The 72,089-nt window shown below is 37.2% G+C and overlaps 3 protein-coding genes, 1 non-coding gene and 1 pseudogene across 5 annotated transcripts in view; all 5 read right to left on the bottom strand.

The window, feature by feature from the left end:
• Window positions 1–5,412, bottom strand: part of LOC105048580 (probable serine/threonine-protein kinase PBL3) — a 9,730-nt gene extending 4,318 nt beyond the window's left edge. For both annotated transcript variants that reach the window (XM_029265655.2, XM_073261291.1), the window contains exon 1: window positions 5,189–5,412. In XM_029265655.2, coding sequence (XP_029121488.2) covers window positions 5,189–5,252 — 64 coding nt within the window. In that variant the 5' untranslated portion in view covers window positions 5,253–5,412. The remainder of the gene's footprint in view (window positions 1–5,188) is intronic.
• Window positions 5,413–33,198: 27,786 nt separating this feature from the next.
• On the bottom strand, window positions 33,199–33,305 carry LOC140859563 (small nucleolar RNA R71). The gene has a single exon (XR_012143100.1). It is a non-coding gene; the product is annotated as a small nucleolar RNA R71 (small nucleolar RNA).
• An 11,502-nt stretch (window positions 33,306–44,807) lies between these two features.
• Window positions 44,808–49,154, bottom strand: LOC105048579 (transcription factor MYB124). The gene is given in 13 exon segments (XM_010927921.4): window positions 44,808–45,603; window positions 46,020–46,168; window positions 46,277–46,458; window positions 46,542–46,684; window positions 46,801–46,940; window positions 47,045–47,217; window positions 47,335–47,514; window positions 47,620–47,662; window positions 47,665–47,674; window positions 48,110–48,182; window positions 48,303–48,359; window positions 48,475–48,521; window positions 48,612–49,154. Coding segments are annotated over 13 exon segments (1,419 nt in total). The 5' UTR covers window positions 48,729–49,154; the 3' UTR covers window positions 44,808–45,498.
• A 9,445-nt stretch (window positions 49,155–58,599) lies between these two features.
• LOC140859339 (uncharacterized) lies at window positions 58,600–62,312 on the bottom strand (annotated as a pseudogene).
• A 7,466-nt stretch (window positions 62,313–69,778) lies between these two features.
• On the bottom strand, window positions 69,779–71,719 carry LOC105048577 (homeobox-leucine zipper protein HOX21). The gene is made up of 3 exons (XM_010927920.4): window positions 71,467–71,719; window positions 70,998–71,374; window positions 69,779–70,385 (listed from the first exon to the last, which is right to left on the bottom strand). The coding sequence occupies exons 1-3, from the start codon at window positions 71,612–71,614 to the stop codon at window positions 70,044–70,046; spliced, it is 867 nt and encodes a 288-aa protein (XP_010926222.2). The 5' UTR covers window positions 71,615–71,719; the 3' UTR covers window positions 69,779–70,043.
• Window positions 71,720–72,089: the final 370 nt, after the last annotated feature.

Raw genomic sequence — 72,089 nt, 5'->3', positions numbered from 1 at the left:
TTAGTCTCATATTAGTTGTGCACTCGAGAGATCTTGGATACTTATAAGGGGCCAAGAAAATCAAAATAATATCTTTTAGCTGGCCCTTTTTGGGTGAAGTTCTAAGTTGTTGCAAATCGCATCAGAACAGATCCGACCTATGATCATGTAAAGGACAATGTAGCATAGGCATTGTTGGATTTGATCATGAGCTAATCAAATTTTTATGTCCTGATGAGACAGGCGGCGTCCAAGCCGTTCCGTCCCACTCCTATGAGAAAAAGGCCGTCCTATCTCATTCCTATGAGAAAACGAGACTAGGACTCGAGACTCCGAAACTCATCCATATAGGAAAAAAAAAGGAAAAAAAGAAAGAAAGGAGGAAAGGATGAAGAAAAGGAAAGAAGAAGAAAAAGGAGGGAATGAAGGAGGAGAGAAGAAAGAATGAAAGGAAGGAAAGAAGGACGAAAAGAAAGAAAAAAAAGAAAGAAGCATGGGAAGGGATAAGAAAAAGAAAGAAGAAGAAAAAGGAAAGCAAGGAAGGCAAGGAAAAAGGGAGGAAAGGAGGAAGAAAGTAAACAAAGAAGAAAAGAAAGAAAGAAAGAAAAAGAGAAGGAAAGAAGGTGAGAGAGAGACGAGGCTACCTACAAGACTCTTGATCGGGATTGCCATCAGAACAAGGCGGGATAGTGGGGCGTCCAATTCGATAGAGAAACCGGGTACCCCCATTCTATGGGATTGAAAATGTTGGAGCCAATTGAAGTCTTTGTTATTGGATTTGTTTGGATTTGGACCCTTAATATGACAAGAATGCCAGGGCATAAATGGGAGTGTGTGTGGTGGCCCATACGGGCATGTATTTCGTCCCACATCGATGGTTGTGCAATGAGGATGCAAGGCCAATGAACCCCAATAATACTTTCTGGTAGCCTTTTTTGGATGAGTTGCTGGATCATTATAGTTGATGTATACCAATGGGGAACAAATTCTCCCTAAGGCAAAATAGAGTCGCCAAACTACCTTCGTGGACACCCACTGAACATGTTAACACTATCCAATTCATTTGAAGCTTTGTCCACCAAACATATTAACGCTATCCAATTCATTTGAAGCTTTAGCTTATCATGAAAGTAATAATGTGCTAAATTTTAAATTATTAGTGAGCAACTAAGGGTGGAGTGCACAAATTTGTGTCTAAAGTATTTTGCTTCAGAGAGATGTGCAAAGACCTTATATGTTTAACTTCTGAAGGGAACTTTGTGCTGTCAGCACTTCGCTTTCCACATATAAACCTGAGTGCCTGACTTCCAACAGGATATGGAACTAGCCTTTAGTTACCCCTTTCTAGAAGATCCTAAGTTAAAAGATTTCAAGAACTTGTAGAAAATAACAGAACTTGATGCAGATAAAAGACAGAACATGTAAGCTCACTTGAGTATGATAATAAAATACTAGCTACATAACTGATTCAATCTTTGATTAAACAGCATTTTACTGCAGAAAGATATGCTAAAATAACGAAGACTACTTTTGTCTGGTCCAGAGTTTCATCATAGAAATTAAATGGTCAGATCTCCAGGATATTCTTTGAGATTGGCATGACTGATGTCCATGCAACAATTTCAGGAGAGGTGTTCGCAGATATTAAAACATATCGGTAGAGGTTTCTTTTCATGGTGACTCATATATTAAGACCTTAGAAACCAAGTGTCCATAGTAATTGATCAAGTGGCCACCAGATTGCTATCAGCATCATGATGAAGTGGTTGGAAAGATCTCATCAAGAACCAGTAGGAAACTATTTTTAAAAATAAATCTAACAGATAGTAACCAATTTTATCAGGAATTTAGATCCACAGCATGAAAAAATTTATATACCACTAATAACACTTCTTCCAAAATAAACTTCATAGGATAAACATGCCAAACTCTATGTCATATCCTGACAAAGTTCTGTGCTACATGTCCAGATTCGAAACGAAATACATCCAGAATTCACGAAAATTTCATATCCTAATCCCAATCAAAATCAAATTAAATTCAAAAACAGACAATTCATGAGAATTTTAATCTAATTCACATCATGAAGAAAGCACATGATCAACTTGTTTTCTTCACATGAGCATTACAAGAAGAGGCTGATTCACATGCTATAGAAGGGCTCAGGCATTATGACTTTAAATTTAATCTCAAGCTCATAAATGAAAGCGATACCAGAGACTATATTGAACATCATATGGACAAAGATATATGTGATGTTTGACTTTGAAGAGCACTTGCTTATATTCGTCGAGTCTTGGTTCCCTAAAAGCTAGATTATATGTTGAATGTTCACATCTGAAGATCTCTTGGTAGGCTGACAAAATTAACTGAAGCTAGATTACATAAAAACCTTGCATATAGAGACCTGATCAGCATATATGACTAGACTCACTTCACCCTTGAAAACTTAAGTTATTTTCTGGTAACTTAAGCAGCACTTGTCTTGGTTTATTTAGCCCCAAGAAATGTGATGGTCACCAGAAGTCTCTTGGAATCCTACATGATGACTAGACTAACAGGTAGGTATGGCAATCAGGTTAGGTTCATATGGTTTGGGCAGGATGTGGGTTAGGTCAAATATCCATCAACCTAAACCTGACCTATTTATTAAATGGGTCAAAAATATAAATCTGAACTTGATGTTTTTATTAACCCGACCCATCCCATGTAACCAGTCTAATAAACAGGTCAAATCAAGTTACATGAGTTTCCTAAACATATTAAACAAGTTTTAAACAGGTTAGAATTAAACAAGTGGGACCTTGACTCGACCCAACTGTTAAATGGGTCAGGATTCTAAAACTGAACAGGACCAATTTAATAAATGAGTTAGGGCAGGCCAACCCATTGATGATCCCAACCCATTTATTCCAAATCTGAACCTGCTTAAAGCAGGCCAGTTGTTGGTTGGGACATAAATTGCCACCCCTACTAACTGCGCAGTCCCTCCATTTAGTGCACAACAAAAGAGAAGGATCAATACCCAGCTTTTGGTACCTTCCGGAGCATTCTCTAGCCCATCATGGATGCACATTTTCTGCTGGTTTTGCCAGTTCTTAAACTGAATGCCCGCACAAGCTATTGCTTCTCAGCTTTGATGTTCCTGATTTTAGGATCTCAGTCAAGTGCACAAGGGAATAGTTCTGTTTGAAACCACGCACCTGAAGAGGGCAACATAGTGACTTTTTTTTCAAAACAATAAGGTCCTTTTAACATTTGACAGACTTTGTCAATCAGATGACCCCTTTCTTTTTTTCCTATAGCACTATTCATATCTTCTGATTATATTGCTTGATCGTGGGCCAGGACTCACTTGTCAGAAACAAATACATTTTCTCACTCTTATGCTCACAGTTAGGGCATATAAACCTAGTCATTTTATCGAGAACCAAACTACAGTTCAGAATCCCGGTCTCACATTCCAGCAACAAAACAAACCCTAAAAAATGTCCTCTTCGATCTTCTTCTTACATATAACAATTATGTCTTTAATTGGAAACCTGTGCAGCACTAAAATATGCCAAAACACATCAACAAATAAACTGCTAGTTTACCAACATACTAATTAAATTTTAACCATCATGCTGTGCAACCTAAAGCCCCTAAATAAGCACAATTCTAAACAACATGATAACCATCAGAGACTCATCTGAGCAATGTGGAATTGACATAATAAATTAAATATGCCAAAATATGTAATAAATAAGTTTTTTGCGCTGCTACCTGCCTATAGAAAGACAACAAGAGACCTTGTACATTAATAGTCAAAAGCTATCAAACCCCACAAGGAGTCCGACTTAATGATGAAATATAACACTTCAAAAGTAAACAGTAATCATTTGAGCGCATAAACTTTATACTTGCAGATAGCAATCACAAAAGTAAAGCAAAAGCAAACCATCCAAACAAATAGGATGTAAAACCTAAAATTCCAAATCACATGACCTCAGGATGAAAAAAAGACATTTTCGACCCAAGCACAAATCATTAGATACAGCATCCTCCACAAAGCAAGATAAGGCAGAGCCCATTCCTTTTGAAATGACTAATCATAAATAACAAGAAACAATCAGCATGTATATCGCAAGCTTAAGCAACAAAAGGTTCTACACAAGAAAAGCTAAGGTTGAGAATTGAAGGTGGTTATCAGGACATAACGCCAACAAAGATCATAGATATGGTCTTAATGGAGGGCTCGACAGGAAATCAACAGAAGTTAAAAGGATAAGAAATCAAGAAAACCAGAGTTTCTAGCAGGCAAATATCCATGTTCAGCTCTCTCTCTCTCTCTCTCTGCTTTTTTTTGAGGGAAGAGGGAAGAATGGCCATCCTCCCTTAAATTTATTGATAACTAGAAGAGAATATAGAGGAGAATTGCCTACAAAGCAGGTTACGAAGTCTTGTGGCAACCTCTCGTTTTTTTGGAGCAAACAATTTTCCGGCTTCAGAACTGCTAAACCGCTTTTCCCATGATTGCTTTAATGGAGGATTTCTTCTGAACGAAGGTTCGCTCTTTTTTTTTTCCCAGATTTGCCAACACACCGCTAAAATTAACTGATCCCATACCTTCCTGAAACCTTTGTTGATCCTTCTTCTCCTCCATACTGTCTAGCAGGAGATCAAAGAAGCAGGTCTGCCATCAAAATTCAAGCATGACTGCAGAGAGCTCAAAATAGTATTAACGAAACGGCAATGTAACATCCCCGAATTCCCATCACAAATAACACATCCCCTGATACCGGCCAACCCTTTCAGCTCTTAAAAGGGAATCCAACTGCCTTTCTATTTGTACCCTCGACAAAAAAACTTCGTTTTATTACTCTAAAATTAAATCCAAGATCTAGGATAGACAGATTTCCGACCCTTTTAGAGGAAAAGGAGGCACCAGAACCAAAAGAATCCAAGACCAAATGGCACAAACTTAGAGCTGCACCTCAGTTTCTATAGTGGGCTAGCTGCAATCAGAACTATTGATCAATCATATAACAAAAAACCATAGCTTTTCACTTAAAAACCAAAACTTTTCACTTACTACCAACACCAAACACCCAGAACCAACCCCCCAGACGGAACAAAAAGAAAAGAAGCCAAACGAAATCCAAATCCCAGACAGAAACCGCAGCAAGATAAAGCCTATAAGCATCAAAAGTTCAGAAGAAACACTCACAAGAAGCGTGCTGAGCGATGTGAGCGTTCTCCACTCGCAACGGCGAGACCAAGCAATTGCCCATCGCCGCCAAAAACTCAAACACCCATCCGAGGATGCTCCAAAGAGGAACACAGAGAAAAAGGAAGCGGGTGGCGGAAAAAGGAAATTCCGATTTTTCCGCTTGCAGCTTCTCTTCGCTGATCAGAAAGCGGCTCCGAGGAGGAAATATGTAGAGAGAGAGAGAGAGAGACAGGGAGGTGGGAAAGCGTGGAATTGGAGAAGAGACGATGGTCTTCGGGCCCCTGGAAAAGGACAAGCATGTGGGGCTTCGCATCCTTGGGACGAGACACACGATGCCAGTCGGCGTAACGGGGATCCAAAAATGCCCTCCTCGCTCCCCGAAATCTCGACGTTGCCAGGGATTTTGCACCGCGTGGATGACGCTTTCGTCCGCCGTGACCATCAAAGAGTGGAAAGTGGAAACTGACATTTTTCCCCAGTGGACCTTCTGAGATTATTTAATTTATATTTATTTATTTACTCATTTACTTTATGATTTATTTGTTTACTTTATTTGTGCAGACAGTTTGGACAGTAAAATTATGATATTATCAATGACATGGTGCAATATTTTGGAGCTTTGAGTTCCATGAGATTATTTTATTTATTTATTTATTATTTTATTTATTTATTTGTATGGGTGACTCAGGACAGCGCTATCCTGAAGACTGTTGAATTCCTGACCAAATCCAAGACAGGTGTGACGGAGATGCCCGGATCCACATGCAAGAGAATTTGGCAAGAGGTTTATCGGAATTTATGTCAAGTATATAACAAACTTTATTTAAAAAGAGGGAGAGAATACACTCTTAGCAGAATTATTTCAAATTTACACATTTGGAAGTTCTTTTTTTAGCCAACTAATATTTGATTAGAGTTTCTACATTTAGAAGAGATCTGGAAAGAATAAAATATATGAATAGAATCTCTTTTATTTGGAAAGGTTATTCCTGAGGGAGGCTAAGTTATCGTTTGTATAATTATTTTTAGGACATTCTCAAGTTAGGGTAGCATTGAAAGAGAGAACGAAAGAACTGTGATGTGAAAAGAGGTAAGGATTCCCAATTTATCGTGGCAAAGGAAGATAATTGTTGGATCCATCTATATCTGAAGCAGAGTTGAGGTCTACATAGAAAGAGATTCGATATGCCATGCTCTCTAAGAGCAAATCATATTCTACTCAAAAGAGATCTAGCTACGTTGATTGGATAGATTTCAAACAATCTAGATCAACTACAGAATATCCTTATTAATGGATATTTAGAAACAAGTTAAGAATTGTAACTTATTTATTGCGAGCAAAGCAAACAATATAGTATATTAGATGGCCTCATTTGTTGCTGAGCATTCGGTTGAAGTTTTATGAATATCATATTCTAGTAGTTATGCATACTTTAAAATATTTTATTATTTTATTTTGTTGGATATACTCATACCATACGAGAGAAATTTTTTGGAGTAGATTATGATATAAAAAATATTTTTAATGACAATATAAAAATAGAAAGTTTACACTTTCTAGAGATCAAATTTTACATCCTCATGAGAGGGATCCAACAAGCGCTTTGGGGTCCATGGTAGGTCAATAACATCAATCAAGAAATCATCCGCATGTAGAAGTTGGTGTATTGGAGGAAGTGGGATAATAACAGTCAACAAGTGCAGTGAAAAAGGGAACGGAAAACCTTGGCAATGCTGACCAATCCTTTCACTATAAGTGCAGCCCGCATATGATAAATTTCTAGTTTTTGATGATTTAAATGTTGCAACGTTGCAGATTCAACGCACAAGTAGCATAAAATCGCCTTTTACTGCTTTAGAAGTCAAAAATATATCATATAATCTCGTTTGACTGTGCAAATTTGGACTTTTCTATTAAGTTTTTTTTTTTCCTTTTTTTTGGCAAAAAACTTTTTTTATTGATAAATTGCAGGTATTACATATGAGTGGCATATTTTGCGATTTTAAACAAATTCAACGGATGACTAAGATTATCCAATCAGTGATTGGTAATGATGCTACATTAATAATTCCAAAATAAAAGCCTTGTCTGGTGCTATTTAAGTTGTTCCTTTTATAAAGCTGCCTCTTTTTGTAGTTCCATGATTTCTCTACTTAGCAACTAAGTTTTAAATATAATTTTTTTTTTTAGTCATTCACTAGCCAAAAATAAATAAATTTAGATATTTATAATATACGTAGATCTCTCTTTCTCTTATTTTACACATGTGCCGTGCACACAAAATAAATAAACAAACAAATAAATATAATCTCATTATCTCATCATTTTTCTCAAAAGAGAAAAAAGTGTATATTCTTATTGTTCCATGATATAAGGAGGGTATGAGAAAATTAACAGGTAACATCAACAACTTCACAAAAGTGATATAGATAATAAATTAAGTTTTTATTGAAAAATTCAAGCAAATCATCTCATCAAAGGGCTATTTGTAGTACCATATATAGAGACCTGCACTTTTTATCAGGTCATATTATGAAAAAATATATATAGCATGCAATGAAGGCCTCAAGTGCAAGAAACTGATAATTTCAAGTTATCAAATGATACAAACTTTTCTAACAGTAACTATATGGATTATAATTATAGTGGCAATGTCGTCTCCATCATTATAATTAATACAAACTACCTTGAGCCTTTCATTTAAAATTTTCAAAATGTGATCCATCCTCCAACACTAGTATCCATGACTTTTATATAGATGCAGCACAGGATATAGCTAGTAAGTATTATGACCAGTTGAACTGTATCAAGCTTTGTTGGAGTCAGCAAATTCACGGAAGCAAATATTTTTCTTTAAATTTTCTACTGAAGATAGTATCAAATTTTAGTCATATTTCTATATCTATAGTATATTATAAAAAATGAATTTTTAGTGACGGTAAAATTATTAATAATAATTTTTACCAACCACTAATGACAACAAAAAAAAAAGCCATCGCAAAAAAAAAAATATAAACGATGAATTTTTTTTGTTTTTAGCGACTCTTATAGCATCGCTAATAACTAATAATTTTTTTTTATTTGACCGATAAGCTTATTAGCGACGGAAAGATGGTACTAGTGATAGCATAAAGCCATCGTTAATAACACTGAATTTTATTTTTTATTTTAAATAAAAAGTATTAGAGATGGCTTTAACTGTCGCTAATACTCCTAAACTTTCCCACCATCAATCCCCCTTCGGTTTTTGGCTTCCCCATGGTTTTTAACATCCTCGCCCTCATTTTCCCCCACCAATCGATCAACCCCACCAAACCCTCTCATTCTCCCGACTTAGCTCCCCCATCGGTGACCAACTCATTCTCTCCTTATTTCTTCCCCTCCTCCCTCGATTTTCATCTCCCCCACCGATGACCGACCGACCCCCCCTCTCCCCCTCTCTCAGTTCTTCAGCTCATGGTGCTACCGTCCCCACCGGCATCCCTGCACCGCTTCCCCATTGCCACCGTCTGCCTATCGGATTCTCTGCGTCGCATCTCCTCTCAGTTTTCCAGCTTACGCCTCCCCATCCACGTGCCGCCACCTTCCCCCTCCACCATCCCGTGCTACCGGAGTCCCCACACCACCATTCCCTTATCAGATTCGTCACCCCCTTGCCAGATCCGCTCTCCCTGTGCCTGTGACACTGTTTCCTTGTCAGATCCATTATTCCCTTGTCGGATCTGTCACCTCCTTTGCTGGATCTGCTCTTCTCCCGTCGGATCCACCATCTCCGCATCGGACGTCGTCCCCATGCTCGTACTACCATTCTTGCATCATTGGTGTCCCTACACCTGCGAACCAGTTTTTTTGGTGAGTATTAGCGACGATGGCAGCGACGTCGTTAAAATTTTTTTATTTTAATATATTAATTAATTTTAATTAGATATTTAATTAATTAAATTAATATCTAATTATATATTAATTTAATTAATTAATTAGATATTTTATGTAATTATGATGAAGATTTTGGATGGCTAATTTTTAATTAATAATTTTTATTAGAAAGATATTGCTATGATTTTCAGAACTTTTCCGAACCAATCAATTTGAGGCGTATCGAATCGTACCAATGGAGAACTGAAACGGGTCCAGCAGTGAAAACGACATACGTCAGTGATCGAGAAGAAAGAGAGAAAAACAAAAAAAAAAGAGAGAGGAGGAGAGGGAGAGGCTATCGGAGGGTGGCGATAGCCCTCCGTGGCCATCAGAGGGGCGTGGAAGCCTTCGGGCCCGGTTCGCCAAACACGACTGTCGCAATGAGTGAGAAAGAGAGAGGGGGGGATGCCATTGGAGATGGGAGGACTGGATGGCGGAGGGGCCACCGAAGGTCTTTGAGTGACCGCCATGGCCTCAGCAAAGCACTCCTGTGCCTCTCCTCGCAAAGCTTCTGCTCTAGCTCAGAGACTCTTCCTCGAAGCCCCACCTCTCTTTTCTTAGACTTCTCTTCCAAGTCCAAGCATCTCTCAGCGGCGGCCTCCACTTAGGCATCCAAGCTCTTATATCTCGCAATCAGAATGCCACCTCTAGCCATTCTCATTCTCCTGATCTCGACCTTGAGGGATTTTCTTGCGAACTCAGAATCGCTGCGACTTTCAGATATTATTTTATTTCTTGCATTATCTTAAATCATTTTAAATACTTATCTTATATTATTTTAAATCTTGCATTGCCATCCATAATTATATAATTAATCATAAATCTATTTATTTTTATTTTTAGAGATTATAGATCATATCTTTTAGACGCGGAGCCGTCATAGTCAAGGAGAAAACTCTCAAGAAGAGAGCTCTCATGCAGCCAACTTGCATGATTCTACACCATACATACTATGCGGTAAACTTTAATACTTTAATTTTTTTATTATTTTATCTTTTATTATTTAATATAATATTCTTTGTGATGTCTTAATACTCTCAAATTCAGATGATGTGGGGTCACCAATGATCCCACAGTCACATGAAGCAGCACTTAGCTCTCAAAGTCAATGGTGTGGTAGAGAAACCGTCCGATTCGTGGCACCTCCGATTCGATCGGAGGATAGAGTGCTCGTCCACATTCAGAGCCACTTGTAAGTACTATATTTTTACTGAATATGTTTAAAATTTAGTCATTTTAGAGTCTAACATTTATTGTTCAAAATTAATTTTACAGCATATTTAGAGAACCTGGGGTTCCTAGTGTGGTTACCGAGATCATCCGACATTGATGTCGGCATTGGTGAACAAGTTCTTCAATTGGCCGTCAGAGGTTCGTGATGTAGCCTAGGAGATGTTCTTGATAAATCAAAAGTATTTAATTTTTAAATTTACGATAGATTTATATTATATTTATTAATACACACTTATTTCTACTTGCAGGAGTACTGTCGATTTGAGACTTCTTAGGATGAGAAGGCTAGCTATCGGACTGTAAAGAAGATGGCACACGTAGGCTCCGGATATATTGTACAGCCTTAGGCAATCCATCATAGAGCACTCCAGTTTCGAGTCACTATTGGACTGGAAGTCTTACACATATTATTGAATACGGACAGACATATAAAAAGCCCTCTGTGACCGATGGAGTACCAAAGAGTACTCTGATAGACGATAGAGGGTATGATAGAATCAAACTGCCAGCAGAATCAAATCAAGTATACCGACGGCTCCGTTGGCACACATGTTGTGGCCGATAGATTAGTAAAAATTCTACACTTAAATTAATTTCATATTGAATTGATCATATATATATTTTAATTAATTTAATTTTATTATTTATTTATTGTAGATACGGTAGCTAGGTCGTACACTAGGATAGCTGCAGATATGGGAGGCCATACATCAGTGTGGGAGGACTGGTGATTACTTAGATCCTAGATCTCTATAGATCACATTAACAACTTAAAATATTATTTATTAAATTTTTATATATACTGATATGTATGAACTAATGAATTTCTAAACCATATAGACGAATTACGTGAAGTATCTCGTATCACGGTATGGTGAAGATTCATCCTCTCAGCCTCTCTTTGACCTTAAGGGATCGCTTAGGGTCATCGGAGGGATGAGTAGGAGCTGGATCTTAGAATTCGACCATAGCTTCGACCCTCCAACAGCTCGATATTCTTCGATGTCCTCCTCTTAGGTCTCGATGATCCAGACATGGGGTGATGCACATGTGGAGGAGGTCATGCAGAAGCTTTGGAGCCAGCAACCTTGAAGTTTTCAAGATGCCATCCGTGATACGATTGTTGAGATTTTCTGAGATCTACATTTATACGATCAGCTAGGCCCGTTGTCTCAGTCATCCCAGTAAGTAAGTCTATTAATAATTTTTTTGCTTGTTTTAAATTTTTATATTTAAAAGCTTCAAATATTTAGGTTTGAGTTCGAGAAGGAGATCTAAAAGGTAAAAATTCAATTAACTATCCAATCGATGGATCGGGGGTATCTATAACTCTGTATCATTGAATGAAATGTGTAGGAGTAATTTGTTCGAGAATCAAAATAGTATATCGAAATATACATCTTCTATCGACATATACGCTTTTGTATTAAAATTTATTAATAGTATTTTATTTTTTTTCGTTACAGAATTTGGGACATCGGCTCTCATCCACTAGCTACTGAAGAGGATGTACAAGAGTAGGAGAAGAATGAGGAGGATGACGAAGAAGATCTCACATGATTTTTTTAATATGTATGTAATTTTGATATTTATAAAGTAGTATAAATTTATAAAATTATAAATTTATATTTTTAATATAATATAATTAATTTTATATTTATAATTATGTAAATAATTATTATTTTATTTATAATAAATTTTAAAAAATATAATTATTTGTTAATGTGATTAAAATAAAATTTAAAAAATTTATTATAAATTTTTTAAAAAATAAAAAATATTAGTGACGGTATTAACGATGCTAATTGTGTCGGTGAAGATTATTACTGACAGCATTAGCGTTGGTAATAACTCACTAATAATTTTTTAAAATTTTAATTAAAAAAATTAAAATAAAAAAATATTAATGATGGTTTAAAATATTAGCGATGGTTTTATTGTTGCTAATACCATCGTTAATTACACGTATTAGCGACAGACTTATTACTATCGCTAATAATAATAATTAGTGATGACCTTATTTCTGACGAATTTTTAGCGACGGAAGTCCATCGTAATATATTAGCGATGAAGATTGAATTATTAGTAATGGCAATTAGCCGTTACTAATATCTTATTTTCTTGTAGTAGTAGAATAATTGTAGCATATGTTTTTATTAATGAGACCTATTTCGAATATGATTTTGTATTGAGTTTAATATCTAAATCAGAGTTAGGGTGATGTTCTGTATATTTATATGTATCTAATATATTATACGCAAATTTCATATATTAATAAAATATTTTAAATAGAACTTTTTTTACTAGATGAAGGATTTTTTCATCCAGTATCCTTCTATGTATATATTAATCTTTGAAGTATAATCCTAGCAATCAAATTGCGCTTCAATCTTTTTATTCATTTAGAAAAATTTTTGTAGTTTTTATTTTCTAATCTTTTGCGGGGAAAGGAGGAAAGGGAGGGAAGTGCTCTCATAGTATAGATTTTTTATTTTAATACCGAAGCAACATCATGCACTAGCTTATAAGTGGAAGTACATTTATCATGCACTAATCATAACCAACAATACTACCCTTTATGTGATGATAGCCATTCATTCTTTTATCACACGTGTCCCACATATGTCATACACCATTAATTTAGCATTTTCTAAATTTATATGTAAATCTTTGATGATATGATGCACATGGTTAGAAAAATTGAAAAGTTTGGATAAATCCCCTAGGTTAACCCATACGTAGTTTTGTAAACATCTACAGTCTCCATCATATTTCATTCATATATTACTTGAGATACATTCTTTTAGGATAATTATGAGAGAGCACATAGATTAATATAAACATTAAATATTTTTTATCTACTTTTTGAGAAATGGCTGTTATTTTAACTATCAGACTTCATGACCTACCGCCATGGCCATGAATCTTTTCTGAGCAAAATTCTTGACCTACGAGTTTGACTGCTCTTTGCAAAAGTCATGCACTCATAATCTCTTGCAATGACTACGTCAAGTAATTGTCACAGTGAATGAAATCGATTCATCTGGTGCTGTTGATGGCGACCTGCAACCTGTAGGGTACCGACAGAAATGGAAAAATGAGTCCACGAATTAGTACCGTGACTTTCGGCCCTCGGAAGGAGGCTATAGTCAAGATCCCCTGGTTCCCTTCACGATCAATCCAACTACAAATAAATAATATTGGTTCGATGCCACTGTAGAGATACATAAGATATCATTGGTATGTTATTATGGACCATATTATTATTACGATCGAAAACTCATGAGTCAATATTTTTATTTTTTAAAAATATTTTATATAAAAAAATAATTTTTTATATAAATTAAAATTTTTATTGATTCATCATCAAATGAAATTAATGATGCCCTCAATAGATATATAAAATATATACAATCATACATTACTCTCTCTTCTGTCTATATCTATTTGTGGTTAGATTGATCCATCTCTGAGCTGGTAGATGTAGTCCAACCAATAACATCTTCCTTCACAGCAAATTTCATCGTTGGATCAGACGTGATCAACAATATGTACGGCTAAATACATCTTAGATTATGTCGTGTCAACCTCTCATATGTAACCAAGTTAGAGAATGTGAACGGAAAAGTCGCCGCATTTGAGAAGCAGTGCCAACACATTCTTGTGGCGAAAACCGGACAAAGTAACACCAGTGACAAAGCTATGTTTCATGTCATATTCTAATTGACGATTTGAAGGTCAAACAATCGGAGAATACAGGAGCCCTGTAATTAATAGTGTCAACAAGATCATGGGCAACTTAGTCATCACCATGCTACATTCATAATTCATTCTATGACATCATTTAGATGCTGTTTAGACACACACAGAGAGAGAGAGAGAGAGAGAGAGAGAAGCCTGGATGTTTGGTCAGACCAGCCAATCTGGCACCTCTTTACAAAGGCATCCAAAATAATTGTATTCCATAAACATATTTGGTGTGTTAGTTGACGTAATGTATGTTCATTATATTCTAAAATGAAGATATATGGCTGATTATGATTTTGTTTAGAGAGGCATGTCAAGCATTTGGTATGTATATAATAGAAATTGTCTATTATATGCACAAGAAAATTTTCTCAATTCTGCTAATGCTAGCCTGGACAATTTAGGATCTGTATCTCTATGTATCATATGATTCCTCCAATTTACACCAATCCTCGCATCAAACAAGAAAAGAAAATTTTCACATGCACAAATTGGAGCTCCAAAGATTTGCTCTTATAATACATATGCTGTGCTTACAGTAAGATGTTGCATTAATAAGAGAAAGGCAGCAGGAGTATTTCCCAAATGGAGATTTGAATGTTATCAAGGATGATTTCTGTTTGGATCATTCAACCGACTTCCAACTCCGACTCTACATCGATCTTATAAACACAATACTCCGATTAACAATCAGCTAACCAACTGACAGTCGACTATTATCAACCAACAACGAACAACCACGATGACTCAGTTAATATCCGACTGATGATCATCAGTATATCAGAGTTACCGTTCGATTCTCATTCGGATCTCCACCGACCTACTACTATTACTGATATATAGTCGGCTTATCTCCTCAACACATCTAACCGTTATAAACGATTATCGACTACGTGTCACAGTTATTAGTGGGCATAAACAACATATTAACTCCATGATTATGGCCCGATAATTTAACGCCATAAAAAGCAGGACCACGTGCTCGACGGTTACATCAGAATCATTTATAAAAAGGAGGTAAATGAACAGCACATGTAAGACAATTCTGGATTAATATCTTGCCATTTTGATTACTCATTATCTGTTGTTTACTAACTTTCCGCTGACTTAAGCATCGGAGGATTCCCGTCAGACACGATTTCGATTTGTAAGGACCTTATTTTGCAAGTGCTCTTTACCGACGACAGACGACAGGGGATTGGCCGCAACAGATTAGCGCACCAGGAAGGAGACAATACAATCAGCCATGCCAAAAATCAAAGCCCAATACTCGACGGGATCGGCGAGACAGTCTTTCCATCGGGAAGATGTTTCTTCCCCACCTCTAGTGACAGAGCTTAGTTCTTCGTGTCCTGTGGTCACCACGGACATGTAAATTGCTGCGCTCATGCAGCAAATAAAGATTTTAATGGAGGCGGTTCAAAGCCTCCAACAGCAGCAAATCAGCAGTAGCGCAGCCACCGATGGAGGAGTCGGTGGCTCATTCCTTGCCATTTAGGCACAGCCGCCGTCCTCTATGGTGCTCATCTTTCTCTTCTCCAAAGCGACGATCGTCTTGACACTCTCACCTAGACGGATAACCACATTCTCGGCACTCCCACTGTGCCACCCATCATTCACGGCATTCTCCCTCTCTTTCTCGTGCACATAGTATCAGGAAGGGTAAACGACCGCAGACACCTTCTGCTTCTCTCTCTTCAAGCTCTTCTGGGAGTTCTACCCCTGGAGTTTTTCGGTAACGGTGGCTTGATGGTTATGAACACAAGTTCAGAGAGATTGACTGTCAGCTTGCTCGACTTCAGGTGGAAGGTCGAAAGTCTTCTAACGACTACGACTTTTACACTGCCCAGCCTCTCTCTCAGCACATCTTGGATGAACCGATTTTCTCTCGGTTCAAGATGCCACAGATGGAGCTATACGATGGCTCCACCGAACTGATCGATCATCTGAAGAGCTATAAGGCTCTTATGATGATTCAAGAGACAACTGATGCCTTCTTGTGCATTGGCTTCCCGACAACTCTTCGAAAGATTGCTCGAGCTTGGTATTTTTAAGACTTCAGTCGGAAAGCATCAACTCTTTCGAGCACCTAGAGCAATCTCTCGTGGCCCATTTCAGCACTAGCTGAAGACCGCCATGGACATCAGACAGTCTCTTCTCTATCCAGCAAAGTGAGACAGAGACTTTGAGGGATTTTGTGGCCCGATTTAACAAGACCACACTCGAGGTTAGGAACCTCAATGAAGATATGGCCATATCGGCCATAAAGAGGGATCTGAGGAAATTCAGATTCATCTACTCTTGATGCAGGACAATCCTAAAAAAGAAAATCAATCCTAATAATCAAGCTCTCTTCTGTTCATCAACAACAAATCACGTCCGACCAGGGGCTCATTATTCCCAGGACAGACAGTATAGTTACCTATACTCTGCTCAGGAGGCGTGATTGATTGATACGAGACTAAAGCGAGATCAATCTAAATGATACAGACGAATACCATTCGAGAGATCAGTAAACAATTAGCAATAAAAATTTCATAAACAGATAGCAGAAATTAAACATGCTCACGAGTAAATGCAAAAAAGAAATAAGAATGGAACGAGAGAAAATAAAATATTAAATCCGTGAGAAAATCTAAGAAGATGATAAGAATCCGGATCGTAGTAGTTAAGAAACTACTCTGATTATGGCTCTTAATCTTTTAACCAAACAGATCCATCGATAAAGAACTAAGTCTTTACCAACATCGGATTAAAAAAAATCAAAGATCAACTGTTAAGGAACGAAGGTCCTTGACAGCATATGATCTGTAGAATAAGAAATCACTCATTCTCTCAGCATGACAGATGAAAATTTTGGAGGAGACAGATCTTCTCTTGACGGAATAGGCTTGCGTGGATAGATGGTGGAGTCGATCAGAGTCGCAGGAACACTGAATCTTAAGTAGAAGGAATAGGATAGAAAGTGGGCCTCACACCCTCCCCTTGTGGGGCGATTTTGGGTCTGACACCATCTCCCTCTCAGAGCGATTGACACAAGTATTTGTGGAGTTTGTAAAATCATTCATTATTTTTTTCATGAAAGATACAAGGATTTATATAGGACTCTAAGGGTCCTATTTGTTTAGGAATCTCTTATCTTTACAAGGAAGAAATCAACCCTCCACAAAAAAGTAAAGCATTATAATCTATCATAGGAAAGAAATCAGCCTTCAACAAAATAAGTAAGTAGCCAAGAACTCTTAAGAATTCTAAGGAAGAAATGGAACTCCATGTGGGTGCTTGATGCTTGACACAACTTGGCATGAGTATGGCACATGCTGGCATGCATATTTCTTCTCTTGGCATGTGGAGAGTGGTGGCTCCAAAGGTGACGTGGACAAATCCAAGTATGACCCTATGGACCAAAGCCAAATGCATTAAAATTTATTGACTGAAAGTAAATAACTGAAGTAGAATCAATTTAATGAGGCTTCTTCGATCCAAATCGAACTTAAATTATGTTGCTGATTTTTGATGGCTCTGGTGTCCGCACCAATTCTCCCGGGGTGGGAAAAACTCGACCCTGTCGAGTGTGGATCGATTCTGCTCCGGTGACGCTCAAGTAGATCGGGATCAATGCGTTGCAGCTATTCTCGAGTGATCCAGGTATCTTCAGACTCTGGTCGACCTCGCCATCTGACCAGATACCACTGATAGCCTCGACTCCGGGTGGAAAGGATCTGCTCATCCAAAATTCTCTCAATCTGATCGTGTTTTGCTGACATTTTGGCTGGTGGACACTCAGGGATAGGTTCACTCTCAAAGGTTGGTTCAGGCTCAAATGGCTCACTAGGTATCCGAGTTGGTTTTTTATAGACGACAAGATCTGTAATGTTAAAAGTAGAGCTAATTCCAAAATCAGAAGGTAGGTCCACAACATATGCATTTGATTCGATTTTCTTTATGATCTTAAACGGACCTGCTCCTCGGGCATGTAACTTCTTCACGGTTCCGGAGGAAAACCATTCAGGCCTCAATCGAACCATCACATAATCTCCCTCTGCAAACTCTTGAACACGTCGATGAGAATCTGCATTCTGTTTATAAACTTTATTACTCATACTAATTTTTTTACTGATCTCTTTATGCAGACTCTTGACATGCTGTGCAAATGACTCTGCAGATTCGGAAATCCTAGCATGCATGGGTAGTGGGATGAGGTCTATTGGTTTTCTAGGTTGATATCCATGAACTACTTCAAAAGGACTCATGCCAATGGACCTATTAACAGAGCTATTATATGCAAATTCGACTCGGGGCAGCAAAAGATCCCAGTTACCCATATGTTCCCCAATCAAACAACGCAAAAGATTTCCAAGACTTCTATTAACCACTTCGGTCTGACCGTCTGTTTGCGGATGATAGGCAGAAGAAAACTTTAGTTTTGTGCCTAAAAGATGCCATAGGGTTTTTCAAAAGTAGCTCATAAATTTAACATCCCTATCAGAAACAATAGTTTTAGGCAATCCATGTAGTCTAACAATCTCATCAAAGTATATCCTTGCAACTTTCGACGCATCAGACGTTTGGCAATAGGGCAAGAAATGGATCATTTTTGAAAATCTATCTACAACCACTAGAATAGAATCATGCTTCCTAGCTGTCCTAGGTAATCCCAAAATAAAATCCATACTAACATCTTGCCAAGGACAGTCTGGTATAGGTAAGGGTGTATATAAGCCGGTGTTTTATTTTCTCTGCTTGGCCACAGCACATGTTCTACATTGGGCAACAATTCGGGCGACATCTCTTTTCAAGCTTGGTCAAAAGAACTGGGCTTCTACCAACTCTATAGTTTTATTCCTACCAAAGTGTCCAGCTAATCCTCCAGCATGTAATTTCCAAACTAAAAAATCTCTCAAAGATGTACGGGGGATACACAGCCTAGTTTCTCTAAATAGGTAACCATCCTGAAGGGTATATTCACTACGTTCTCTAAATGGCCCCTTACGTAAAGCGGTAAGTATGTCACCAAAATCTGGACACTCCTCGTAATTTTCTTTAACCTTATCAAAACCAACAACTTCTATACTAACGGTGGACAGCAAAGTATGACGACGACTCAGGGTATCAGCAGCACGATTCTCTACACCTGCACGGTGTTTCAAAACAAAAGTATAGGCTTGCAAAAACTCGACCCACCTACCGTGTCTATGATTCAATTTCTTTTGAGAATTCAGGAATCTAAGGGCCTCATGGTCAGAGTATAAAACAAATTCTTGCGGTAGTAGGTAATGCCTCCAATATCTTAAAGCTTGAATTACCGCATAAAACTCCTTATCATAGGTAGAATACTTGAGTTTAGAATCGTTAAGTTTCTCGCTAAAGTATGCTACCGGATGACCTTCTTGATTAAGGACACCACCAATCCCAACTCCTGACGCATCGCACGCTACTTCAAAAACCTTAAAAAAATCAGGGAGACGTAAGATTGGGGCATGAGTCATCTTGTCCTTAATGTCTAGAAAGGCTCTATTGGCTGTCCTAGTCCATTCAAAATTTTCCTTTCTAATGCAGTCAGTGATGGGAGCAACTATGGTGCTAAACCCTTTTATGAACCTACGATAAAAGGTTGCTAATCCATGAAAACTCCACACGTCATGCACACTCTTGGGCACCGGCCACTCAACTATTGCTCTAATCTTTTCAAGATCAGCAGATACACCATTGGGGGTAACAACAAAACCTAAAAAGATGATATAGTCTGTCATAAAAGCGCACTTCTTAGGATTAGCATACAAGCTTTCTGTTTTAAGAACTTGACACACTCTTTGGAGGTGATCTAAATGGTCTTCCCTAGTTTGACTATAGATCAAAATGTCATCAAAATATACGACTACAAATACTCCTATAAATGGTCGTAGTACTTGGGTCATCAACCTCATGAAGGTACTAGGGGCATTAGATAATCCAAATGGCATCACCATCCACTCATATAAATCATTTTTTATCTTAAAAGCAGTTTTCCACTCATCTCCCGGTCTAATCCTTACTTGATGGTAACCACTCTTAAGATCGATCTTAGAAAAGATAGTGGATCCGGCCATCATATCTAACATGTCATCTAACCTAGGGATGGAAAAGTGGTACTTAATGGTGATCTTATTAATGGCACGGCTATCTATGCACATCCTCCATGTACCATCCTTCTTTGGAGTCAGTAGTGCAGGAACCGCGCAAGGACTCAAATTCTCCCTCACAAATCTTTTTTTATCAGCTCTCCAACTTGTCTTTGTAGCTCGGCATGCTCATTAGGGTTCAACCTATAGTGGGGCAAGTTGGGTAGGGTAGATCCAGGAACTAAATCAATGGCATGTTGAATGTTTCTCATAGACGGTAAGTAATCTGGAAGATCCTCAGAAAAGACATCATGAAACTCAGTAAGAAGGCTAGCTACTTCCTTAGGATAATCCACCTTAGAATCCTCACGAACTTCTCTAGCAACAAGCATCCAAACTGATGATTCTTCACTCATGATCATCTCTAATTCTTTAGCACCTATTAGATTGAGGCTTTTTTTCTTAAGATTTTCTTTTGGTCCATCGCTATCTTTCTATTAGTAACTTAGGTGGAGAAGGATTAATCGTGATCTTCTTATCCTGATGAGTAAAGCTACAGAGTTGGTACGGCCATAAATCGTAACATCATTGTTGAATAGCCAAGGCCGACCTAATATGATACTTCCGACTTCCATGGGTAAGACATCGCACCACACATGATCCTGATAGGAATGAAGCTGGATGGGCACACGGCATCTAAATTTGATGGGAATAGAGGAGGAATCAATCCAAGACACATGGTATGGACTGGGATGATCTACAGGAGTTAATCCTAATCGCTTAACCATGTCGGTGGAGATGGCATTGATACAGCTACCGCTATCAATGATCACCTTACAAATTTTATCGTCAAATTTTATGAAGGTATGAAAAATAGTGGTCCTACGTCAGTCTTCACTTTTCTTAGTTTGGGCTAGGACATACCTAACGACTCCAAGCCTAAGGTCTGACTCAGGTGTGGCATAACCTAGGATGTCCTCAGTACTCTCAAATTGCTCGACTAAATCTGGATCAGCTTCATAAACTTCCTCCTCAATATTTTCTAGAGTTTCTCTTTCTAATTCTTCTACGAATAATGATCGGTTGGGGCATTGTGCAGCAAAGTGACCGTAACCATGGCACTTGAAGCAATGAGATCGAGAACTACTTCCTTTTGATAACTCTCCTATAGCTCCTTTTCCTTTATCTTCTTTTCTCCCAATAGGATTTGTAAGTGGAGGTCCATTACTAGGAGTTTGATTAATATTAGGTCTCAATCCAGAAGGGGTTACTCGGTTGGGTTCAGGACGACGGGAGTCGAATATCTAGAAAATCTTTCAAAATCTAAGGCAAGTTGATAAGCTTGTTCCAACGTGGTTACCTTTCGCAGAAAGAGCTCACGCTGAATATCCTCTCGTAATCCAACTCTAAATCTAGATAAGGTAACAACTCTATCTTCGGCTACTCCACATCTCATGAGGTATTCATCAAATCTCGTGATATACTCGGTGACTGATCTATTCCCTTGAGTAAGCCTCTGCCATTGATTTAAAAGTCTTTGTTGGTAAGAGGTGGGGAGGTACTTCTTTCTGAGTTTTTCTTTCATCTCATCCCAGGTTTCTATCGGATCTTGTCTTCTCTGATTGAGAAGACGCTCAACACTTTTTCAATAAAGTCGGGCTTGCCTTACTAATTTCATCCTAGCAAACCTAACTCTCCTTGCTTCAGACATTTCGTACCATCCAAAATAGTGGTCCATACCTAATTCTCAATCTAGGTACTCTCTCAGATCTAGACAACCATCAAAATTTGAAGCTTCGACTTTCACATTCTTAAGAATATGCTCATCTTGATCGAACTGGTTATGGTGCGGGCGTGCCCCTATAGGTCGATCAAGTTCTAGATTCCTACCTCTTTGTCCTATAGGTAGTCGGGGAGACTTAGGTTCAGGTTGTTTCTGCCTAGCTTCTTCTAATATCACTATTCTCTCATCCATGGCTTTCATAAAATTTTTCATGTCATCAAACTTTTCAGTCAGAGTATTAATGATGGCTGCTATATTGGGATCCATATTGGTATTGGGTGGAGAAGTAGGATGTTGGTACCAGGTACCTGATCTAGTGATCATGCAACTCTAAGATGCAGAAATAAGGTGCAATAAAAATTAAAATGCTTGAAAGTAAAGTATGAAATTTAGAGTGCAAAAATTTAACTTACGAAAATTTAAATTGCTGAATTTAAACTAAAACCCTAATCAACCTGCTCTGATACCAAATTGATGCGGGACAATCCTAAAAAAGAAAATCAATCCTAATAATCAAGCTCTCTTCTGTTCATCAACAACAAATCACGTCCGGCCAGGGGCTCATTATTCCCAGGACAGACAGTATAGTTACCTATACTCTAATCAGGAGGCGTGATTGATTGATACAAGACTAAAGCGAGATCAATCTAAATGATACAGACGAATGCCATTCGAGAGATCAGTAAACAATTAGCAATAGAAAATTTCATAAACAGATAGCAGAAATTAAACATGCTCACGAGTAAATACAAAAAAAAAATAAGAATGAAATGAGAGAAAATAAAATATTAAACCTGTGAGAAAATCCAAGAAGATGATAAGAATCCGGATCGTAGTAGTTAAGAAACTACTCTGATTAGGGCTCTTAATCTTTTAACCAAACAAATCCATCGATAAAGAACTAGGTCTTTACCAACATTGGATTAAAAAAAATCAAAGATCAACTGTTAAGGAACGAAGGTCCTTGACAGCATATGATCTGTAGAATAAGAAATCACTCCTTCTCTCTGCACGACAGATAAAAATTTTGGAGGAGACAGATCTTCTCTTGACGGAATAGGCTTGCGTGGATAGATGGTGGAGTCGATCAGAGTCGCAGGAACACTGAATCTTAAGTAGAAGGAATAGGATAGAAAGTGGGCCTCACACCCTCCCCTTATGGGGCGATTTTGGATCTCACACCCTCTCCCTCTCGGAGCGATTGACACAAGTATTTGTGGAGTTTGTAAAATTATTCATTATTTTTTTTCATGAAAGATACAAGGATTTATATAGGACTCTAAGGGTCCTATTTGTTTAGGAATCTCTTATCTTTACAAAGAAAAAATCAACCCTCCACAAAAAAGTAAAGCAATAAATCTACCATAAAAAAAAAATCAGTCTTCAACAAAATAAGTAAGTAGCCAAGAACTCTTAAGAAATTCTAAGGAAAAAATGAAACTCCATGTGGGTGCTTGATGCTTGACACAACTTGGCATGAGCACGGCACATGCTGGTATGCATATTTCTTCTCTTGGCATGTGGAGAGTGGTGGCTCCAAAGGTGACGTGGACAAATCCAAGTATGACCCTGTGGACCCAAAGCCAAATGCATTAAAATTTATTGACTGAAAATAAATAACGGAAGTAGAATCAATTTAATGAGGCTTCTTCGATCCAAATCGAACTTAAATTATGTTGCTGATTTTTGATGGCTCTGGTGTCCGCACCAACTCTCTAGACAAGACTCTCCTTCAGATCTATGCTGAACTTCTGGAGTGCACGTACAAGTACATTCACGTAGATGAAGTTGCTTCTGACCGATACCAGATAGACGAAAAATGTCAGAAGAAAAAATAAAAAAAAGAGAAGCTCTGACTGAATCAAATAGCCCGACTATTATTAAGCGAGCTTCACCTCGACGATGGAGTCTGAAGCCAAACAGCTATGGCAGGTATGACTCCTATACTCCTCTTTCTGCTCTCCGTGTGCAGATCCTGATGAAGATCGAAGGAGAGGAGTACTTACGATACCCCCCATTAATGAAAGCACCGTCGAGGTATCGAGACAGGAAGAGGTACTGTCGGTTCCATTATGATCACGGTCACGATACGAACAGTATATCTAGCTCAGGGATGAGATAGAGATCCTGATTCGACGAGACTATTTCAAAAAATTCTGACATAATCGTCCGACTCAACCTCTCACCGACCAACAACCTCAGCCATAAGCTGAGAAGACACTCAATAATCGATCAACGATGAAAGTAATCAACATGATCTTCGGATGATAGAAGAACTAGGGGGCAACTTTTCAAGAAGAGTTGGTGAAGAAACAACGACTCAATAATGTAGTTACTTTTTCGAAAAAAAATATTCGGAGAATATAAATTTTTCATGATGATTCTGTCATTGTTTCGGCAATGATAGCAAATTATGATGTAAAAAAAAAATTAGTGGATAATGGAAGCTCGACGGATGTTTTATTTTACTCGACTTTCTCTCAAATGCGACTATCAACTAATCGACTCAGGAGAGTCTCGACGCCATTAGTTGGTTTCACTGGAGATGCAGTTACCGTGGAAGAAAAAATATTCTCCCACTAACTGTCAGAATAAATCCATGATAGAGTACTGTTCTCTTAACATTCATGGTTGTCCGAGTTCCTTCGGCTTATAATGCTATATTCGGATGATCTGGACTTAATACACTGAGAGCAGTAGTCTTGACATATCATCTACTAGTTCAATTTTCAATAAAAAATGAAGTCGGAGAGATGCGTGGAGATCAACAACTTGTCCGACGCTGCTTCCTGATTTTCATACAGAATAATCAACCTGAAGACTCTTTGTCCATTGATAAATTGGACCAAAGAGAAAATGAAGAAAGGGGTGAACCAGCTAAGTAATTGGTTTCATCCCACTAAAAAAAGAAGATCCTGAGAAGATGGTCCAAATTGGATCGCAGTTGCCTGATCCGGAGTGGCAACAACTAATAAATCTACTAAAAGCAAATGTCGATATTTTTGCTTGATCGACTACTGACATACCAACAATTCCTCTTGAGGTAATAACCCATCGACTAAACATTAATCCAAAGGTTATGCCAGTGAGATAAAAAAAAATTTTTGCATCTGAAAGACAGAAGATCATCGATGAAGGAGTCAACAGGCTCCTCACAGCTGGCTTCATCAGGGAAGCTAATTATCCCGATTGGCTCGCTAATGTAGTAATGGTGAGAAAGGCCAATAGGAAGTGAAGAATCTGTATCGACTATACGAATCTGAATGAAGCTTGTCCGAAGGATAGTTTTTCTTTATCAAAAATTGATCAACTGGTTGATGCAACTTCTAGACATCGATTTCTGAGCTTCATGGATGTCTTTGCTGGCTATAATCAGATTCGGATGGCACTTGAAGACAAGGAGCACATAGCCTTCGTAACTGACAAAGGTATCTACTATTATAAAGTGATACCGTTTGATTTAAAAAATACCGAAGTGACTTACCAATGGTTAGTTAACAAGAGATTCAAGGTGCAAATTGGTCGAAATATAGAAGTCTATGTAGATGATATGCTGGTGAAAAGTTCTCAAACTACTGATCATGTTCGAGATCTGGAAGAAATCTTCAGTGCACTCCAACGACATCAGATAAAGCTGAATCCGACTAAGTGTGTGTTCAGGATAACTTCTAAATTTTTTTTTAGATTTCTTGTGTCGCAATGAGGAATCGAAGTCAATCTCGAGAAAATAAAGACTATCATCAATATGAAGCATCCAAGCTCGAAGAAAGAGATACAACAGCTCAATGGAAGGATCGTCGCACTCAGCCAATTCATCTCAAGGTCGGTAGAAAGATGCTTGCCTTTCTTTAAAATCTTGAGACAAACAAAAAACTTCACATGGTCAGATGAGTGCCGACAATCTTTCGAAGATCTGAAACAATATTTGACGTCTCCATCGCTACTTACAAAATCAAAGGTCGGAAAAATTTTATATCTCTATTTGGCAACATCGATGGAGGCAGTTAGTTCGGTATTTATACAAGAGGATGAAAATCGAATTCAACGGCCTATCTATTATACCAGCAAGGTGCTTCACAATACCGAAGTAAGATATTCAAGAACAGAGAAGATAATCTACACTCTAATCATATCATCATAGCGACTTCGCCCATACTTTCAAGCACATCCTATTATCATCTTGACAGATCAGCCATTGAAGGCAATCTTACACCGACCGGATATGTCGGGTCGAATGGCAAAGTGGACAATAAAGCTTAGTGAGTTTGATATCCAATATCGTCCATGTCCATCAATAAAGGTACAAGTTTTGGTCGACTTCGTCATCGAGTATACAATATCTGATAATAATCCTGAAGATGAATCTAATGACAAAATAAAGCAAGCTACAACTCTCGAGCCCGACTTAAGTCAATATTGATGCTATATATTGATGGAGCATCTAATGCGCAAGACAGTAGAGGTGGTCTCGTCCTCACTAATTTCGAAGGGATTGTAACCGATATGTCCTTCGATTAAATTTTAAAGCTTTGAATAACCAAACCAAATATGAAGTACTTTTAGCTGGCTTAAAGATTGTCAAAGAACTTGATATTGACAGTCTGAAGGTCTTCACCGACTCATAGTTGATTGTTGGATAAGTTAAGGTCGAGTATTGATAAAGTCAAAGAAATGTTACAACTCAATAATGAGCCAAACTGGATGGACCCGATCATCCAGTACTTGATTGATGGAACTTTACCTACGAATTTTCAGAAGCCAAACGACTCAGATGAACAGTCTCACAATATATTTTGATGAATGGATAACTATATAAGAGATCGTTCTCTCTTCCCTTACTGAAGTATTTGGAATCGACAGATGCCGACTATGCACTCAGAGAAGTTCATGAAAAAATTTGTGAAAATTATTTGGAGGGCAAATCTTTAGCTTATAAAGTCTTAAGACAAGAATATTATTGATCACCATAAAAAAAGATGTAACTGAACTTGTTTGAAAGTGTGAACCATATCAGAAATATATAAATATATAATATCAACCGATCAATTAGTTGATATCAATTATTGCACCATGGTCCTTCGCACAATGGAGAATCGATATATTTGATCTTTTTCCTCCGATATCTGATCAGAGGAAGTTCATAGTGATCGCCATTGATTACTTCACCAAATGGATGAAAGCTGAACTCTGACACAAATCACTGAAAGTAAGATAAAAAACTTCATTCAAAAATCAATCACATGTAGTTTCGATCTACCACACACTATCATCACTAACAATGATCGATAATTCGATAATCAAAACTTCAAAAAGTTCTGTACAAAATTGCATATTACGTACAAATTCACATCAGTCGGTCATCCATAATCCAATAGTGAAGTGGAAGTGACAAACTGAACAATCTTGCATGGACTCAAAATTAGACTGAATGAAGCTAAAAATCTCTGGATGAAAGAACTATATTTGATCTTATGGGCATATCGAACAACTCCTCGCATACCAATGGAAGAATCACCATTCAATCTGGCATATGAAACAGAAGCGATGATTCCACTTGAGATCGGACTACCATCAGCAAGAGTAGAACAATACAATGAGCCGAGTAATTCAGAATGTCGGAGAGCTGATCTAGACTTACTTTCAGAAGTCCGACAGTAAGCTCACATTTGGATGGCAGCATATTGGCAAAGAGTAGCCCGGTACTATAATGCAAAAGTTAAGCTGAAGGTCTTCCGTCCAGGACATCTGGTCCTAAAAAAAGTAGAAGTCTCAAAGCCTTTGGACCAAAAAAAATTATCTCTAAATTGGGAAGGACCCTATAGAATAACCGAGATACTTTGACTGGATGCATATCGGCTGGAAACTCTTGAGGGAACAACTATTTCTCGAACATGGAATGCTGACAACTTAAAGATGTATCATCAATAAAGTTGTTCATATGTACAGTGCTTAGAATGAAACATTGAATTTCAGAATTACAAAAGTTTCGGCCGACTACAAAGTGATGTTAGACCGATGAATGGACGGTCAATTTCTATTAGTTATATTTTAATTTTTCACTATAAAAATTGATACATCTACTGTATCTCAGCTTTCACTGTAAAATCCAATATACCGATTGTATCTCGGTACCGACTATATTTTGACTTTCCACTGTAAAAGCTGACTCTAATCGAATGACTATTTATACTGATTTAGTTTTAACTAAGTAGAATACTATGCCAATATGATCCAAATCGGATTGAAATTATACCGACTTGATTATGGTCAGTCGAAGGATATTCGACTTGCCACTGTTTATCAAATAATTAGATATACTGATTTGACCACAGTCAGTCGAAGGATATTCGGCTTATCACCATTTATCCTAATACCTAAAAGGTAAAGTATGTCAATTGATATTCAACTAACGAATAATTCTATAATTACTACCGAACATTCGACTTGCTGATCGATATTTGGTAGTCAAAATATGATTCAACGACATTGCAGATACACAGAAAAGAAAGAGTTGGTACTTTAAAAATTTTTCTTTCATTCATTGAAATGAAGTAATAAAATTGAACCCAAGATCCGATTACAAAGTTTCTAATTACAAAAAAAAAGTAAAAATATCACACTGATCACCAATCGTGGTCTTCATCTCCATGCTCCGGTGTAGCATCGATGACTGAAACAGCTTCTGATGCAGTCGATGCATCATCTTCAGTCGGTGCAGCCCCTTCTTCAGTAGAGTCATCTCCCGAGCTAGGAGGAATGATGCTGCTCAAGTCTAGATCTGGGTATAACTTTCTGATCGTATCTCGATCATCTTCGTACCCGACGCAATATGAAGCAAATCTATTTTTGAGGATTTTTTCTTTGAATTCTTTTGAGTTTTTGAAGTTCTCGATAGCTTGGTTCAGGGCTTCTCTCACCGACTCTACTTCAACTCTCGCAGAGATCGACTCAGCATCGGCCAGTGCCAACCTTTTCAGGGTAACCCAATGCCTTCCACGCTCTGCTTCAAGTTGATCAATGCACCCATCCCTCTCTCGTCGGAGTCGATGGATGGAGTACATCTTGCTCTTGATCTGTGACTCAAGAGATGAAATATTCTAGCGAGTCAACTCAAGTTCGGCTCTGGAAGACTGTAGGTCGGTCGTCATTTGGGAGATCTACTCTTGAAGCTCTTTTTTTCGTTCAGTTGCCGCCTGAAGTTGTTCTACGATAGCGATCTTCTCGATGGTGACGGCCGCTACTTTGTCCATCCAAGACCGTCAGAAGTCGGCAATCTTTCGATAGCTGACCTCCAGATCATGCATATCGTGCGCCCACTGAAAGCAGAAGATAATCAAGTCAGACTAAATCAAATAAAAAAAAAGAGATGTCGGAAAACTTATCCCGAGCATCATCGAGTAAAAAGAAGAAAACATCTCAGTGACAGTTCGGTTCTTCCTGTTCTCCCGATCAGTCGAAGAAGGGTAACTTGGATGAGCCGTTTGGCCAATGTCGGATTGGCCAAGGCCACTCACCCTCAGAGATCCTAATGTCAAAAAAAATAGGAAGGCCCGATGACCCATCATCTGTCGAGGTCGCCGGTGCCTTCCCCTGATCTCTGGTCGGTAGCTCCGTGCTCAAGAATACAGGAAAGTCGGTGCTCGACTGCGCCCGAGAGCATCCATCGGAGGAACAGCTGGTGCAGCTACAGACTGTTTGGTTCGACTGCGACTTCCGTCCTAGTCCGAACCTCAGCTGATGGAGCCATCGATGGTTCTGCTGCAGCTCCATCTTCTCTTGCCATCCTATCTTCAGCAGATGACACCTCAAGAAGCATTATCGGGGCCGACAACGCCAGGACTGGCTCAGAAGCCATTTCCAACGGAATGTTGGATTCTCTCGCTGGTGCGGACGGAGTGGCGATCTGACTCTTCTTTGGCGGTTGAGAAGGAACAGCTTCAGACACTGTCTTCTTCTTGGCAGCATGCAGACGAATATCGACAGACGACACTCGTGTCCTTGACTGCATGGCTATAATCAAAATAAAAAATCAGTATAGTTTAGAAATAAATAAAGGTAAAAAGTAAACAGTCGATTATGTTATACCTAAAGAAGTGATCGAACTAAGCCCGACATTGTAGAGAGCTTGTTCGATCATCAGCTCTCACTGTGGTAGAACTGTCATATCTTTCAGTCGGATGAAATTTTCTTGATCATCGGCCTCCACCCGACTATTCTCGTTGGGACCAGTCCTTGGGTCGCCCCAGCACGAAGGAAAGCCCCAGGGAGAAGAAGAAGAAACGAAGAAAAATTGATTCTTCCATCCATGAATGGATGATGGAAGATCGGTGATAAAAGAAAGACCTTTCCTCAGGTTGAAGAACCACCAATCTTTGGCCTTCGGATGAGGATGAAGGACTGATGAATACTTAATTTAGGATGTTAGAGGCACTAAATATTGTAATCATTAATATTATTTTATTAAAAATTTAATGCTATCTAGTCTATTTTGCAAGTAATTGGGAGTTTGAGTTCATATAATTCAATTTGGACTCAAATTGATTCAAATTTGAGTGAACCAAGCAATCAGCTCTTATTTCAGTGTGAACGCAACTTAAAGATCAAGGATCAAGAAGCAACCTCTCCAATCAAAGGTCCAGATTAAAAGATAAATGGAACTAAGTGTGAACATGACTTATTGATCAACGGAGGAGAATCAATATGAAGATCCAAGGATCCTTATTCACACTTCCATCTCTCTTTTCATGAAACCCTAGCCTCCTCACTCTATAAATAGAACCCCAAGGCCTCCCTCTTTTTCAAGGAAGCAAATGCCTAAGTTCTCTTCAAGCTTCTCTCTTTCTCTCTCTCTCTTCCTCTTCTTCATAAGTCTAGGGGAGGTACTAACCCTAGCACAACATATTCCTCCATAGATCCCTTTTTTACATCCCATCAAATCTAGGAGAGGTTCTAATCCTAGTGCCGCTATCCTTTTTCTGTTACATATCCGCTTCCATCAACCTTTCTTCCTTGAAATTCCTGTATCAAGACTTCCAGCTATCCTGTCGCTGTCTGCATGGAGGAAGATGAAGGATTCAAGGAGACAAATCCACTATCAAATATAACAAGAAGATCAACTTGATTTAATTATCTTGTATCACAATTTTATTTCTTTTCTTTATGTATGCTTCTTTATTAGATTAATGAAAAGTAATTTTATTTTTCATACCTCTTTCTTAGTTTTTTTTATAATTTATTATTATTATTTTTTTATATTTTCAAAATAATCAACTAAGATCCCTGCGGATACGATCCGACTCATCCTATCTACATAGTAGTGAGTAGGGTTAATTTTGATGTGCTATGACACGTATCAAATTTTGACGTCATTGTCGGAGATTTTGATGCGATTATTTTGAAAAAAAAAATTCAAAATCAAAAAAAAATCTATAAAATAAAAAAAATATATTTTACTACTTTTTATATTTTTATTTCTTACTTTAGATTACTTGATTGCCTTTTATGTATTCTTTTTCAAAATTTCTGCCTCATATTACTCTTCGTATATGGTAGATTTACTATTTTATATTTAGATTTTTTTATTTGCATGCATAAAAATATTTTTTACTTTTCATAATCTAGTGATTTACTGCTTTCTATAGATTAGAATAATTTATTATTTTATATAATTAGTGATTTCTTACTTCATAGGTAGATTAGATCTTAACCTTTTATTTGGATTACGTAGTTATCTTTTATTCTTAACTATGAGATTACCTTATTTGCATAGTTAAGTAGTTACCTTATTTATTATTGCCTATTATTTCTAGTGATTTACTACTTTCTATAGCTTAGAATAATTTATTATCTTAAAAATAGATTTGATTTATTATTTTATTTATAAAATATCTACTTGCCTTTTAATCTTAGTATGATTTACTTTTCATTTAGTTAGATTTACTTGATCTTCTAATATCTAATTAATCTAATTTAAAATTTTATTTTTTATTTCTTCTTGCTAAAAGATAACATAATATAAAAGAAATACAACGATAATACATAACACTTGACTAATATAAATAAATCAATTAAATTTTAAAATCTACTTAACATGTTTGGACATCTTTTCCTTTTGTATTGCATATTTTCATAAAAAAAAAATCTTAAGGGCAAAATCCTAATGAACATAAGGTGGAGATTTCATCACCCTTCTTTGGCCCACAAATCACCACCTTGCAATTACATTGACCTAAACTTCTAATTTAAAATCGATTAGATGCTGACCCTTGAGGATCCTCGAGCTCAGTAGGATAAAGAACCTTAAAAGTTAGATCGGATTCAGGTTAGTTAGTTTAACTGGTGTCTAAAAAAGTGGTTCAAGGATTACATTCTGAAGAAAGGTGGTTCATTAATTGGTTCCGTTCGCTAACCTGGCCAACATAGTTGGTATCTAAGGAAAGCAACAGGGGAGCCCCACCAACCTTACACTTACCTGACTAGTTGAGTGGCTAGTCTGCTACTTGGAGTGCTTGAAGGTGATCTTGACAGTTAGGAGTTGTCTAGATCTAGGATAACCCATAGATAAGATTGATTGAACCACTTGATTGTTGACTAAAAATATCAAATCTAATTAATTCTTCTCTATCTTCTTAGCATTAGAACTCCTTAGGTTCTCTTCTTTAGAATTCTTTTTCCTTCTCCTACTCTCCTCTTCTCTTTCAAAAAAAAAAAAATTTATTGAAATTAAAACTCGATGAGATCTTTTGGGTGCATGCTAGGATGCCGATCATTACAACCTGATTTACACCCATTAGACCTAGAGCTAGAAAAAATGGTTCGAATAAATCAAATCAAAATCATGGATCCAAAATAAGAGACTGACCCATCATGATAATTGAGAGAGTATTTTACTCCCTCATCTTACACTTACTCGTCATGTATTCAGCCTCCTCTTGTGGAGGTGGCACAATACGAAATCAAATCCAGCATTATTCAAATACTTCCATCATTCTATGGACTGACGAATGAGGATCCGTATAAATATTTGGATGAATTTTTTGAGATATGCTCCATAGTAAAAATCCAAAACTTCTCCGATGATGCCCTCGGGTTGAAACTATTCTCTTTTTCACTTAAGGACAAAGCCAAGCATTGGTTAAACTCCCTAGATTCCATAATCATTTCAACTTGAGACCATCTTCAGAGAGGATTCCTCAAGAAATACTTTTCAATTGAAAAAATGAATCAAATTAGAAAAGTCATCACTAGTTTTTCCCAATTGGATGGTGATCTTTTTCATGAGACATGGAAAAGGTTAAGAGATCTTATTCGTAAATGCCTCCACCACGTTGTCCTCAAATGGCAACTTGTTCAATGTTTCTACGATGGTCTATCGGAGAAACACCGATAAATGATCAATGCATCGTGTGGTGGGACATTCATGCTAAAGAGTGAAGACGAGACTTGACAGCTCTTTGAAACACTTAGTGAGAACTCCCTACATCACATGTCTGCCACCTCTAGAGAACAACCCATGTCTCAAAAGAAAAGAGATGGAATCTATCAGATTGGAAATGTTATGGATATCCATAGTAAGGTAGATGAGTTGTCCCAAAAATTAGATCGTCTTCTGAATACCAGACACTCTTTGACTCTACCTAATCCAGTGCAAGATGTTTGTGCATTATGTGCAAGCCCGACTTATTTTGTTAGTGAATGTCCAACCGCACCTCAATTTTCTGAATTTGTGCATGAGCAGGTCCAGCAAGCTCAAGCCCAACAAGCTCGTAGATCAGAAAATGATCTATATTCAAACACTTATAACCCCGGCTGAAGAAATCACCCAAATTTTTTCTGGAGATCACAGCCAGTGGTTGGCCCTACTGTACCTAGACCAAATTATCAGGACCCGACATATGGGCATAGACCATACCATCAGTTTCAAAATACTCCTCAACCATCTATCACTGGTCACTGCTCAGCTTTTGAGGATAAGGTTTTAAAAGCACTAGAACGATTAGAAGTCAACACCCAACCCTTAACTCCCACACGCAATCCATTGCTAAGCTAGAGACCCAAATAGGTCAACTAGCAACCACAGTCAGTACGAGAGAAGGAGAAAAATTACTTAGCCAATCTTAGAGCAATCCGAGAGGATAATTTATGGTTGAGAGCTCCAATACTCCAATACCTTTTTTGAATATGCCAAATCAATCATGACTCTTAAAAGTGGGAAGGTCATTGAAAACATGAGTAAAATCAATGAGACCGACCCTAGACCTCTGACTAAGCCCAAATCACCTAAGAGCAAGGAGGACATAAAAGTAGAAAAGGGATCAACTGCACCGGAATCACCTTACTTGCCTAAAGCCCCATTTTGAGTGCCCTAAAAGCCCCCACTCTTGTGGATAAGAAAGGAAAAAGACTTGATGAGATGTTGGAATTATTTAAGTAAGTCCAAATTAATCTCTCCCTTCTAGATGCAATCAAACAGGTCCCAGCTTACGTAAAATTTTTGAAGGAATTGTGCATCCAGAAACGTAAATCTCGATCACAACTCCCGAAGAAAGTATGCCTCACCGAACAAGCTAGCTCTATATTCCAACACGCTATCCCTCCAAAGCTTAAAGATCCAGGTACCCCTACCATTTCTTGCATTATAGGAGACCTTCACATCGAACAAGCTCTCCTAGATCTAGGAGCGAGTGTGAACCTTTTACCTAGCTTAGTTTATGAACTTTTTGCATTCGAAGAATTGAAACCCACATCGGTCACTCTATAATTAGCTGATAGATTAATTAAGACATCATGTGGGATGATCGAGGATGTTTTGGTCAAGGTAGATGAATTCTATTTTTCAGTTAATTTTTTAGTCCTTGACATGGAACTGAGTGGTAATCCAAGGTAAATTCCCATTATCTTAGGCAGACCCTTCCTAGCTACGGCAAATGCGTGCATTAATTGTAGGACAGGAGTCATGGACGTATCATTTGGGAATAAGAAACTGAGATTAAATGTGTTTAGTGCATCCCAGGGACCATCAATGGATAGTTGCTTCGAGATAGATACATTCGAAGATATTATAGATGAAGCAACATCAATGATTTTTGCACATAATTTTCGAGACACCCATTTGATGTACTTTGGAGTGGACGACTGTGATTTGGAGGGAGGTAGTGAAGAAGTAAATATTTTAGTTGATACATCAAGTGATGAAACTACTCCCCATTGGACAATCAAGTATGAGCCATTGTCTGCATTAGCCAATACACCCATAGCCCCATCATTAGAATCATCACCTGCATTAGAATTAAAGCCACTTCCGGCTACACTCAAGTATGCATTTCTAGGACCTAATGACACTCTTCCGATGATCATTGCATCAGACTTGACCCCAGATCAAGAAGCACAATTAGTTGGTATTCTGAAGAAAAATAAAGAGGCTATCGACTGATTTATTACCGATCTAAAAGAAATTGACCCCTCCATCTGTATGCTCCATATTCATTGTGAGACAGATACCAAACCCCATTGAAACATGCAGAGGAGACTGAACCCAAATATGCAGGAAGTAGTGAAGAAAGAGGTGGTAAAATGGTGAGACGCTAGAATCATCTACCCCATATCCGATAGTAAATGGGTCAGCCCTACTCAAGTAGTACCTAAAAAAGCAGGTATTACTGTGGTGGAGAATGAAGAAGATGAATTGCTTTCCACTCGCATACCATCTGATTGGCGAGTGTGCATTGACTATAGAAAACTCAATGCTGTTACAATAAAGGATTATTTTTCATTACCCTTCGTCGATCAAATCCTAGAATGGCTAACAGGTCAACATTTTTTTTATGTCTTAGATGGTTATTCGGGGTACAATCAGATACCTGTATTTTTGGATGACCAAGAGAAGACCACCTTCACTTGCCCCTATGGCACTTTCGCTTTTCGACGTATGCTGTTCGGACTCTGCAATGCACCGCTATATTTCAACGGTGTATTTTAGCCATTTTTTCGGATATGGTGGATAAATATCTTGAAGTATTTATGGATGATTTCTTCATATTTGGAACCACTTTTGAGGATTATCTTCATAACCTCTCCAAAGTCCTTAAGCGCTGCACGGAGACAAATTTGGTTTTAAGTTGGAAAAAGAGCCATTTTATGATTCGGAAAGGAATCGTATTGGGACATATTATTTTTGAAAGAGAGATTGAGGTAGATAAAGTAAAAATTGAGGTCATCTCAAAACTACCACCCTCCACTTCGGTTCGACAAATGCGATCTTTCTTAGGTCACGCCAGGCTTTACAGATGCTTCATTAAAAATTTTAGCAAAATATTGAGACTCTTGTACAATCTGTTAGCCAAGGATATACCATTTATCTTTAATGAAGAATGTCTATAAGCCTTCTATACGTTACGAACAGCCCTGACAACAACACCCATAATAAAACCTCCTGATTGGTCCTTCCCATTTGAAATCATGTGTGATGCTTCCAATTTTGCAATAGGGGCCATCTTAGGTCAAAGAATCAATAAGGGGCCACATGTGATCTATTATGCTAGCAAAACTCTATCCGATGCTCAATTGAACTACACTATGACAGAAAAAGAGCTACTAGCGGTGGTATTTGCCCTTGATAAATTTCGTTCATATCTGTTAGGGTCTAAAGTTCTAGTGTATTCTGATTACGTGGCTTTGAAACATCTGCTCTCAAAGAAAGATACTAAACCATGATTGATCAGATGGATCCTTCTGCTTCAAAAATTTGATCAAAAAATTCGAGACAAGAAGGGTTTCGAAAATATGGTCATTGATCACATTTCTAGAATCTTAGTTGATCATACGATGGGTACAGATTAAGTCAGGGAGAAATTTTTTAATGAATAACTTTTTGCAACATTCTCTGACCAAATCTCATGGTTTGCCAACATCATTAACTACTTGGCAACAGGGCAAGTTCCTCTCCATTGGATAAAACAGGAGAAGGATCGATTCTCTTTACAGGTCAAACATTATTATTGGGAGGAATCCGAATTGTTCAAATATTACCCTGACCAAGTGATTCGACGCTGTGTCCCTGAGGGTGAGTATCAAAGTATACTTACCTTTTGTCACTCTCATGCATGCGGGGGATATTTCAGTGGAAAGAAAATGGTCGCAAAAGTATTACAAAGTGGGTTTTACTGGCCGACATTATTTAAGGATGCACATAAATTTTACCTTAAGTGCTTGCGCTATCAGCAAATGAAAAATATTTCTAGAAAAAACATGATGCCCCTATCTCCCATCTTAGTCGTGGAAATTTTTGATGTTTGGAGAATCGATTTTATGGGCTCCTTTCCTCCATCCTATAGATATGAATATATTTTGGTTGCAGTAGATTACGTATCTAAATGAGTTGAGGCTATAGCAACCAGAATGAATAATCACAAGGTGGTAATCAAATTCATCCAACAGAATATCTTAAGTCGATTTGGTTGTCCAAGAGCCATTATTAGTGATGGAGGTACACACTTCATGAATAGGCACTTTGAAAGTTTAATGAAGAAATATGGAATCACTCACAAAGTTGCCACACAATATCACCCCCAAACTAGTGGCCAAGTGGAAGTCTCCAACAGGGAGATCAAACGAATTCTTGAGAAGACGGTTGGCCTGATCAAAAAGATTGGTCTGGACGATTAGACGATGTATTATAGGCCTACTGTACTGCATACAGGACTTCGATAGGAATGTCTCCTTACCGACTCATTTTTGAAAAAGCCTGCCATCTGTCGGTAGAGCTAGAATACCGCATATTTTGGGCCATAAAGCAATTCAATTTCTATATAAAAAATATGAATAGTAATAAGAGATTATAATTGAACGAATTAGAAGAGCTACGCAATGAAGCATATGAGAGTTCACGAATTTATAAAGTCGAACTAAGGCTTATCATGATAAATATATTTCATGAAAAACGTTCGAACCTAATCAAAAAGTGTGGCTTTATAATTCGAAGTTGCGACTATGTCCTAAAAAACTCCGTTCACGTTGGGATAGACCATATGTCGTAACTCAGGTGTTTTCTCATAGAGCAATTGAAATCAAAGATACTAAATGGGGAAATACCTTCAAAGTAAATGGCCAACGATTGAAACATTATGTGGATGAAATTAGAGATGGCGAACAAGTTGACTCAATTGAATTACAGGATCCAATTTACAATTGAACTTTGGCTTGGTTTGACTGAAGACCTTAAATTTAGCACTTGTTGGGAGACAACCCAATATTTTATTTTTCAGCTATCTAGTTTCTTTTTATTTTATAAAAATTTTTGAAAAAGATAATTAGCCAAGTTGGGGGGAGCACCATGATCAATGGAGTCAAAAACACACTAGCCCAGTAATGAACGACATCTTAATCAACATTACATACATCGAACTCAGGTGGTGTCCTTCTTTGTTACACTCTATTTTTGCTTTGTTATGATTCTCTTCTTCCATTGGGGACAATAAAAATTAAGTTAGGGAAGAGAATAACTAATTAAATCCTCGAGTATTGTCAGAAATAATTAATTTTGTGCATCTAAATTTTGTCTCAATTTAAAGTTAACTAGGCACTCTAATCAATAAATAATTAACGGTCTAGATAATTATAGAGATATCAAGAAAAAAATTATTAAGGATACCCAATTAATAGAAAAATTTAGACGAGACTAAATTTTAAAGTAATTCTAGAACCCTTTTCCCACCATCTCAATGAAGAATCTGCTTTATGGGGGTATGGATGGAAAGATCGAGATATGTAAAAAAAAAAGAGAGATAAAAAAAAAAATTTAATATTTCTCACTAAGTAACTGGATCCCTTCGCTTAAGTAAGCATTATTGTTCACGTCAAAAGGTGAGAATGTAAAAAATCTCTTGTATAGTCAGTTTTAACTCGTAGCCTTTTTTGACTTGAGTTAGTAAGCCTGAGGGGTGCCTTACACCTAATGCCCTAAAGCCAACTGGTTTGGAAGTTATTGGTCTAAAGCTCGCTATAAGAGTCAATTAGAAAGCTTAAGGGATTAGGACATTGCACTGACTATACATGTAAATATTTTTAAAAAAAAAAGAGACTAAATTGTAAGAAGATAATAAATCCTGCTCACATCAAGTTTGAAGACTTAAAGAGTAGAGTGGGAAGTCGGTGAAAGAAGATCTCTAAAAATTTTATGACTAATACTCAATCATTAATTAGGTCGAATTGATAATCCAATAAAGTACCTCTTTAATGATCTTGCCGGATATCAACTATAGTTAGGAATGTCTAGGATAACTTTCAATTCAAGGATAATTTGGTGTACAATACTAATGTATCTATTTTACTCGAGGACGAGTAAAGTTCAAATTGAAGGGTGTGATGAATACTTAATTTAGGATGCTAGAGGTACTAAATATTGTAATCATTAATATTATTTTATTAAAAATTTAATACTATCTAGTCTATTTTGTAGGTAATTGAAAGTTTGGATTCATACGATTCAATTTGGACTCAAATTGGTTCAGATTTGAGTGAACCAAGCAATCAGCTCTTATTTCAGTGTGAATGCAACTTAAAGATCAAGGGTCAAAAAGCAACCTCTTCAATCAAAGGCTCAGATTAAAAGATAAATGAAACTAAGTATGAACACGACTTATTGATCAACAGAGGAGAATCAATATGAAGATCCAAGGGTCCTTATTCACACTTCCATCTCTCTTTTCATGAAACCCTAGCCTCCTCACTCTATAAATAGAACCCCAAGGCCTCCCTCTTTTTCAAGGAAGCCAACGCCTAAGTTCTCTTCAAGCTTCTCTCATTCTCTCTCCCTCTTCCTCTTCTTCATAAGTCTAGGGGAGGTACTAACCCTAGCACAACATATTCCTCCATAGATCTCTTTTCCACATTCTATCAAATCTAGGAGAGGTTCTAATCCTAGTACCGCTATTCTTTCTCTGTTACATATCCACTTTCATCAATTTTTCTTCCTTGGAGTTCCTGTACCAAGCCTTCCAGCCATCCTGTCGCTGTCTGCACGGAGAAAGATGAAGGATTCAAAGAGACACATCCACCATCGACCGCAGCAAGAAGATCAACTTGGTTTAGTTGTCTTGTATCATAATTTTTTTTTTTTTATTATGCTTTTTTATTAGATTAATGAAAAGTAATTTTATTTTTCATGCTTCTTTCTTAGTTTTTTTTATAATTTATTATTATTTTTTTTTATATTTTTAAAACAATCAACTAAGATCTCTACGGATACGATCTCGACTCACCCTATCTACATAGTAGTGAGTAGAATTAATTTTGGTGTACTACGACACGCATCAAGGACGAAGAAAGATCAGAAAAGGGAAGGACGAGGAACAGACGGTATAAGCTGACACAACAGGGCGAAGCTGATGATCAGCTGGATAGAATTTGGGGCCAACTGAGCAGGACAGAGGCTATAATAATCAAGAAGATTTCGAACGAACTTCGAAATCGAGAATCGAAGATCGGTCCGAAGGTTCTCAACATAAATTGCGATCTGATCCAGAGGAGGAGAATTTATCCGATCGTCCAATCAGGTGCAGAAAGCTGATACTACTCTGGGATACGGTACTATTTTCGGAGCCATTCAACATTGGATCCGGATAAGGAAGAAGCTTTCATTTTTGGATCTGAAGGAGAGTCATCGGTCGGATTTTCTGACCAACTATCTCGAGAAGAAAAAGTTTTTCTACTAGCCATGAAAAACTAGAGAAGAGAAGAAAACCCTAAAACAAAAACCCTAAGAGAAAAAGGATCCAAGGATGAGGACAAGGGAACTCAACTTGAAATCAGAGATGGCGCAAGAAGCAAAGCCCGAGAGCTCCTAGTATTGGGATAACCGACAGAACCTTCCACTACAGAGAATAGTGATAAATGCAAAGTAAAAGTCTGGCTGAAAGCGACTTCATATATATAGGACCTCTCAACGGTCTGAATGAAGTCGATCAAATCTAAATCTCTTCAGATATCGATACGTGGTGATATCTAGATCGATCATTGATCAGATGGTTCGACGTATCTGCTTTCGATCGTGCCACCTCATTGTTATCCGCGTGAATAGCGCAGAGCTAATGATGTTTTGATATGTGGCCAAAATCTACTAGTCAGAAATAAATCATCCAGTGCGAATTATCTTTTTGAAACGATGGCTCAATAATGATTTCACAGCTATCGAAATAGCAAAACAGTCGAAAATCTCTCGTACTCCAAAAATTCATTAATATCAGTAGTCGAGTCGGGGCTCGAGACGATACGTGACAACTTCCTTCGTCCAACACAAAACCACGTGATGATATACACGTCAGACCACCTTGGGCTTGAAAGTGGGGGGCAATTGTTGGGACTATTCAACTGACCCCCGACTTCGACTCTACATTGACCTTATAAACGCAATACTCAATTAACAATCAGCTAACCGACCGACAGCCGGCTATTATCAACTAACAAGGATAACTATGATGACTCGGTTAATATCCGACTGATGACCATCGGCATATCAGAGTTACCATCTGATTCTCATTCGGATCTCCACTGACCTACTACTATTACCGACATATAGTCGGCTTATCTCCTCAACACATCTAACCATTATAAACGGTTATCGACTACGTGTCACAGGCATTAGTGGGTATAAACGACCCATTAACTCCATGATTATGGTCCGATAATTTAGCGTCATAAAAAGCGGGACCATGTGCTCGATGGTTACATCAGAATCATCTATAAAAGGGAGGTAAATGAACAGCATGGATAAGATAATTCTGGACTAACACCTGGCCATTTCGATTATTTATTATTTGCTGTTCACCAACTCTCCACTGACTTAAGTATCGAAGGATCTCCGTCGGACACGATTTCAATCTGTGAGGATTTTGTTTTGTAGGTGCTCTTCATCGATGACAAGCGACAAGAATTGGCCATAATAATTTCTCTTTTTTTTAATAGATATATAATAGCTCTTTATAGCTAGAGTTGCATTCTCAATGATAGCAGCTAGATATACTAAAATTCAAAACAGCTCCTAGTTCATTTGGTGTTTCATTATCCCAAACTTAAATCTTCCCAGTTCTTGGAGCATAATTTGTCATTCAATCAGCTACACTATTAGTTTCTCTTATACATGTACTATGTATATCTTCAAAATCAACTGCTAATCCTTGACAATCGTTACTCAGGATGTTGAGTATGAATGGGATAAACTCACCCCACTTAAGGATTGAGATGAGGCCATCACTTTCTGTAATATTTCTTTCAAAGATCCATAGTATGAGAAAGAGAGGGAGTTTCATGCAAAGCCAAGGCCTCCATAGGAGAGGACACTCCATTTGAAGAGATAAACCTCAGGCTTCTACTGGTCGGCCTCCGGGATTACGAATAACTACACTATCTCCTACTATCCTGTCATTACTTGGAAGAGAACTATCAATATGATTTTATGCCAAAAAGGAAGAGCTTCCCAGAAATCCATTTAGGAGATGTTTGGTTGGGAGGAGTGGAAGTCTGAAATCAGAATGGATGACTCTTATTCCAACCATTTGGTTGAGAGGGGTCCCATTCAGATTTCGATTCCAGAATGGAATGGGAATAGCTCAATCTATATAGGACTCAATTCTTATTATTCTCTATGGATTCAAATTTTCATTCCAATTTCGATTCCGATTCCGATTCTGGTTACGAATCAAATGCTTCGGAGGATTTGTCCATTCCGATTTCGATTCCAAGCTATTTTGATTCTCATTTTCATTCCGATTTCGATTACGAACCAAATACTTCCTTAATATTTGCAATGTTTGAATGCTGTTGATCTTGTTTTGAAGATGTTTTAAAACATGATGGCCGATTATAGCATGCTGAGCATGATGCCTCATCAAAGGATCATCACATTAATTGCCATCATGTTTTGATAAATCATAAATGACATTTGTTTAACAATCTAAATTTTTAAAAGAGGTAGAGTAAAGAAGGCACGTGATTTAGAGAAATAAAAAAAAATTGTCAAAAAAAAAAAATTAAATAGACACTTGTGTGTCTTATTAGATGATCATCTCCATCGTCTATAAGCTCATCCTATACCGAATATTTTAAAATTCATAGAACCTTTCTTGTATTAGATTAAAAATTATAATATTTTGATTGCCACCTCTGCAATTAATTGAAAGCATTCTTGGCGTCCTAAAGAGAAATCCATTTACAATATTTATTCTGCCAAGGCATAAACAAAGCGAAGGCGGACTCTATGATCCCATAATGCTCATTGACTAGGGAAAAGACAGACCAGAAAAGCAACGAGTCACCAGCCATAAAATTCCCTCATTTTCAAACCTGCGAGGACTGCAACGCAAGTTGTGACCGCCCTTCCACCATGCTTTTGTTGGACAAACCTCAAAGGCAAGCATACCCCCAAAAGGATATTTAGCATGTCTGAGATTCCAATGAGCTGTCCTCTCACAGAGCACTGAATCAGATAAAAGAATTCTCTGCTGACCATATTATAAAATTTTGATGGTACCATGAGTTAAATAATAAACACTAAGTTCAATGATGGACCAACGCATCTTTACATTAAAAAAAGAAAAGGATTGATGGACACTATGCGTAATATTCAAGTAATTTCTCAAAGTTACATTGACTAGAATAGGTGCAATGACTTGGTCAAAACTTTATCATTGATATTATGAGTTTGTATGAATATGTATTTAATCCTATATCAATTGCATAATGAATAAATCTTGAATATTCATGCAAGATCAAAAAAATCATTATATTCTAACTAATTTTCTGGGATGAGTATCAAGCATAATAAACGATATGCTCTATCTGATCTATGATCCACCTGGACCAAAAGATACCGCAAATTTGGAGCCTTAGTTTAATGAGGATCGGCGCCCTCATATCATAAGCCTCCCATGAAAAATTTAGTAGAGGGAATTGAGAGAGGATGTAGGTATTATGAGGTGATAAAAGCCATATCAAAGAGAGTTGATCGTCTTACAGTGATTAAGTGCTTAGTTAGATGTACATTTGCAATAGTTTTGACGAGCTTTTGCAGTGAAGATACCATGCATCATTTATTATGTATTCCAGTACATAACCTTCCCACTTCTTCCATAAGTACCATTTTTGCAACTATATTGCCTTCATAGTAGTATACGTTGAGAAGGAACAGGATGAATCTAGAAACTAAGGTGAGATACACTGTTGTTGCACAGGCATCACCTATTGCTCTTTTCTTTCGGATTGTTTAAGAATTTGATATTGAAAAAAATGATTTGATTAGGCATGTTCACTTGTCTTCAGAACCTTTGTCAAGATCATACTATTACTAACACCAGCAACGTGTTAGACTCCGTGTAAGTCACTCAACTCCATCAATCAATGAAATCTCATTGAACATCATCAGCTCCCTTGAAGGAGATTTCAGATGCAAACAAAGACATTTTTCTTTTTCTATACAAGTTTTGAGCTTCAGTGGTGTCCAAATCTCAGGTTGCATCTATTTAATTTTGTTTTTAATCAAGAGAGTCTGGATTTTTTCTGCTAGGTATATGTCTTTGTACATGCACACTAGTGAACTATTAAGGAGAGTTCAGCAGCACTCTGCTAGGCCAATGTTTAATTTTCCCAACTTGGACAAAAGTTTCACCAACCTTCTACCTTCCACAGTTAATATTGAGAATATGAGATTGCAACCCTTTCAAGTCATCAACTTGAAAAGAAACGAAACATATGCAGGAAAGAATAACAACCATGTCCGAACATGAGATATGACTCATTTTTCAGTGCACTCTTCTAGATATTGTCAAAATTGAAGCTTAAAAGGGACAAATGAAAACAATAATTTCCAACACACCAATATCTATTACACATTCTCATTTCTAATTATAGTATTACAAATGCCTGAGAAACTGAAAGACTCAACTACAACAGGGAGAAGAGGGAGTCATATAGTACAAAACAAAATAAGCAATTCTCCAGGCAAAGAGATTCAAGGAATAGTTAAACACATTACACAACCAAGAGAGCTTCCTTATTCCACATCTTGTGCATTAGATCAAACTAATGAGGACATCCGCTTCAACTGGCTGGTCCTTCATCGACTTTTTAATGAACAAAGCTTACATAATTACTACATGATAATTCTATAATGTAGTTTATCTACAACCAATGACAAACCAAACTGCCTGAGGGGGGCTGGAGCACAACAACCCTATAAGAAGAACAAAGAATGGGAGAGTACAAATGCTAAGATCAGGACTAAACGGGAATGCAAACAAACAAGACTAATACAATAGAAGGCCAAGGAACATTTGAAAGCACTGGGCAACATACTCACACGCCTAAGAACAACTTTTGATGAAAAGCAAGCAGAAGGTCTCAGGCTCATGAAAAAAAAGCAGCCAAGAAAACCCACAAATAGATTACCACAATATTGGGACAGAGGATGCCTCTTCTAAAATAAGAAAATGCTGGGAAAGATGTAAAATGACATTTTAGAATTTTTACTGATTGTTCATAGGCTATCAAGAAGAGCCTTTTTGCAGGCCGGTGGTTGAGATGATTTGGGGCTGGGGACTGGTGATGGCAGGCCAATTACACTCAGCAAGAAACGCTTCTCCTGGAAAATACAACAAAGCCAGGTATTAGTTTAACAGAGAATTTCATTATGAAGTAGTAATACATTAGATGAAAGCAAATGCAAATGTTACAAAGAACATGAAGCACTGGCTTCATCCCTACTAATTCAACCAGGTTCATATTTCCCCCAGGAATATAAAAGAAAATGTCACCACATACAGTGATCATTACGTTGCTAAAAAGATTACATGATTCATGCAGGACACGTGTAAGTTTCCATTGGATATTAAGTGATGCTAAACTGAGATGTACCTTTAATGCTTGAAGCAACAGAAAGGCTTACACATATCTATTTTCTGTTTCTACACGTTATGTGATAAGGCTGTGAGTCTATGGGATTTGTGCTTATTTGAATATGCTTCGAGGTCACAGCAAGACATTAACATCATTGCTTACACTTGCTGTAAATTTTGGGGTTAGAATCCCATCTGCTAATGATTGGAAAGGCGGGGTTGTCAGAAGAGGTGAAGCAAACTCTGAATTTGAAATATTACAACTGTTTTCATCATTCTCCTTTGGCTTTGTAGTAGGAGGCATGATTTCCTCTGCAAGAAGAACAAGTCCCTCTCTGTAAAATACTTTCTCGGGCCTAGTTATGTGAAATAAATTGAAGGTACTGAAAAATCCTAGGTTTTATGAGTATTGATTATTACCTTGACAAGCAGCTATACCAAAACAATCTGCATCTTCATGAGGACCACTGACCTCAGTGTTGTTGTTAAATGGACGATCATCAGTCTGATGATCCTTTTCATTTCCCTGATTATTAAAGCGGCTGGATGACCCTGTGCTGTATTCAGAGCTTCCTTGACTATTTTCATGCAAATCAGATTGCCTGCTCAATAGATTAGCCATTAGTCTGATGGACATGGACCAGAATAACCAACAAAGTTATCAACCGAAGAACTGGATTATTACCTCAAAGATTGCTGACCTATTGAATCAGTGCTCATTAGTTCCTCTATCAGGTCCCTGAAATCATCAAGTACAAAATCTGTTCCAGAAATTTTCCTGCTCAGTATTCCACTCTCATCTGTTTGGGCAATGTAGTCTTGGATTTCCTGAATTATCAAATTCAATTACAATAACATACTAAATCAGAACCTCCTAATATACTCTGCCAATTATAAATAAATTAAACAGGTACTGCGAGTTAAAGTAGGCTAGTAATTGGCACCTTCCAGGCATCCTCAAGGCTCTCCTTGGTGTTTTCTGCATTAACTTTTTGTGCAAGGGAACTAAGCAGCTCGGCTTGCTGAAGCAACGCAGTTAATTTTGGATCATCCTTTTTAAGAAAGGCACCTCTACTCCTGTTGTCTGTTTAAATAGCAAGAAGGAGTATTTGTTAATGATGTAAGAAGCAACTTCTTGAAATAAATTTAAAGCAAGAATGAAAGAAGCACAAGTTTATCATTGTTTACCATTATGTACTGCTGTCCTCAAGTCATTACCAACATGAGTCAGCAACTCACCTGCAATCTTACAGTTTTGAGAAAGCACTGCCAGAGGAGGCCTTAGTTGATCTTTGTTCATTCCATGTTTCCTAAGATATTCTTCACTTATTTTATTTTCTTTAAGATCTGAAATATTGTACCTGTGTTGCAAAAAGCAAATTACATCAAGTGTGTCAATCAGTTGTTTAATAATCACTAAAATGGAAAAATGTGTAGTTTTGTTGGTGATGGTGATTTGCATCGATTTTTTTATATACCTCATCTGCTTAATGGGTAATGATAACTCCCTTGTCTCAGCTGTGATACGTCCATTTTGAATTATGACCCTCTTATTATTTGGGTTTAGGCATGAACCGTTATTTTCCTTGGACAAAGCCTCGTGCTTTGCTCTTTTCTTGCAGAGGGTAGAGAATCGGTTCTTCACTGCATTATCTGTTCTGTTGTTTAACAAATGATACGCATCAGTTCTATACTTCTCTTACTTATATATGCCTCTGTATGATTAGAAGTATGTTTCCAAAATAGTAGTCAGAGTAAATTACCTCCCAGAGACTACCTTTGCAATCTCGGTCCATCTGTTCCCAAAACCTTCTGGGCCTGCAAATGAGTTTTACTCCAAGGTGTCAGGACTATACCCGGATGTCAAGAAATAATCTCACTCTCAAGGTCGAAACTTGAATTAAAATAAAAGCAAGAGCACAGGGCCTTAAAATAACGAGTTTGTGCTCTGCAAATGTAAAGAGAAACTTAAAATAAATCAGTAGTTTGACAAGAGCTGTCACTGCAACATCCCTCTGTCCGAATGACCAACCACACATCAGAGAAAATATACTGGACCACATAACACACCAAAGCAATATGATAAATAATATAATCATGGATTTTTCTCAACAATTGCAATTTTGGAAACAAAAATTTCTACTTTGCAATCAAACTAGGTCCAAACTATATCTAGAAAATAGATATTTCCTTAAAAAAGCGACGCGGAAAAAAAAAAAAAAAAACCTGATGCATTATTAGTCCAATCCTTACCTCACACAAAAGCCTGTCCTCTTCGGGCGACCATCCACCTTTCTTGCACTCTGCATTCAAGTACGTATTCCACCTGCAATTTCGCCACCATGTCTCCATCATTTCAAACCAACAGTTCAATACAACCGCAATCGAATTAACGAAAAGATGGCTTCTTTTTAATTTTCTTTTAGCCCTTTGCAACTCCACCTACCTTCTTCGGCACTGTCTGCCGGTCTTGTCCTTGAATTGTGCTGCAATTCTCGTCCAACTGACCACAAAACAACATCAGAACCATTTCATCTAATCCAATTCAAACATCGCAACTGTTCTATCAAACAAAGCAAATTAAGAAAAGAAAGATAGAGGGAAATCCACAGTCTTACTTCTCGGTTCCATGAAGAGCAACTTGCTCTCGGAGCAGGTCATCCTCCTGCAAGAAACCACAACCACCTTCACTTCAGAAAACTCTCCACCCAAGCAAACAAAACACAAACACAAGAAAAAGGGAAGAAGGACAGACCTTTGGAGTCCAGCTGACAATATGCCGATCCTTCTTCGGAGGTCCCGCCGCGGCTGCCAGATCTACAGAACCATCAGAATTCATCCCCGCTGCTGCCATTTCCGATCTTCTCTCCATTCGGTAACTCCCGGCGTCATCCAACAACCTAAGCTAGAAAGCACGGATTCGATCGAAACGGAGCTCGTCGAAAAGAGGATCCCGAGATCGAATCGAAGAGATCAGCGGATCCAATCTCCGACGAATCGATGAGGAACAATTTCCCCTTAGGATCAATTGGGGTTCTCGAGCGCGCGAATTCGGATACGTTCGGAGAATTTGAAAAGAACGGCGAAAATGTGAAATAAAACGAGGAGAGGTAGGGATCAATAGAGAAACGAGGAAGGGGAGGTGATGATGGAGTTCACCACCGGTGCGTTTAATAACACCTCGAGCTCTGCGTGACCGGCTTTTTACTGAGGTGAAAAATTAAGTACTTCTGGTTCTACAGTGTTACTTAAACTATTGCTTACATCTTCTTCCCTATCTCCGACGAGTCGTGAACCGGGGATGGCTTTATTTATTGTTACCCGCTCGGGCGGTCTGGTCACCGTCAGAGGTTACCTTCCGCTGTGGAATGGGAAGTTTTGGGTGAATCTCAGGTTGGTAAGTTGTGTGAAGGTGAGCGTAACGCGATTCGGACAGGGATCGGAAACGGGTGGGCGAGATTGGTTGGAGGATGCGGGCCCCGCCGAGCGTGGAAGGAATCCCGCGACGTCGCGTAATGACGATGGAATGCAGCTTTTTTTGAAAAAATAGAGGGAAAGATTGCCGGAGTTTAAGATGAGAAATTCTAAACGAGACTTCTTCTTCTTCTCCCTCCTCTTCTTTCTTTTTTTTTTTTTTTTTTTTTTTTTTTTGTGAAGACACATTTCTACACCCTGGCAAGAATGTTGCATGGAATTATTAGAAGATCTATACAAAAACACATGTATAAGCATTTAGCAATAAACATACAATTGGAATTGCATGTTATGAATGTAAAATTATTGAAATTTGATGCGCAAAAGAATTTGATTGAGTCTTGGGATCTGATCTTCAAGTGTCTAAGCAGTATTGATAGGCATTGTATTAAACCAGATGTTTGATCTGGTTGTCGGCAATATAGTATGTGATTAATTAGGTTTTTCGTTTTCCATAATATGAATTTGTTATATCGATTTTAGTTTGTCGTAGACATACATCAGAGTTCTATGACTAAGGAATTAATAGTCCAAGCTGATGCCATCATGGATTTGATTGTGCGAGTCTTTCTTAATTCTTAAATCATCGTTGTGTTCTTTGATCTTTATTGCACCATTTGTACTTAAATAGTAACATTAACCCTCCACCAATGAATTCCTCAAGTGATTCACATCAAATCCCCCTGTAAAAACAAAATGGTGGTTTGAATCATAGTCTACATCACAAGGAGGTAACAATGCTAACTCAGGTGTTAGTTGTTGCAAAATTTAATTATTGCTGGGAACCATCATGACAATGAAACTTATTGCTTCCATTCTCTTGAATTAGATAGTAAAAAATATTGATTTGCACATGAGAATGCATAATGAAAAACAAGGACTATATTGTCATCTTATAGTTGTTTAAATACATTTGTCATTGTTGGGAAAACATGTAATATAACTATGTGCGAGACAGGCTAAGCTAAGCTGACTAATTGGTTGTTCAAGCTCAACTCATTTTAAAGAGAAGTTGGTTGAGCTGGGTTCGAGCTTAACCCAAGCTCAAGCATATCTTTTGACAAACTCTTGATGATCAAATTTGTTTCACTTATACATCAAGCTTTGAACTATACTTGAACTCAACTTACTTTCTAACCACACCAAGGCTAAATTGAGCCATTATCAAGCCGATACTCATGAACGGCTTAACTGATGCGGGAGAAGCAATCTATCAAAATGAGGAATCTGTGCTTCCCGACTTATCCTCCACTTCCTCTAAACAAATGGTGGGACCATGTTTCTTACTTACAAATTATAAGAGAATATGTGCATTAGACTTCATTGGAGATATGCTCAATAAATACAATTCATAATAATATAGCTAGACAATCTATAAGAGAATTACATGAATTAAAAGGAAAACTCTATTAAAAATATGATTTTTGGAGGGTCCTATGAAGAAGTAATATTTTTACGTCCCACTCTAAAACAAAATATTGCTTCAAGACTCCGATTTAGCATTGATATGGCTAGAGCTGAACGCCATCTGGGATTCGAGATGTCGAAGAAAATCTATAAGAAAAGTTCGCATCATCGGAGTTGTTCCAGTGGGAACGTCCTTTCAATGTTTAAGTTATCGAAGTTCGAAAATAGTAGAAAAAAAGAAATGAGTGGAGAGAGAGAATAGCTTCTTTTTTCTTCTAGAAGTTCTTCTTTCTTCCTTTTTTTTTACTTGAGGATCTCCTTTATACCTCTTTTATAAGAAGATGGAGCCATGGACTGTTAACCAAAATTTGTAGGTTATTAGGTCTGATTCTTTAGACTGTTAAGCTATATTTTGGGAGGTCGTTGGAGAGAAGAATCCATCCACTAATCTTTGGATTAAAGTTGTTAATCGTGGATGTCCGTTACAAGCTTCGTCGGCATGGCTAATTGAGTTGATGATCTGAAATGAGCACATGATCGAGATATCAGACCCATGCTCAGCGTGATTTCTCCAAGTTATTTTGGATGCATTCTAAGGAGAGAAGTGATTCCGATCGACAGATTATCTCCACAACACCAAATATTTTCCTGCATGCTGATATTCCATGTTCTAACGATGGTATTGGTGCCATTGACTTGATTGGGGCAATTCAAAGGGCGTTAGTTGAAATCTCCTAATGCCACCTTAGATGGATACAGGGGGCCTCCTAGTGTTTTTTCTTAGGTAATGTTTGGTTGCCCTTATTCCTAGTTGAATAATGATTTATTCCTATTGATTCCTCAAACACTAGATATATTCCAGATGAGCTCCATAAGTTTAGCTATTTCGGTCAACAAACATTAATTGTACATCAATTACATCTTATTTCTATCTACCTTGAAAAAGTTATTTTATATTGGACCATGAAATAGCTTATTTTAGATTTTTAATGAAAAATAATTACATAAAAATTATTTTTTAGGTTAGAAAATAATACTGTCTTATTCTCGATGGATCTCATAAATTTTCAACCAAACACTAATTTAAAAATAATTATTTTAAAAAAATTTATATTTTTATTTCAAAAATATTAAAAGGACTATCAGATACTATCTTACTGAATACCCGCCATAAGGTTGGGTAGTTGGAAGACGACGCTTGCCAATCGCATTAGCGTGACCGCTGACAGAAGAGTGGGATCCTGCGAACCCACCAAGTTTCGAGCATCAGGTACAACCACGACAGGTATGGGAATAATATTGGTTCCATGCCTTCTGACACAAATTTGGGTGCCGTATTTTTAAGTTGGTTCAGAGTGAAACCGCGTCTGAACTGCAGAGAGTTGATGCCCCCTGGAGAGAGGATCCGCTGATGAGATCATTGCAGCAAAGCTGGTGATGAACATCTATTCGGGTGACTCATGTCCCATAAAGAAAATTATACGCCACACTATATGAACTATATGATCGTACACTATACCAACCATCTTATCTTCTTGATGTGGTACAAGATAAAATTTCTCATCAATATCAGCTAGAACTTCAAAATAAAATTTTCCTGCTAACAGCTTTACGAGGTCCATTTCTTTCTCTTGTTACATGCATCTAATTGACGGTCAATTGAAGATGTGCTTGTTGCATTCTTCTTTGATTGGTTTGATATAATGTTTCGTTTTTTTGTTAGTTTAGCTATTAATGCCTACCTTTTTGACCAATAACTTCAAATAACAATTGTTGTTAGACCGTTATTATTCTTTATTTTTTTATGATGGTTGGTGTCCGCCATTAATACAACAATGATTATTCTATGATGAGAATAACATCAAAAGACTTGATTCCATAAAAAAAAAAAAAAAAGTTAATTGACTATAACGGTAAACGACGGTTAAAGAAGAGGTCCATTTATACGAGACATATGCCTAAGTAAAACCTAGCTTGGTTATTGTTAGAAGTGGGCACTTGAAGCGTGTTTTACCTAGTATAACACCGGTTTTGTGGTGCTACATAATTTTTCTGAGATTAATTGTGGGGCTGCATGTTGATTTAGGCTTTATTGATCCAACCACAATGTCACCATCCATGAAGCATTACCATCTCTTTACATGGAACCGATGGGCAAAAAAGATTCGACTATTGATGTGCGGCGTTATATATAGAATATGCAAATAGTAGATATGATTTTAAGGAAATAGTAGATATTATTCATGTATGTTGCAAAAAGAGACAAATGATAGACACATCTTCTATGATTTTAAAGAAGGCATAAAAATAATAAACAATAGCAAACATAATAGCAGCTGCAATAGCATATAGTATTGCTAACGTGCAACTCAAGATTTCTTTGATTAGTCATGAATAAATTAGGGCTCAAATTATGTGTAATTCAAGATTTCTTTGATTAGTCATGAATAAATTATAAAGTTCATAAATAATTTGAGAGTAATTGAATGCTTATTGTTTAGCTCGTTTGTGGGTGTTAATTCAGATAATCATTTGATCAGCATTAAAGTATCAATAATGATTCAAAGTATATAACTTATATTTCGCCGCAAGGAGAAAATATTTTTATTCTATTTGTCAACAACCCACATCAGTTATTTTAGGCAACCGTGAATAGAATGAATTTTTAATATTCAAATTAACACTATTTCCTTGGATGGCCATTTTATCTTTTGCCGAACATGCTCCTTTCTTGCTTGCAAGAACGGCATCCTCATCATTCTTTAAGACCTGTCACCATCACCATCAATTGAGACCCTTCAACCGGCCATCATAATTAACGAGATATTTAGTTAGAAGAAGTGGATCTGAAATTGAAATCGAAATAAATGACTCTTATTTCAATCATTTGATTGAGAGAAGTTTCATTCTGATTTCGATTTCGAGATGGAATGAGAATGGCTCAATCTATATAGAACTCAATCTCTACTCTCCTCTATAAATTTAATTTTTCATTCCAATTTCGATTTTGATTCCTGTCACGAATCAAATATTTCGAAAGATTTGACCATTTTGATTTCGATTTCAAATCATTTCGATTTTTATTTCTATTTTGATTCCGGTTACGAACCAAATACCTTTTAAAAATTGCAGAACATTAGGTCACAACTTTAGTTTCAAAAGTTGAAAATCCATGTCTTTAATTTGACGGGAGGAAAACATAGAAAAGAAAATAAAGGCCAGAAGGACATTTTCACCGGAAATGAAGGTTCCGAGTAAAAAAGAAAATAAAAATTTGAGAAACTTTTAGTTTCAGCTTTCTTTAGAAGGCAAGGCTTTAACTGTGAATTCATGATACGAAGAAGAGCATTTAAATTCATGATATGATGTGAGAAGAGCATTTAGAAAAGAAGGAAAAGGGCAGAAGAGTGCAATCTTATGTGGAATAAAGCTTAACGAAAGCCAAACCAACACAAAAGTCTGCAGTCCTTTACTTTTTCAATTATTTTCCCTTTCTCTTCTTAGAATGAAAAGCTTGTTTCCGTGCCATTAGGTAGAAGTTGCTTGCAAGCAAAGGCACCATGAAACAATCTTAGAGGATAATATATAGAAAGGTCCCACAAGAACTATCTGATAATATCTTACACCATGGGTTACATCGTGCTGCATGGGATTCCTGCATGTGGGTCTGGCATCTAGCTTTGATGTTTGACACGCCTTTTTGCTGCAGTCCTCGTCCACCTTTCTTTACACAGGCACGCACAGGCCAAAAAAAAAAAAAAAAAAGGCAAGAGGAATTGGAATCCTATGCCCTCTCAGTCCATCTCCCTGGTTCCTAATCCATGAGAAAAAGATCTGGATTCCAATGGATAACCACCCCAGAGAAACTCTATGATGAGGACAGTATAGTGGGTTAGAGGACATTGTGGGATGATAGCACTGCTTAAAGATTCCTCTGATAGAAAAGAGCCAGGGCTTGTTACTTTGTTTATGTAAAGCAACATCAATTGTACAAGAGGTGTTGCAATATGATGAGAGTGGGTGCCACCTTTTACTAAGACTGGGCACTGAGTCAGGATTACTCTGGCAAGTGCACCTTCGAGGGAAGTATTACACATGGTCTGACCTTTACAAAGGGCTCTTATCCATTGAGAGTGAAGCTAAATTTCTTTAGCAAAGCTTCCTTATCAAAAATCCAATACAATACCTTGAGGGTTGCTGTGACACTAAACAAACAATTTAGTCATTAACGACAATAGATTGATATCTTCCCAAAAGCAACTAAAAACCTTATATGATTTTATATTGTTGCAACAGATTGTGATTATCAGCTCATCATAAATTTATGTAGATCAGAAATATGGTGTTTGAAATGATATGTCCAATATTAGTCCTAACTCCAGAAACTATAATCAGTTTACTTATATTGTGCCAGTAAATGACAACCAATTCTAGTCTTCTACAGGTGATAAGTTCTTTTTCTCAGGTAGTTTTAGTTCTCGACTGCAGCCTAATAAGATAAACTTGATGGATAAACTATATTCAATTAGTGCCAAATATGAAAGCAAGATGTTTTTAATTAGGAATACTATACATAGTAGCTCAGCATATAGTCTTTTGACTAAAAGGATGAAATGAACAATCATATTCAAATAGAGGACCAATGGAGAGGGAAAAAACTAGTCCAGATGGGAGCACTGCACTTCACCATCTTCAACATAGACGTTTCAAGATACTCCTTGGAATTGGCAGCTTGAATGTGCACACTGGCTCTATGTTAGCTAAGTTTGGCTTCCAATCATAACTTTGACAGTGTGGTGAGGCTTCAAAAGCTGTGATATTTGGGCTTCTTTTGAAGTTGGTATTAGTAATTATTCCCTCTGCTGTCCTCATATTTTCCTACTTGTTTCTTTTCATATATCCATGTTTAAAACTATAGGGGATCCTTGATGGTGCATAAACAAGGTCTTTTGATCATCTGAACAGATATTGTAATGGTGAAGAAAAAATGTCTGAACACATAACTTGAACAAAAATTAAATCAGCCATAGCTAACTCCTTAAAATGCTCCTTCTTTGAAAATTTCAGCAATTAATAAAGAAATTGTTTTTCTCACCTTGATTGTCATACATGAATCTGCCTAGTATAGTGTGAATAAATTTCACTGTTATAAATGGAATGACTATTTCTGTAAATGAAATAACTTCATAGCTAAATAGTTATTCAAGACATAAAAAACAAAAGAAATTAACCAAGATATAAGAAGACTACCAAAACAAGCATCAGGTATTCTTTCATCTATTATTGTGAATCAGTTCAGAAATCATGATGAACTTTACAAGCTCTGTAAACGTAATTACATTGGCAAGATGATCTAACAGACTAGCAATATCACAATTATAACACTATGGTATTATTGCCAGGATAATAAGGTTGATTATCTCTTTCTCTACACAAGAACTGGAATTTGCAATCCTCGAAGTTTCACCATCATATCCTTTGAACATCAACCCTTATAAGGACATCAAAAAATTACTAGAACAGGTATATTTCCATGATAATTTCCAAAACTAGTAATAGGATCCATACTTCCTAGCAATTAGCTTGGAAGGCTATGATGTAGAACTGTCAGTCAAACTCTATATGTTGCTCAACAACTCCATGCTCCTCTTCTACCAGAGTGTCCTTTGGCTTTTGCTCACATGTCAACTGTTTTACAATTATATTATCCATTATAGTTGCATTTAGTAGGCTTTCTTTAAATTACTTTATTAAATTTTGGTTTTGGATTTCGTTAAGATGACAATAAAAATCTCCAAAAGCAAATGCTACTTAATCATCTCACCTCAGTCAATATTTCACATAACTTTCTGTGATTTTACAAAGTAGATCTGGGGGAACAGAATAATCACATTGATGTTACTGTTCACTTTAGGCTCTGCTTGAGGTGTTATTTCCACTTGTCTCCCCATTAGAATTGTAATTTATGTGATCCAATTGTTTCTTCTACTCAGTTTGAACCTGCTTGTTGAGTTCAGAGCCCTGTTCCTTTTATCAATTAACAAAACTTCCCCATCTGATTTATTGTACATAATTTTCTTTAAAATCTTATTGGGCAAGTTGTGGAAAAAAACAATATGTCAAGCAAAAACATGAAGACCTAGTTAAAAAAACACAGAGGAACAAACTAAACTGCATCAAATTTACTACTCTGATATACCAACTCAACAGAAACAGTGTAATGCCTGTTTCATTTGTTTGGAACCTGAAATACTTTTTCATGATTTGCATCACATGCATGCTAATTTTCATTGATAACAAGCTCACACCACCTTTAGTTTTGCTGATAATATTACAAATTAAAGGGTATGCACCGATATCATGGGAAAAATCTAAGATCACAAACATTTGATAAATAAGAGTAGCAGCCAATTAGCAACTACTCTAAGCATTATATCTTTTTACTTCTTGGTCTCAAGAAGCACTGATGTGTATTGCAACTTCTTTAAAATACCAGCTACCAAATTTATTTATATCCACTCTATGATTGAGAAAAGAATTATCATAGAATATATCAGACGGTCCCTTAATTTCCAACCCATCCACACCCTTTTGTTTATATATATTTCTTTTCATCTACATTTTCATTGCACAACCATCCATTTAATAAAGCATGGTAGATTAGAATGCAAGACATGAGATGGAATATCTCAGAAATATCATGTGAAAAGTTACAAATAGCACAAACATGATACGAGGCATATTCATAAATGACAAATCTCCCCTTTTTAGAACATTATTACCTATAATTATGCACTTTCCTCTGATCAATTAGGTCCAAATATTATTCCAAAAAGAGACTTTAGAAGTGTCCTATTTTTAAGCAGGTCCAAGACCTATTGCTGTTTATAATAGACGAATTCAAGATAAGCATAAGCTCAAGCAATGAATTAAATCATAAATTCACCAACTAATAATGCTTCTATGACAATTAAGTACATGCAAGACTTCAGGACTTACAATTCCTGAGTTAAGTAAGTGTCACATGAAATTGGTTGCTTTTTCTTCCAGCTTAAGTATTCCTTGAAGATGCTCTTTCATATCATATAGCAAAGGAAATTTTATAAATAATCTTATGCCGAAAATAACCAAAACAAACAAGCTACAACTGCTATTCTAGGGAAGAAAGAAATGATCACTCTTTCTGCAATTCCTCATGCTTCCTTCTAAGTTCATTTTCTTGATTGAAAGGAGGATATTAGTTTCTGCAATAATGGACATCTATGGATGTAGAACATCATTAAGCACTAGAACACTTGATTATTAGCTGCTTTAGTGATTACAGTGATGCTGCATCAGCATGGATCTTGGTGCTCTTCACTATTCGATACAAAATGTATGATTCCATCAGAGTAATATCTTCTTCATTGCTGACCTCCTAAGGTGCACAATAGGTGCTATGTACGAGCTACTGGAAGTTTTCAAAAAAATATATCGAACCCAGTGATTACATAACTAGCAGAAAAGAAATGACCATATCAATCTAGTCGCTCTGAACTATTAGGCATGCTGGACCATAAGGTTTTACTTTGTGGGTTTATCAGCCTATAGGTCTTCGTGGACAGGCCATTTAATTTACTTGAACCAGATAACCACAAATACTTTATTCTGCTGTTAGGCTTCGCTGTCCTGGCATCGGAAGGAGTACTAACTATTCTAAGACTATTCTCCTTCCGCTTCTTCTTCTTCCATATTCTTTATCCAACCAACACATTCCTTTAACTTGATTCTTTCCTTGACTTGGAAACTTGAATTCTTTATATCACCAGAAATCCCCACCCAACCATATTATTCACGAAAATAAATGTTCAATTCTGACTCTCTTTTCGGGTTTAAATAATTCATTCAACCTTCAGATTAAATTCAGACAAAAATTTGTTGTCAATCCCCCTTCCATTAGATCACAATTCATACACAACATGACCTACAAAACCCATTGCTTCCTTTCCCTCCATTAAAAAGAATATCAGCAGAAGGTAACAGAAATCGGTCGTATACCTCCGGACAGAAGAAACCTCACATCCTCACCAAAGCTCCCAACTTTCAGCTCAGAATTGCCTCGGCCCGCCTCCCCTCTTCTCCTCCGACCCCTTGAGCCCCTCGGCCATAAAAAGGCATTCGTCGGCGATCTCCCGGAACTTTGGCACGCTCCTCATGTCAACCTAGGTCCCATCTTTGAAGGTAATCATTACATCCCCCCCACTCGCCGATGAACCTGGGGCGATCTTGACGTCCTGGATGGCGGCGTATGGGAAATCGCTGCGGTCCTGGCTGGTGAGGCCGGAGATGATGGAGGAAGAAGGCCCGGGAGACGGCGGTGAAGGAAAGGGGGAGCCAGAGGAGGGCGAAGCTGAGGAAGAGGTTGGCGGCGAGGTCACTGTAGTGGGAGCCGCCGTCGGAAAGGAGGATCCGGGGATTTGGGGGGAGAGGGTACGAGAGGGGACGAAGAGATTGGTTCGCGGTTGGGAAAAAGGTGGATTTTTGAGGGGAAGGAGGAGGAAGAGAATTGGAGGAGGGTTTTGGGGGCGGTGGAGGGCTGTGGGGGCAAGGAAGGGCGGCGGCTGCCGCCGCGGCCTTTCTTCTAGTGGGCTTACCCGCCGCTAGGTGGGAGTAAGTTTGCGTCGTTGGGAACTGAGGACCTCCTCCGAATTGCTTTGGTATCCGTGCACGGAATAAAACTCCCACACAAATGCTGGACCATGTCTATGCTTAGAGTTGTGGGCCAATAGGTATTGGGCTTGGGCTTGGGCTTGGACTTGGACGGGCGGGTTGGGTAAAATAAGTAGGCAACTGAATATTTTGAGCTTTTGCAAAAAAATTATAAAACTGAAAAATATCAGGTAATTCATATTTAATATTTAATGATGGATTTAATATTTGATATTTGGTTAATCGATGTAGAAAATTGCAATAGGTATCCTGCAATCTGTACTATTTCTATTTGAAGAAAAAAATCCAGTCTAGAACCTGTGAAAAACTATTTTTTTTTTAATTTTGTTTTTTATTAGCTAATAAATCCAGAGAAATGAAAAGTTTTACTCTATTTTCAACAGATTTGCTCGAGCTTATGCTAGTCGGTCTATATTTCTAGTTCCATGTAAATGTTAAGATCAATCACATTTTTTTTATTTTGAGGAAAACATTGGACATAGTCAAGTCAACTACGTTCAAAAAACAAAAGGTGCAACTTAAAAAGAATACAACAGGGGTAACAGAAAAAAAGAAATTCTTAAGAGGATTCTCTCCAATACTTGGTTAATACAACATTTGTTTTTCTCACAAACTATAGATGCCCAACTCTTAATCAGGAACTTCACTTCTACCAAATCCTTTGATGACAAGATTGGGCCGATTCTTGTAATCTTTATAGATTGGTTTTTGAACGATTGAATTTTGCCGGTCTTCTTGAGATCTTAGATGACTCTTGCAATCAGCCTCATGAGCTCGGTAGAAGCCATGAGGCCATTAGACAAACCTAGATAGGGATGGACCTCATTTGGAGGGTTTATTGGTATCCCTTCATTAATTATGGAAGTGTGATTTGCCCATATGCGCTAGCATTGTGGAGTTGCACTACTTTTCATATTGCCAGACTTAACAAAATAAGTTGAAAATGGATAGGATGCTTGCCAAAAATGGTGGAATTAAAATTTTTGGATGCCAAGAACCTAAAAACTTATTTTCAATTTTATTGTTTAATTAATAAAAAAAATTGAACTTATAACTTTATTTTATAATTTTATTCATTTATTTTTTATTTTTTAAGAAATTTGAGTCAAATGGGTTGAAATTTTTTTTTTTCTTTCTCCTTGATTAGATGTTTGTTCTCATATTGTATTCCCACCCTTTTTTTTATTTCATATTTTCTTATTTTTATTTTTTTAGAGATTTGAATAGACTGGGTTGCAAGAATGTTTTCTTTCTCCCATATCAGGTCTTGATTTTCATGTAATATCTACCTTGCAGAAATTTTCTTCTTTTGTACTTCTTTGATATTTCCAGTAAAGCAGTTGAAGCCTCCTATTTTTTTTTCCAATACAAGATAAAGATGACTACATGAGGATAATGTAAGTTGGCCGCAATTTATAAATTCTACTCGTCTGGTGGCCATCCAAAAAGATCAAGTGCAACTCATAATCTCATTTGTGGATCATCTCATTTAGTCTTTTCATCCTCTGCTTGTACATGATACATTGTTAGGCAAATAACAATTTCCAATTCACTTAGTGTAGGTAACTTCACACCCTCTTTTTTTTTTTTTTGATGAATTGGAGAGTAGTGGGAACATCTGACTAATCACCAAGACTTATTAAGAAAGAACCAAGTAATTACAAGAGTTTAGGAACAAAAGAATCAGAAAACTTCCCTCCTGTGAGAGATCACATAAGTATATATAGTGTAAGAAATCAAAATGATAGATAGAGTGGAGACTCAGACAACCACTGGTGTAGACCCAAAATAGAATCGAAAAGAAAAAATAGAGACTAGAGAGTAGCATCAACTTAAGTATAGCAACAGTGGATCCTTTAAAAAATCACCAGCTGAAAGGAAGAAACTTCAAACTTCAAAGCGAGATCATGTGTAACTGGTTGGATCAATGAAGCATCCAAACTCTTGATGTTTAATTATCATCTTATGCTGCATGTGGCCACACTAGTGTAGCATGATGGTTTGTTGGCCAAATTAGTTGGATAAATCCAATAATCTTCATGCAGCCATAAGAGCTAATGTACACTACCCAAGAGGGCCTAACATGTAAAGAAGCAAGAAATAACAAACCCGATTTTTAAATAAGAGTATAAAACCATAGTTGCAACACATGGTAGGGCTATTAACGAATTGGACACGATCGAACATGGCACTGTTCAGGATCGACTGTTTCGAACTACTATTTAGTTTGTATTCAGTTTGGGTTGAATGTTTTCAAGAAATTCTATTTGAGATCAATTCTGTTAAGCTCGTTATATTCGAATTAGGCTCGAGTTCGGCTTGTCTAGAATAACATGAAAAATAAATATTTAAAAAAAAAAAAATAAAGATGGAAACTATGCTGACTCTATGCAAGACAACCGTCCATATCTTATTGGGCTTTTTTGACCACTCCATCGAATACTGAAATCCTCCATACCATTTCGGAATATCCTCTCCCCTACACTGATGGCCTGTGCCTCCTCGCCGGAGATACCTCCAAGCTGTTGAACATCGTTGAGTCCTCCGTTGTTGGCCCTGCAGGGAAGCACCGCATTGGACCAACCTCGCACCCATGGCCTTCATGACCTCGACCACGTAACCTCCGCCTCTGCACTGAAAACCTTGCCTTTGAGAGCTGCGACGACGGTGGGATCAGGATCGAAGAGATCGGGGGGCGAACATCGGAGGAGGATGATGGAGTTTGGAGGTGCAGCCGTGGGGGAGGAGGAGGAGCCGCGGTGGTGGAGGGTAGAGGTGAATTCCCACCACCACTGCCGTGACTAGTGGGGTGGGCTGGATGGCGGAGCCAGTTTATACGTGTGGTGTAGGAAGACGGCCGGATCATGCTCACAAAGGTCGAATCGAGCGTCGGAGGTCCTTTGCACCTCCCACCGCAAAGAGAGATGGAGAGGTTGAGGGATGAAATAAAATAAATGAGGCTATCTGAGGGTTAAGATTTGAGTGTAAGAGAGTATATATAGGCTAGGGTTAATTGATCACCACCGTGGATCATTGATTCAACAGTGATAAACAAAGTCTTCTTCAGCCACTGGATCAATGATCTGATGGTGATTATTAAGTCATATATATATAATGCTATAATGTACAATATATATTATATATATTAAAAAAATATATTAAAAAATTTATAAAAAAATAAATATATTATATAATATGTATATAAATATATATAAATATAAAATATATTTATTATTTTATGGAGTTTTTATCATCTGAACATGGTCGAATAAAAACTTGTTCTAGTTTGGATATTAAGGTATCAACTTTAAAAATCCTATTTGTGTTTGGTTCTATAGTTTAACAGCGAGTCGAACACGATTTAAAAATGATTTAATATTTTAAATGAATCGAACAAGGTTAAACAGATAGTCCTAACACATGATGCCTGCTATAAGCATCTCATTAGCATAGCTACCACTCAAGTACTTCAAAATATTTAATTTGTGTATCATGGATTATCATGTATACTGCTCATTTCATATGGTCCCTAGCAAATATTATGGAATTGTTAATATGATTGGATGCTGACTTCAAGGGGAGATTCATGTGGCTTTGCTCCATTAGTTAAGTAAATAATGAAGTAGATACCCAAATTGGTCCACCCTATCATTTATTCTCCAGATCCTTGCTGGTTTTTTTTTAATGATAGAATCAAAATCATGCAGGATAATTCTCTTGCTTTAATCTACCACAATCTAATCATTATATGAGATCACCATGATAAGTCTCACTAATATCAAGGTACTTAAACTTCAGCATATTACTATAACAAGCTAGGAGGGCTTTTTACCTTTCCTGGAATTTAGATAATGAGAAATTTTTCCAAGATCCAGAGCCCGGCTGTGGTCCCTGAACTTAAAATAATCATAGTTCTCTCTGGCATTGGATACGTGAATGGAGGATATACTTAAATTGGTGAGGATTGGAACCAGCCAATATAAGAACATGGAGGCCTGGTATGCAGAATATATTTCAGAATCCATTAAGAAAATCCCAGACTTAACCCACCGAACCACTTGCAACCCCAGACAATGGAACCGGTGCACACTTCTTTGTAGTTCTTAATACTCAAACCATACAAAATCCACAAATAATTGAAATATGATGATTTATAAGTACATTTCTAAGCTTAGGAGTAGAATAGGAAAATAACAAGATATATTCCTTTTTTTATATATGAAACAGGGTTATAACCCAGTAGTTGCACTCCACTTCTGTTGTTAGAATGTTTTTTGATCATATCTTGGGAGTTATCTCTACAAGTGTTTGACATGGGCAATTATTTCAACATTTCTATGATCAAGAAACACTATGTATTGTTCTGCCTTTATCCCCTCCAAAACCTATCTTGCAAACCATGATACAGTATATGAGATTAGTCCCTCCTACCAACACATTCAAACTATTAAATAAGAACCAACTGATACATGTGACTTGGGTCTTAACCCTTCTAATTCCTGCCCATGCGCTACAAATTGCTAAGAAAAAGTGAAAACTTCCTTGAGCTTGCAAGTGAGACCACATATCATAAATGGATCATATAATTATTTCAACCATGGACAACTCAACAGGGACAAAGAAGCCAATCATCCCTCAGATGTCCAGCTTAAAATTTTTCAGGGAATTGTTGTGGTTAGCTTCTTGCCCATTCAGGGACACTTGGTCATTAAGCTGCCACGTAGAGCAAATGCTCCTCGCCAAGCTTTGAACCAAATTAAGGAAAGGTGTCGCCCACACTTCCCTGTCACGAGATCCCAACAATTCTCACCCATTCTTCTTCTGAATCATTGTAAGCATTACCATGGATGTGGGAGTCAGGCCCCCACAACTTGCTTTAGTTATGCTTTGTTGAAGAAAATGAGGATAGAACTCCCCCCTTGTCTCAATTAATTGTGGAAGAGGATATGGAATAGGGGTGCACGTGATATAGATATTATCCGTCCGGATCCATTTTTATATCTGAATCAATATGGATATAGATAGATATTTGAGAACATGACTAACATCCGTATCTACATTCATATCCATCAAAGAAAAATGGATACGGATATGGATAGACAATAGAACTCCCCCCTTGTCTTAATTAATTGTGGAAGAGGATATGGAATAGGGGTGAACGTGATATAGATATTATCCGTACGGATCCGTTTTTATATCCGAATCAATATGGATATAGATAGATATTTGAGAACATGACTAACATCCGTATCTGCATTCATATCCATCAAAGAAAAATGGATATGGATATGGATAGACAACTATCTGATCCGTATCCGAATATCTGAATCTATATATAATCCTATATAATTTTATATAGTACTTATTAATTTTTAAGAAAAATATATAACTATATAAATATATTATTAACTTAATTTATCATCTATTTAGTAATATCTTTGATTTTGCCGTCATAAAATTTAATTATCTAAGTAATATTTATAATAATATCCATGCTTTCAGTATCCGAATTGTATGGCCATATCGGTTTAAAATAAATACGGATATAAATTTTTCTATTCGAATAATATCCGTATCCATATTTATATCTATTAGATAAAATAAATATAGATATGAATATAGTGATATCCGATCTGTATCCGATTCGATTACAGTCCTAATATGGATTGTTTACAATAATCTTGTAATAATATTTTTATAGCATTATATCTTTACATATGTTCTCTAAAGAATCTTACCATAGCGCTTGAACTTAGTGGTGTCCACAGCACAATAAAATTCTATAGTTCCATCCATGAATCGAAGATATATTTAAGGATTGTTTGTCTAACTGCATTTGCCTAATATGTATTGTTTCTTTTTTTTTGAGAAAGAAATTGGATTCTAAATTCTGAAACAAACTTTAAATTGCTCTAAGTTTATACATAAGAGTAGGTTGAAGGTCAGATTCCCAACATAGACAACCAATGAACGGGTGGCATCAAGAAAAAGATGGATGAGACCACAAATAAACTAGTGACATCCAGAAAAAGATGGATGAGACCTGCTAATTAGGATGATAGATTATTTTTGATGAGCAAACTGGGAATGTACCATAACAATCTAGTATCTCATCTAAAAAGACTAATCAGATTATGTTATTTAGATCTTTTAATCTATATAAATACTAAAGATATATGGAACTAATTCATCATATGTTCGCACAAACCATAAGTTTTTTTTTTGATATAAAAAGTAGACTATTGTGCATTAGCACGGTAGTCACCAAACTTTATTCACCCTAAAATGTGTACAATAATACAAAAGCAAAGAAATTTATAAGAATGAAAGGTGATGAAACAACAGTAGATAAATAAAATAGACAAATGGCTAAAGCATTCAAGGAGGCTCAGAGGGAGTAAGAGCTCGCTGAAACATCCAACTCCCCATCATCATAGCTTCCGAGATGGGGTGCAAGGTAGTAGCATCCAAGTCCTAGAAGATGCAAGATCAAAAGCAGAAAGTTGGATCAATCCAAAGCAAGGCGCTTCAAAATCTCAACAGTAGTGAAAAGAGCAAAGATCCCCAAAAGGCCAACAAAAAAACTCCGACAGCAAGTTGGTCGGCTAATAGAATGATCAAAATAAGAATTTTTCAGTAAAGTTTGACCATCCTGTCATATTTTCTCTAAGAGTTAAGAAAAGCAATACAGGGGTAAGCATAGAGACTTAGAAAATGTAGCATCTGAACTAATAATAGATCATAAATCATCTAATGTAAGATTTCATCATAGTCTTACAAGCAACCAGCAATAGAAAAGAAAGACTCAGTGCAGACTTTTAGAAACAAATGGGAAAGAGTAGGATTGAAGTTTAGTCAAGATCATGTCGAAGTCAGTTTTATGTCGGTCTTTCATGAGAATAGAGCAATCAGAAAATAAGCTCACAAATTTGCCGACGATAGATTTCAAAGAGATAGTTTTATTGAGAAAAACACAGTCTTTTTTTTTCTCTTTTTTTTTTAAGAAGTAGGATCTTAAGAAGTTCAGCCAAAACCATTCCAATCCCTGATGACTTTTCTCTTGATTTCAACCTCCAATGACTTTACCAATTGCACTGGGCACCCTCAAAGCCACATACTTTCTAGCAATTGCTAAGCAAGCCTATTTTTTTTGAGATTTTATTTTTTTTAATCCAGAGAATAGCTAAGCAAGCCTGTTATTGATTTTGATTCTTGCATGTTTTATGCACTCATGTCACGTATTTGGGAGGCACAAAATCCATTAGAGTAGGTCAAGTATTTATCATTAAGTTTAGAAAACTATATAGTTAGTCTATATTACACTAGATAGGATGCAAAGTCACTACAACAAACTATTCCACAAGCTCTGTGATAGACGGAGTCCCAATGGGTCCATAAGCGGACGTGACAAGTGCGTTGAGCTATGCAATCAGGATAACTCTTTTTAATATTATTTTTTGGTAATTATGCCATCAAGGTCGGGCACAAAGGGTGTTAGGCCTACCCCATGTACAGGAACTTACAATCACTTAGTTACCTGCTAGGTCCATCCAGAAAGCTCCATGACTTAGATCCAACAATAGTTTTAACGCTAGAATTCTAGGCTTCCTCTGGGAAAAATTTAGAAAATAAATATAAAAGAGTAATGGTCGTAAACCATAGATTTATATCCAATCAATATCTAAAATTCGATTAGATCATAGCATATTGCTATGCTATATCGTTTTTGAGGAAATATTACTGCATTATATCAGAAATATGAACTTTTACAAAACTCATCACAATAAGAGAAATAAACTATGAGTTAATTATATCATTATTTTTATTTTATTGAAACCGATCATCATAATTTTCCTTAATTCCTATTCATCTAGTCAATTGCATATTCCTTTAATACCTTCTTATAGCTTATTTCACTAACTCACTAATTTTATATTAAATGTATTTATAAATATACTAGTTATCCCCTTAATCTTTGACTACATTCATCTATTTAAAATAATATATATGGGTATCCACTTAATAAAACATAAAAAAAAAATTTTGGGATAAGAAATGAATTGCTTAATCAGCTGAGTTTAATGGATTAGATAAGAGAAATTGGGAGGAGAAACAAGAGAAACGATTACCATATAGTTATGATCATTATTTTTATATTAATTAATATAAAATTACCTTTTTGAGAGAACTTTGAATTTTTACACGATCTTTCACATGCGGTGCATGTATCAAACACTAATAAAAAAAAATGTATAAGAACTTCCATTGTCAACGTTACACAGAGAAAAAACACAAATTGCAAATGTATTGGATAAAGGTGGCGAGATAGATCTTTAAGTGTACATGTCAAGAATATGTAATGTGGTCTTATATATCATTCCACATTGTTGTTTTTGGTAACATATCATTCCACATTGTTACCATTATGGTCCAAGCGTAAGGTCCTCATCCGAGTTTAGGAATTATAAAGCACAAGGTTATGTGTGCTTGCGAGTGCTATAACCCACTCATTCTCATTTCAGGGAACAAATGGCCATGGGTGCTTGTTTTGTGAGCAGTAATCTTAACTTCTTTCCGTGCTCTTAGACTTGGGATGCCTAAGAATCTATTCACAAAGTTCGACTATGACTGCTACTACATCACTACAAAATTAGCAAACAATCTTTTACGTCACATGTAAAAGAGGTCTATCATCCATCCCTCAGACCCTTTTTTTTTTTTTTTTTTTAACATAGCCCACTGAAAAAAAGTCTATGATCCCTTTGTAGGAGCTCTATTTTACGGCATGTTGAAAGCTAGTATTGTGTCATTTTACCTCTTCATTATTTTAACCCAACTGCAAGACCCTTTTGTGTTATTTTCTCTCTTCTTTATCATATAAATAGGCCCAAAATGTATTGAGAATATCATATGCGAGGTGTAGTTTATATGGAACTAATACAAGGACAAAGGATTTATATTGCTGTTTGGATTCAAAATTTAATAGTTTTAGAGCAAGTTGACATGTTCTCTATGACACACTAGTATGAAAGGTTTGACCATCAATACTATACAACAAGAACTTATATCCTACATCAGGTGCACCATATCAAGGGTGTGGTTGAGACGAGCTACATGATAAATAAGATTCACGTGAACGAGAATTTTGATTGGCATGATATAACGCTAACATGTTGTTAGCTAGTGTAAGGTTTATTTTTTCTCCCATACAACCAACTACCGGCTTTCACAGAAGCCCGGTGTTCTAACCAGCAATAGAGTCGTGGAGTTAAACTTTCCCTCTTTGAAGTTGGAATGATGGACAAAAATTCAAGGATGTTTAGAGTGAGTTTTTGAGCATCAAATAATCAATAGCATGAAAGGATATAATTATTACTGGTTTGTAGAATTCTTATTTTATCAAAATTTTGATAAATTGACTTCATACTTGACATAGATTCACAATTTGTTACTTTGGAAAAAGGCAGACCGTACATCCGAAGGATGGGCTTTGTAGTTTTTCCTTCCTAATATAGGACTTGTATAGCCGTTTTAGGGTGGATTCTATGCCTTCCTCTCTCTCTCTCTCTCTTTTTTTTGCCACTCTCTCTCTCTCTTGGGAGTTGCCAGAGTGGATTCCATGCTTTTTTTCCCATCACAAAGGGTTGCGAGAAAGATAGTGGGTGACAGGGGGTCACATGCCTTGGAGCAGGGCCCTTGCTTGTTGTGAGGCCAAAGGGATGAAGTACGGATGGAGTTGGAAATTACTACCAAAACCAAAGACAGACCCCTTTTCAAACACCTTGTTTTCTTCCCCCATGTTCTTTCCTGCCCTACCTCCACTCCCATTTCTATCCCCCTTTCTTTGTTACTCTAATTATTTCCATATTCACTCTTCCCCTCCAACCAACAAAGTAGCTTGATCATAGGCTAGCTTTTGAGTTTCATAGGTGTATATATGCTGCATTGAAGCTCCAAAGCCATCGCTGAAATTTCAAACAGATCACTTGAATCAGCACAACAACTTCACTCAGAAAAAAAAAGTTGGAGCTCAGATGATGCAAGTTATCCATAAAAGCTGAGACCTTTAAATTCATGGTCCATTTCGTAGTTCAAATCAAAATCAAGTGCCTGTAGATTGGCAACTTGCATGCTTTCTCTCACTATCTCATAACCAAGTTGGCATGCTTTAAAGCTTTTGAGCTTTTGTAGTGGTGTGTGCTGAGCTTTCCTCCGACACCTGACGGATACATCTTCTTGGCTTTTTAACAATGAGGGCAACAATGTACAAACACATTGAGAGATACCCTGTACTTCATGCCCGTTCAACACAAACCATCTACAAAATCCATGTAAACTTGGTTTTGATCTCATAATATTATTTCACATCTTTAGCAACATGGGAAAAAAGTTGGTGTGACTTAGAAAATCCACAAACATCAAAGATACATAGTTTATTCCTCTACTAAGTCCCTCCCACTAGCTGATTCATGTAGTGGTATTTTCTTTCATACACCATTTGCTTGGATTCAAAGCCCAAGATTAAGTCCATCCAGAGAATGGAGACTGATCAAGTGGGCAGCACTCGATACATTACCAATGAAATCAATGAAATAGATCAATGGAAACCTTGGTGATCTGACCATGGCCAGAATGAAGCTTGTTCTTCCATGCTGCATAACAAGTTGCCAAAGGTTCCATCTGGGATGCCTTGTTCGATCTTGGGGCATTGGAGCTCTGGTCTGGAAGAGCTTTGGAGGAGCTGATCTATGTCTGCTGGCCTAATTGATGGGAAGAAAGGTATGCTTTGGTGAGGATTTAGGGGACTTTCAGTGGCTGATGTTCTCGAAATATCTAAGTTGATCTCCGAGCTGTTCTCACTTCTATTGCTGCAAGAACCTTCAGTTTCCTTATTGAGGTTGATGAGTTCTGATGCTTCTCTGCCCTTGAGAGCCAAGATCTGCCAATTTTAAATGGTAATTCAGTTCAAATGCAAGAGATCCTTTTGAATGAGATAACCAAGGAGGTGATAAATTGTGCTATATATGATTCTTGTGAAAACTACTTGAACTGAAACATAACCTTGATGGCTATCAATATAGAAATTAAAATAGATTAAAAAAAAAAAAGTGCTTGATGTGCAACTTTGATTAAGTTACCAATTTAGAAACCAAAGGATGTGTCTTTTATTATTATATATGTAAAGAGGAAGCATAGAAAATGTCCAGAAAAGGTGTGATCCCATCATTCATCCCATTTCTCGAAACCATTATATGCCCAATCATTAAAAGAATACATAATTTGAGGCACCTTTCTCAAAAGACTCAAAGCCATCTAACAAACATAATAATTTGAAACAGATCCTGAATTCTCAAAGACTCAAATCAAAAGGATTTGACAGTCGCATGCACCAAATAATATTAAAACAGAAAACTACTTGTAGCCCACAAAATTTAACAACCAAATACTTGTTTCGAGCTATCAATGCAACAACAAGGAGAAGAACGCAAGAACCATGAATTCCAAAAGAGATGTGGGATGCCCCAAATATATATATATATATATAAAATACCTCAGCTTGTAGTTTCTTGTTCTGGGCTTGTAGAGCATCATTCTCTGACTTGATGGCCTCAAACTGCCTCTTGAGCACATCATAGTCCTTCTCCATTTGCTTGGTCTTCCACCTGGCCCTCCTGTTCTGGAACCATATGGCCACCTGCCTTGGCCGCAGCCCAAGGGCTTTGGCCAGCTGTATTTTTCTCTCGGGCTCCAGCTTGTTCCCCAGCTCGAAGTTCTTCTCCAAAGTCCTCACCTGCTCCATGTTGAGCCTCTTCTTCTTCTCCCCTGCCTGCGAGCACTCATCGGATAAGTCATCGTCGGCATTCATCTCCTCGCAGGCCTCCATACCCGAAAAGGACATGGATATCCTCCCCAGCATTGGGCCCACACCTGCACCACCAAAACCAGAAGAAACACCAATTGAGTCGGTGCCAATTTAAGAGCTTGGAATGGTTGTCATGGTTACTACTACTCCTTGTCACCTCTGAAATCCTGGAGGTTGGTGCATGAGGTGGTAGGGAGGATGGGGTTGAGAGAGGTTGGGAGTGGGTGCTCCTCTTCATAGGGTGTTTGCATCTGAAGCGTGAAGTTAGGAGGAAAGGAGTGGGAAGCCATCCCATTGCAGGCCATTTTCTTCAGAGACGCATGGGGTCACTGGCACAAGGACATGATGAAAGAGAAAGGAGGGGGTCTTATGACAACGATGGGAGGGGTGGAGGTTGAAAGAGATTTGAGAGCGAGTGAGGATGGAAATATATCATAGGATATTCAATGAGAGAGGAGAAAAAAATATGCATCATGTTGAAAGAAACAAAGGGCCCAGTTGACATGGGATGAAGAAAATGAAGTAAATGGTACATGAAGGGTTCTACCCTTTTATTTCTTTCGTTGAGGAAATGAAGAGTTTTACTTTATCTTCTCTCTCTCTCTCTTTTTTTTTTTTCCCTTTTGATGAAAACGGAGGCTATGGAAAAGGAGTTTTACTTTATCTTCTCGTCGTTGAGCAGTAGGAAAAAGAAACGTTGGGCTGCTTTAATTAGTTTTGAAATTGAGCCTACATGGGTAAAAGGTTGTCATTTTGATTAGGCTTAATTGATATGATCAA

This window comes from Elaeis guineensis, chromosome 7 (genome assembly GCF_000442705.2).
Source record: "Elaeis guineensis isolate ETL-2024a chromosome 7, EG11, whole genome shotgun sequence".
In the NCBI taxonomy this organism is placed as follows: domain Eukaryota; kingdom Viridiplantae; phylum Streptophyta; class Magnoliopsida; order Arecales; family Arecaceae; genus Elaeis; species Elaeis guineensis.
Note: the sequence above shows the minus strand (reverse complement) of the source record. Positions and strands in the feature narration are given on the sequence as shown.

What these genes read in the sequence shown, in the direction of transcription:
- LOC105048577 (XM_010927920.4), bottom strand. Translation starts at nt 71,614, where the DNA reads ATGGCCTGCAATGGGATGGCTTCCCACTCCTTTCCTCCTAACTTCACG. An exon ending in CAACCTCCAGGATTTCAGAG is followed by an intron (nt 71,375 to 71,466) that starts GTGACAAGGAGT and finishes TTGGTGGTGCAG; the next exon opens with GTGTGGGCCCAATGCTGGGG. An exon ending in ACAAGAAACTACAAGCTGAG is followed by an intron (nt 70,386 to 70,997) that starts GTATTTTATATA and finishes TAAAATTGGCAG; the next exon opens with ATCTTGGCTCTCAAGGGCAG.